Source organism: Ipomoea nil, unplaced genomic scaffold (genome assembly GCF_001879475.1).
Source record: "Ipomoea nil cultivar Tokyo-kokei standard unplaced genomic scaffold, Asagao_1.1 scaffold3030, whole genome shotgun sequence".
Taxonomy (NCBI): domain Eukaryota; kingdom Viridiplantae; phylum Streptophyta; class Magnoliopsida; order Solanales; family Convolvulaceae; genus Ipomoea; species Ipomoea nil.
Window position 1 is genome coordinate 6178311 of NW_017619458.1, and position 72089 is coordinate 6250399.

General features: G+C 40.0%; 2 protein-coding genes across 2 annotated transcripts; both read left to right on the top strand.

Annotated features, from left to right (window-relative positions):
• Window positions 1–22612: 22612 nt before the first annotated feature.
• On the top strand, window positions 22613–26938 carry LOC109163637 (39S ribosomal protein L41-A, mitochondrial-like). The gene is made up of 3 exons (XM_019312378.1): window positions 22613–22866; window positions 23134–23198; window positions 26431–26938. Exons 1-3 carry the CDS (start codon window positions 22719–22721, stop codon window positions 26497–26499), a joined length of 282 nt encoding a protein of 93 aa, XP_019167923.1. The 5' UTR covers window positions 22613–22718; the 3' UTR covers window positions 26500–26938.
• Window positions 26939–31396: 4458 nt separating this feature from the next.
• Window positions 31397–35343, top strand: LOC109163636 (cell division cycle protein 48 homolog). The gene is made up of 9 exons (XM_019312377.1): window positions 31397–31509; window positions 31624–31789; window positions 32383–32611; window positions 32761–33527; window positions 33633–33854; window positions 33934–34005; window positions 34113–34394; window positions 34471–34830; window positions 34916–35343. Exons 1-9 carry the CDS (start codon window positions 31481–31483, stop codon window positions 35213–35215), a joined length of 2427 nt encoding a protein of 808 aa, XP_019167922.1. The 5' UTR covers window positions 31397–31480; the 3' UTR covers window positions 35216–35343.
• Window positions 35344–72089: the final 36746 nt, after the last annotated feature.

Genomic DNA, 72089 nt, shown 5'->3' on the forward strand with positions numbered 1-72089 from the left:
GGCCTCTGCGACTGCAACGGTCGCCTCGGAATCAGCAGCGGTCACGTCACGCAAGTGGACTGGTTTCCCGCCCAAACGCTATCCTATAAATAGGCCTTTGAGGCCCTCATTTGAACTTTCATCAACCTTCTGAATCGATCGGCATACTCAAAGAGTCCCGAGCGACGCACTTTAGCAGACTAGTCGAGCAAGCAACTTCTGAGCTTCTCAAAGTCTCCTCACTCGGTAAGTTCTCTAACCTTCTATTTTGCTATCTACTTTACGTTTTCGCATAACGGTAGGGTAGACTGACCACGACCTAACGTCCCGAGCCCCACACTAATCCCGACCGACGTTTAGGTAGAAAGAATGTCAGACTCGGACAGCCAAAACGTGTCGGTCGCTGATTATGATGACGAGGTCGAGCAGATCAGCGAGGACGTGGACATAATGTCCTACTCGCTGGAGGTCGTTCAACGACCACAATAAACTCCCAAGCGAGCCCCCGAGCAACAACGGTCATCAAGCTCGTCTGGTACGTCGGGGTCGAGCTCTAGTGGATCGGGGAGCTCGAGCGGTGAGAGTGGGGAAACGTCCATGAGCGGAAGAAATTCCCCGGCCGCAGGCGTTCGGGAAACGCCTACGAGGGTAATTGGGGATTACCCTCAGGCCGAGCCCCAAGAGGGCGACCAAGAAGATGCTGCGGAACCGGTCGAGGAAGACCCGGCCGAGCAGGAGGCGCCGGGCGGGGACGGGTTCGAATTCCTCAACAGCGAGAGCGTCGAGAATCAGACGAGCCTACTGACGAAGGGAGAAGCAGCTAAAATCACTGCAAAACTCGCTGGTCGGGTCGAGTTCGACACCAGCCGACAGCTCGGGAACATAATCGACCGTCACCGGGGAAAGTGGATCGGGATGCACTACGACTCCCTGATGGCCCCGATCACTTTCCCCTTCTCGGGCCTTCTCACCGCGTTCCTGGGCTACTACCAGGTCGTGCCCGGACAGATCTGCCCGAACGCGCACCGGATGATCGCATGCTTCCCTCAGATATGCGGTCGGCATAACGTGGCCTGCACCATGGAGCTTTTCAACTTCGTGTACCAGGTGAAGGTCCTGGAAGCCGCGTACGAGGGTGGGTTTCTAATTACCCAATCTCGAGCCGCCATGTGCTCGATCGAGGGCTTACCCGGGAACAACCGGGGATGGAAGAACCGGATATTCTTGGTTAAATACGACCCCTGGATCCTCCCGGTTGAGAGGGTTTGGAGCCAACGTTTCCGGAAGCAAGTCATTCCGGTCGAGACGAAGGCCCTCAAGGACGCAGTCACCAAGATCTCGAGCGAGATCTACGAGTACCGGATCTTCAAGTCGGCCGAAAGCTATGAAGCAGCCCAACTTCCCGAGCCGGTCTACAATCTGACCGAAAAGTACAAGCCCGAGCCGATGGGCGTGACAGTCGCAAGGGCGCCCGCTCGGGGCAAACGGAAGGGAAAAGGTCTAACACTAACTACATCTCCCCGACCTTAACACCTCGAACGACCCTCATTCCCGATCTAACTGCCTTCTTCCTTTTGTTTTGCAGAAATGGCAGGTTTCGGAGACGATGACGCCTCCCCAGCCCCGGTCGCCAAGATAGTTCTTGGGAAGAAAAAACCCAAGACCAAAGCAGCCGGGGAGAAGGAGATCCCGATCGCCCGACCAATGGGCGCCTCGACCGTCACCACGCCCGAAGGTTACGTGGTGGACGCGTCTGAAGTCTTGGTTGCCCGGGTGGCAGTCGGGAAGGGCAAGGAGAAGGTGCCCGAGAAGGGCGTGGCCGAGAGCGGCGGCCTGAAGCGCCGACGGGAGCAGCGCAGCCCGAGCCCTTCGGGCGGGGTTAGCAAAGGCGGCTCGTCCATTCTTGCCCGGATCGCCAACGCCGGGCCAGCCAAAGAAGACCTGGGCAAGCTGACCCCGACCCAGGTGGCCGAGAAGATCGGCTACGACTTGGCCGAGGTAAACGTTTCCTTCCTTTTATCTTTATATACAAGTAACCCCACTCGAGCTAACTCCGACTGTCTTTCGTATTGCAGATCTCCCGAGCGGCCCAATTCCTTCAACAACGGGCTCTGCAGGCCAATGAGGCCGAAGCCTTGAAGAAGGTCGCCAACCGGCGATTACAGGAAATCCGGGACCTCGAGGTGGGTCTTAAGAAGGCAAAGGAGGAACGGGATCTTTCCGAGAAGGTCGCCCAACAGGCGGTCGGGGAAGTCGCCGAGCTGAAAGCCCGTCTGAACAATCCGGACGAACTGGCTCGATACCTCTTCCGGGATAACGAGTCGGGCACCCGATTCTTCCGATCCGTTCGGGACACCAAGGTCGGGGAGGAGCTGGTCTGGACGTTCGGTCAGTGGGCATACAAAGCTGGCCAGAGGAAGATGCGTGAGAAAACGCAGAAGATCATGGAGCAAGCGCTCGAAGGGGATGATCTTCAGCTGGTTTTGACCACGCTCCCTCAAGACATTCCCGACCCGGGGCCTCCACCGTTGGACCCAAAGGAGAAGACGGCCAAAGTGAGCGGAGCCGCGGCCACCCCGAGCGAAGCAGAGCCTTCAAAGAAGTAAACTTGACTTCTTCACTTTGTAGTGAACTTATTTGGGAGCCCGGTCCCGAGTTTGTACCGGGCGCCTTTTGCATTAATAAAATTTGTTTTTTGTTCAACTTGTGCCAAACGTTATTGCATCTTTACTTTCAATTATGCACGTGCCGAACGCCTAACGCTCGACCTTGCGGCCTTATGGCCTGGTCGTATATCCTTCGACTCGTTTAACGCCCGACCTTATGGCCCGGTCGTGCATCTTTTGATCGGTCTAGTGCCCGACCTCGCGGCCTTATAGCGTAGTCGTTCATTTTTTGATCGGAGCATCGACGTTCTGATGGCCTACCCGATCAGGTTTACCCGACCTTCTGGCCTTGTCAATTTTTTGAAAACTGGTAAGCCTCTTCGATCGGGGTGTTCCCGAGCGACGGACCTAAGCCTCTTAGATCGGGGTGTTCCCGAGCGACGGACCTACAGCACTTCCTTCATCCTAGCCCCCACAGTATTGGACGGATCGGGGAATTATGCTGGGAGCTCTGGCTTTCCCGATCGGTTGCGTGACCCAGATGTCCGCCGAAGAGGAGCGCATTTGACCGGTCGATAGATTCGCCCGGTTGAGATGGCGTGGTACTGACTTAACCTGCGTTTAACGAAGGTAAGCAAAAAACCGATCGGGCCGCCGTGTGCAAACGGTCGAGCAATCACTGATCGTATATACTGTATACATTGAACTTTCCCGCTCGCAGGCGTTTAAGAAAAATTTGCAATTTACAAATAAATGACGAACGAGGCTGACTCGCAGGCTGAGCCCCCACCTCGTCTAAAATTACAAAAAATAGGCTAGTGCCTAAACATAACGAGGTGCTCGGAATTCCAAGTCCCTTCGATTAGCCGACCGGTTGTTGTCTCCAGTCGGTATGTTCCCGGCCGCACCACTGCGCTGACGATGTGCGGCCCTTCCCAATTCTGAGCTAGCTTCCCGCCTTCCAAAGGTTGACTGGCCTCCCGTCAACGTAGAACGTAATCTCCCACCTGAAAATACCGAGGGTTGACCCGAACGTCCTTTGAACTCTTGACTCTCTTCTGATACTCGGCCATACGCCGAGCGGCTAGCTCTCTTTTTTCCTCTACCCCATCGAGATCCACAACCATCAAGTGTTCATTCTCCTCTGCATTGTAGGTTCGTTCTCGGTCGGTTGGGATCCATGCCTCGATCGGGAGTCGGGCTTCTGCTCCGTAGACAAGGGAGAATGGAGTCTCCAAAGTAGCCTCCCTCAGGGTCGTCCGATAAGTCCACAAAACATAGGGCAACTCATCGGCCAAACTACGACCAGCCGAGTGTAGCTTCTTTTTCAGACCCTCTAGAATTGTTCGACTGGCATTTTCCACTTGCCCATTTTCCTGCGGGTAAGCCACCGACGACCGAACGTGGATCATCCCGATCGTGGCAAAGAAATTCTGGAAATACTGGCTTACGAATTGGCGGCCGTTGTCGCTGATGAGATGCACGGGCACACCAAAGCGGGAAATTACATTGCGCCATAAGAACCGAGCACACTGCTGAGAGGTGATCGTGGCTAAGGGCTCGGCTTCAATGCACTTGGAGAAGTAATCAATGGCAACAATAACAAATTTTCTCCGACCGGAGAGTTGAGGGAATGGTCCCAAGATATCCACCCCCACCTTGCGAAGGGAATTACAGTCGTGACCGGTTGGTAGAATGTGGCTGGTCGTCCAGGCATCCGGGCATACAATTGACACGTCTCACATTCCCGAGCTAGCTTCTCACAGTCTAGCTGGACGGACGGCCAATAATACCCGATCAGCATGATTCGACGAGCTAAGGATCGGCCTCCTTGATGTGACGAACAAATGCCCGAGTGCAATTCCTTCATTACAAGATCGGCCTCAAATGCGGTCAAGCAACGCATAAGAGGGCCTCCATACGATCGCCTGTAGAGACGACCATCCAAGACTTGGAACCTTGGGGCTCTAAGCTTGGCCTTCCGAGCACGCTGAGGGTCGTCTGGGAGTCGACCGTGCTCGAGGTACTCTTTCAGATCAGTGATCCAATTGTCTTCTGCCGGTTGGATAGGATTGACTGGCAATCGGTGGATACTATGCCTCGGGATCACCAAGATCCGAGCGATCTTTGACATGTGTTCCGGGGCGTCTTGAGCCAATTTGGACAAGATGTCCGCATCGGCATTATCCAATCGGGGTACGTGTCGAACGGTGTACCCCCGGAACTGGGCAAGCTTCTCCATGGCTAGGTCTCGGTATAGCTGCAGTCGCTCTCCATTCACTTCATAATCCCCGAGAACCTGCCCGACCACGAGCGCGGAATCCGTCTGAGCTCGAATGTATTCAGCCCCCAAGTCCCGAGCACACTGCAAGCCATTGACAAAGGCTTCGTACTCGGCTTCATTATTGGTCGGATCGAATTGATACATAAGGGCAAAGTAGACCTTAAACCCCTCCGGGCTCGTGACTACCACTCCTCCTCCTGCCCCTTTCTTGCTGCTCGACCCATCAGTAGCTAGCGACCACCACTTGGCCTCAGGGTCCGCGACCTCGGGTGGTCTGGTGTCCCGGGCGGTGCACTCGACCAAGAAATCTGCCAGGGCCTGGCCTTTGATGGCCGGTCTTGGCCGGTATTCTATCGCGTACTAGGTCAGCATTAACGCCCACTTGACTAGGCGACCGGATGATGAAGCAGTTCGGAGGACTGGCCCGATCGGCTGATCGGTCAAAACGCGAATCGCTCGACCATGAAAATAGGGAGCTAACTTCTTTGCGGCAATGTACAGGGCGTAGACGACCTTCTCAAGCCGGGAGTACCGGAGCTCGGGACCATGTAGCGCGTGGCTTACATAGTACACCGGTCGCTGGACCCCTTTCAGATCAGTTCGGCACAATACTGCGCTTACTGCTCGATCGGATACGGCGAGGTACACGTCTAGCTCTTCCCCAAGCTCGGGCTTCGACAGCACAATTGGTGACATGAGATACTCCTTCAGCTCATCGAAAGCCGCTCGACACTCGTCGTCCAAGACGAATCCATTGACTTACGCAATACCTTGAAGAAAGGTAATGCGCGCTCGGCTAATTGGAGAGGAAGCGGCTGAGAGCTGCCAAACGACCGGTCAATTGCTGGACTTCCCGAATGGTAGAAGGTGGTTGCATGTCCAGAATTGCCTTAACTTTGGCCGGGTTAGGCTCGATCCCCCTCTTGGTCATCATGTAGCCGAGGAACTTCCCGGTCTGAACCGCAAATGTGCACTTGGTTGGGTTCAGCCTCAACTGGTACTTCCTCATGATCTGGAAGCACTCCTGGAGATCCCGAGTGTGGTCCGATCGGTCCCGACTCTTGACCAGCATATCATCAATGTACGCCTCCATCGTTCGGCCTAGCAAATCGGCGAAGAGCATATTGACCATCCTCTGATAGGTCGCTCCCGCGTTGCGGAGGCCGAACGACATCACTCGGTAGCAATACAGCCCGTCCGGGGTCACGAAGGCTGTTTTGCTCTCATCTTCATGGTGCATCATTATTTGGTGATACCCTTTGAATGCATCCATGAAACTCATCAACTCGGCCTCAGCCGTCTCGTCGACCATCTGGTGGATGCTCGGTAGCAGATACGGGTCGAGCGGACAGGCTTTATTGAGGTCGGTGAAGTCAATGCACATCCTCCAAGCTGGGGGCTTAGGAACAAGGACAATATTGGCCACCCACTCGGGATAAATCACCGGTCGGATGTGCTCGATCGCCGCCATTTTCTTGACCTCTTCTCTGACAAACTCGCGACGATCAGATGAAAGGTGCCGGGTCTTCTGCACGACCGGCTTTGCTGCGGGATCGACTGCTAGCTTATGACAAATGACCATTCGGTCGATCCCGGGCATATCTTCAGGCCCCCATGCAAAGATATCGGCAAACTCTCAGAGTATTGCCAGAACTTCCGCTCGAAGCTCGGGGGTGAGGGCCCAGCCAATCTTGATCCTCCTGTCCGGTCGGTCCTCGGACAGGGGAACTTCTTCTATTTCCTCAGAAGGCTCGGGTTGCTCCATCCGATCGTGGGAAGCCTCTTTGGCGATCGTGTTCACCCGGGAAGACGTACCAGAATCACGCCTATTGATCGCTCGGGTGTAACACATTCGGGCGAATTGGACATCGCCACGGACCACACCGACCCCATTGGGAGTGGGGAATTTCATGCACAGGTGGGGCATTGAAATTATCCCACCAATCTTCATGATCGCGGGTCGGCCCAAGATGATGTTATGGACACAATGCAGATTGACCACAACAAACTCCAACTCGGTTTTGATTAACTTCGGGGGGGTGCCGATCTCAACTGGGAGCGTGATTTTACCCTCGGGGTAAATAAGAGCCCCGGTAAATCCCGACAATGGTACACCGACCGGAGTCAGCTCCCTCTTGTCGAGTCCAAGCTTTTCGAACACGTCCAGATAAAGGACGTTGACACTGCTCCCTGTGTCTACCATAACCCTCTGGACATCCGTCCCTTTCACATCAATCGTGACCACGAGTGCCTCCATGTCGTGGTCACCACTGCTAGGTTGATCCTCGAGGGTGAAGGTTATGGGTTCCATCTTTTGCCTCATCCCAGTGTCTCGGGAATCCACTATGGCGACCGGGCAGTTGTCCCTTGGTCGGGAAGCGTCATCCAATCCACCAAAAATACGTGGATGGTCGGCTTTCCTGCTGGTCGGCTGCTAGATGGGGGGTCAGGGTCCCGTCGGTCGTCTCGGCGATCGTCCCTACGATCATCCCTTCGGTCCTGACCCGACCGATCGGAGCATCCATCACGATCAGAGCGATCGGAACGATGATGAGAGCGCCGGTGATCCCTCCGATCGGTATTCATTTTGGTTTCTTCTCTCTTCCCCACACACTTGTCCAACTTTCCAAGATTGAGCAGATCTTCCAACAGTTGGCGCAAGTGGGTACACTCTTCAGTGTCATGCCCGGCACATCGGTGGTAAGCACAATGCTTACTCTTGTCTGGGCTGTCTTGATCGGGATGGGGGAGTTTGATGAGACTGCAGGACTGGGCGTACTGCATGGCCTCCGCTGCGGATCGATTCAGGGTCGTAAACTCACCAGGCCCGGTGCGGGATCGGGGATGGTCGTCACCCGATCGATTTTCCACCCGGCCAGCCGGTTTACGGGACGAGGACCCGACCTCCTGCGAGCGTTTCATGGCGTTCGCCTCGCTGGCGTTAGCATAATCTGTGACCCTTCGAAGGTGATGTTATCACATCTGTGCTTGTTTTTATGGTTATTTTGAATCATCACAGTAATTAAGCTCTTTAATTTTGCTTATTTAATACATGTTTTCCTTGCTATTATCATTTAATTATGGTTCGCACTTGTTTTGAATATTTTACGGTGTTTGTTAGTGTTTTTGAACCATTTTAGGTCAAAGATATGACCGTTCAAGGATGAGTTTGGAGCAATTTTGGATGAGTTCGGGACCCAGTGGGCTCGACACGTCGAAATTTTCCAGTAGCTAATTAATTCGCGCACAGGAAGTCTCGACGCGTCGAGAAAATTCTCGACGCGTCGAATATGCGTCTGTTTCTGGGATAAAAACAGACGCCTAAAGTGGCGCGGATAAAAAAATAGACGCTTAAAGTGGCGCAGCTGGGCAAAATTCAATACAAGCACGAGATCTCTTTTCCTAATATCAATTGCGCGGATTTCAAGGCTCATATCTCCATATTAAAAGTTAGCAATTCAAGGAATCTTCCAAATTCTAAATATCATTAAAGACGACAATTTCTTTATTTAAATATAGGAATTAGAATTTGAATCCAATTTGGTACAAGATTCCTATTTCATCTCAACTTTGTACCCACTATAAAATCCCTCCTTCCTCAACCCTAATAACAGAGACCGGACGGAGAGAATTCAGAGATTCTTGGAGACAAGAAGGAGAGAAATCAAGAGCCACAAGTTGTCTTGGAAAGCAAGAAGAAGACTAGGGAGATTTGGGAAAATCGTCTGGTTAATTCTTGTACTCTTTTGATGATTTGTAATTCTTTATTTATATTTGCTATGTATAATTTAGTCATGCTTGGCTAAATTCTTTAGAGATTCTTGGGTAAAAGTGTTTATGAACCTATGTGCCTGAGCTCTCAGTTTCTTTAATATATTATTATTTGGGTTTAATACTTGTGTTGCAATCGTGATAATATTGTTTGATGCTTGTAATTAATGGCCATAGTTACTAGCTTCATAGCCATGTTTGTGTCACCAATGGGAGTTGGGGCATAAATTTGGGCACACACGATTGCACCTAATGGTTGGTCCTTGGGAAAGGGGAACTTATTAGGGGAAGTTTATTCTAGATTATTGCTCATCGGGAGATGGTAGTAATTAGGAATAATTGAATGCTGATCTTTGATCTTATTGGGTGTTTAAGCCATGGGAGTGGAAATTCACTAGGAATAGAGATTACGGGAGTAATTCGATTCCACTTTGCATTCCCACACAAATCTTAATTCCAAACTAAATATTGCAAACGATAATTGGCACTAGGTGATTAAATACTTGAATCCCATGAATCTCAACTTCTCTCTAATTGTTTCCAAAATCCTGAACCTCTGTTTTATTTTATTTATTTTATGCCAATCAATCATCTAAGTAATTGTTAGGATTAGCTCTAATGAATAAGTTAGTAACTAGTGCTTGATACAACCACTTCCCTGTGGATCGATAACTCGTACTCCGAGAATTATTTGTTTGTAAATATACTACGCATCAAATTGGCACCGTTGCCGGGGAAGTGGCGTTTCCAGTATTAACATTAGTGAAATCTTTATTCTAGGAGACTAGTCCATTTTTATTTTTTTATTTTATTTTATTTTGCTAACCCATAACAAGTTCATTGTTTTGAGTGTGATTTAGTTTATGGATAGATATGCATTCCAAAGAACCATGCCACCGTTTTACCCTCCTTCTCAAGGTTATGAGATGAGTTGGAATATGAATCGAGAATATGGAGGAATGGAACAACAATTCCCTTTCTCAAATTTTGCCAACTCTAGTCAAGGATATTATCAAGAAAGTTCATATCAAACATCACAACCCTAATGGTGCTCATTTTGTGGTGGGAATCACTTTGTGGAAAATTGTTACATGCTCAACCCCACCAACCATATCCATCAACAATCTACTCAAGGATTTTGTGCCAACATGAGTCAAGCTACTTATCAAAGATGCACACCACCTACTCCACAACCCTCACGGTGCATGATATGTGGTGGATCTCATGAGGCGGAAAATTGCTTTATCATGGATCCCAATTACAAGTACAAGGGCGAGCTCAAGAGTTGTCGTACCAAGAGTTTCAACAAGATTGTCAATCACTTGACCAAATAATTGAGATGAAGTCCAAAGAGACCAAGGTAATGCAATTGTGCTCGAAATATCTGGAGTTACAAGATCACATGAAGGCTCAACTTGATCGCATGAATGCTCGACTCGATCACATGATGGCTCGACAGCAAGATTTGACAATTCAAGAGCCACTTCAAGATTCATTTAATGGAGAGGTTCTAGAAGAGTTGCTCTTGCCAAATGAAGGTCATGAAGTTGAGAGAAATAAAAAGGATGATGAGGATCTTAGAAAGGAAGATGAAGAATTATTTGATAAATGCATTGAGATGAAGACACCAAGCGGGGAGGAAAATGTAGAGTTGCAAAGTAATGATGGCAAGGAACATATAGAGAGTTGCCCATTAGATGAGGAAGTTCTTAATGGAGCACATGATTTGAATGAGGATGTCTCACCAATGGAGAACACTTCCCTTGGAGAGAACTTCAGAGAAATTTTGAATTTGGGAGGCATTGGAGTTCTTAAGGATAATGGCACACATTTGCCTATCTATATATCCAATAATTCCCAATACTTGCTGGTTCATGTGAATGATCCGAGACTCTCATTACTTGTTGAACAAAAGAGTGATGAAAAAGAAGGAGAAGAGAATGGAGGCATAATTCTTGATTCGGGCAAATGTGGTTCCTTACATGATGACGTGAAGGGTTCGAGCTTAAGAGAGTTTATAAATGGACACCACTTGAAGAAATACTTGGAAGAGAAAGTTGATGGAAAGAAGGGGATTTTTCTTCTCCAATCACCTGATGGCTAGAGAGGTAACGTCGAGCTAACGACGTTAAATTTAGCACTTCATGGGAGGCACCCCATGTTATCTTTTATTACTTTCCCTATTTATTTATTGCTTTCTAGTTTCGTCTTATTTAGTTTTATTATTTTCTAGTTCGTGATTATTTTATTGCTTTTTAGTTTTCTCTTTTCTCTTGTTCTCCTTTTCTTTTATTTTGCATCAGGGATGATGCAAAGTTTTAAGTGTGAGGGGGAGGAATCATTAATTTGGGGATATTTCTAAATTTTTAAAATTTTTGCTTTTACTTGGATGACTCATATGCTATTTTTTGTGAATAAGCTACTTGTCTTAGCATGCAGTTACAATTATTCTCTCTTGTTGGTTTGTGGTTTGTTTTAGTGGTGCTTGTTGCATCTCAATTTGTGATGGATGATTTGAGGTGTAACACATATTTGATCTACTCCCTTGCCAATAGCTTTGTTAACCACTTAATAATTGGATTAATTCTTGATCTTGTGTTTTGCATTGCTAGTGAAGGCTTATGTGAGATTCCGGTCATAGGTGTTTTGCTAGAACTAGCTTCATAGCCATGTTTGTGTCACCAATGGGAGTTGGGGCATAAATTAGGGCACACACGATTGCACCTAATGGTTGGTCCTTGGGAAAGGGGAACTTATTAGGGGAAGTTTATTCTAGATTATTGCTCATCAGGAGATGGTAGTAATTAGGAATAATTGAATGCTGATCTTTGATCTTATTGGGTGTTTAAGCCATGGGAGTGGAAATTCACTAGGAATAGAGATTACGGGAGTAATTCGATTCCACTTTGCATTCCCACACAAATCTTAATTCCAAACTAAATATTGCAAACGATAATTGGCACTAGGTGATTAAATACTTGAATCCCATGAATCTCAACTTCTCTCTAATTGTTTTCAAAATCCTGAACCTCTGTTTTATTTTATTTATTTTATGCCAATCAATCATCTAAGTAATTGTTAGGATTATCTCTAATGAATAAGTTAGTAACTAGTGCTTGATACAACCACTTCCCTGTGGATCGATAACTCGTACTCCGAGAATTATTTGTTTGCAAATATACTACGCATCAGAAGGGCCTCTTCATACGTGGCCGGGGGGTGGAGGATGAAATCCTGATATAGATAACCCGCCCGGAGAGAGATGTGGAGCATGTGGGTGGCGGTGGCGTCGTCCATTGGCTCGACCTCCCCGACCGCTGCCTTCCACTTGACGAGGAAATCGGTCAAGCTCTCCCCTTCGAGTTGTTTGGCCTTCTCCAAGTACATATAGGGCTTTCTCACCACCTTGGAGGTGATAAACTTTCTCACAAACTTGATCACCAGGGTGTTAAAATCAGCAATTGAGCCCGGCTGCAAAGTTCGGAACCATTCCGCCGCCCGACCGGTGAGCGTGGAATAGAAAGCCCTGCACATTACGGCGTCTGATACGCCCTTCATCATCATGTTTCCATAAAAGCCGTTGACGTGGACCTCAGGGTCCGTACGACCATCATAACTCTTCTCCCCGGAGACCTTCAAGTCGAGCGGGTACGGCTGAGCCATTACCTCCACCGTAAAGGGTGTCCTCAACAAGGACGATTGATCGACCGGGGGTCCCACAGGGTGCTCATTCCGGAACCGATCGAATTCCTCCTGGAGGTTGTAGAGCAATCCTCGGGTCTCGTTGAGCTCGGTCGTATGGGCGGCTTGGGCTGATTCCCGAGCGCGTCGTCGACGGTGTGATCTTGACCCGCTATGCCCAGATGAAGCCTCCTGACTGGCTTCCTGCATTTGCACATCTCCCGGTTGCCGGCTGGGGTCTTGGGGTCCCAAGCGTTGTCACATCGCTGGTCGGAGACGCTGGAAAGCCGCTGCCCGGTTGATCTCCTCGGGGTCCTCCACTTGGACCGGAACCTCCGGTTGTGCTTCAGGGACCTGCTGTGGTACCTCCATCGCAACAGCACCCCCCGACCCCAACCGCAAACGAGCCGAGCGTCGAGCCCGGGAAGTGGGCTGATGCTGCGGCTCTACTTGTGCGGTCGGGTAAACTGGAGGGGCGGCGGCTGGAGCCGTGTACGCAGGCGTGTAGGGTGGATAGCCAACTGGTGGTGTATAGTATATCGGTTGACCGGGCCAATACCCGTACGGTTGAGGCGGGGCCGGGTATGGATATTGGCCGGGATACGGCATCTGCTGTTGGAATTGCTGACCGGGTGGAGGATATCCTGGTTGAATGTAGTTCACCGGCTGTTGGGTAACCGGGTATGTATTTGACGGATGAGGTGGTGAGAGATTGAGATTGAGGTCCATTGTCTGACCTTGCTGCTGGCTTGGCTGGTGATCGGATGAACTAGCCGCATCCGCTTGATCGTCGGCAAAGAGGTTTTTTGCCCAAGGATACATGATTACCTAGAGACCGGGTGCTCGTCAAACATTGACTTGTTTGCACGGGTCCCCACAGACAGTGCCAAAATGATAGTACTAATTGCCACGTAGTGCGGTAATTAAATTAACACGAGACCAATTAAAGCAATTAAAAGTCTTTATTGATCACAGTGAAGGCCCTAAGTACAATCTAAGTGGTTGCTCTGAGTACCGACTGACTGCGGTCGGGATTCACTAACAACAACCTATCGATCGTCCAAAAGCCCCCCACACTGTCGCTATCGCGGGTATTTATAGCCGCGGAACCAGAGACACAAATCCGGCCGTCCGGCATGCCTCCCACGTAGCAACCACGTGTCGCCCTCCCGGGTGCCCTGCCTGTCAACACATAGCGCTGCCACGTGTATCTTCTCAGCTCCCTCGCTAAGGGCTACCGCTCGGTGGTCAACCACGCCAATCGGGCACTACCCGATCGGGAACCGACCGGGTTCTTCACAAGAAACCCGACCTGTAACCTGCACAGACAAGAAGAAAAGGATAAAGGCATGTCGGTCGGGGTATTCCCTACCAGTGGGGCTTCATTATTTAGTTGGTCAAATCAATTATGGGTGTTATATCATTAATTTGAATAAAGAATATCTTAATCAGTGGGAGTGATCATTTAGAAAAAGATCATTAAAATACTCCACTAAAGCTGATGGATTTAATTGTTTTCATACATTCCAAATTGGATTGTGCGTCTAGCAATAAGTCCAAAAGTTTCCACAAGTATTAATTTAGTTTTTTGTTCTTAGAATTCATAAGTTCATTTCATTGAACGTTTGGTTGTACAACATATTTATGAAAATGTTGTAACAATATTAATGAATTTATTAGAACGAAAGCATTTAACTTGTGGTGCACTGCCAATTAATAAATTCTTTAGCGATTAATAGAGTCTTTAGTTTCTTCAAAATTGATCCTGGGTCATTTTTGGTTTGTAAGGCTCAGAACAATTTTGTAAGACATAATAAGTAAGACTCGTAATGTTCAATTAATTTCGAGGTGGACATTGAGATTATTTGGGAAGTTTGTGTATGTTTAAGATTCCAAATTTATGGACTTTTTGGTTTGTTGTCTAAGTTATTGGAATGTTTCAATGACTTGACTATCTTTTGGCTATCTTAATGAGTGGGAGTGACAGACGTGTCAACTCCAAACTCTTAGCCGTTAGAGGTAGTCTTTGTGTTAACTTATAAAGAAGTCATAGAATATAGTTAGCATTATGCTAACATTAAGAGATCTCTACTTAAGGCATGCTTCTAAGATTTTGGAGATCATACAGTCAATTTGGATGGTTTCTTCATTCAGTTGTGCACATAATATATTTTGAGAAACATCCATTAAGGGACTAGGAATAAACGTAGGGTTTGTTCATAAAGAACCTAAGTTAGGGAATTTAAATGCATGTGGTCATAGAAGATATTACTCACTTGATCAATAGAGGACGTATTACTATGGTTCATGTGTCTTGTTCTTTAATGGAGGTTGTGCCAGTACTTGCACCAAGTGGGAGAATGTAAGTATTTTCCTTAATATAATATATTATAATATATTGTATTAATTAAGTGGTTATGGTGCAAGTGGAAGATTAAGTCAGTTAGTGGTTTAATCTATTAGGCAACTCAGGATATTCAGTTAAGCTTTAACTGAATATCTGCCTACGTTGATGGCATGTAGGCTTCTAAGCAAAACAGTCCTCCCACAGCTCCCGGGTCCAGAATACACACACCATCAGGTATTCGGGAGAGAAGTGGTAGACAAAACTATTCTGCAGGTTTACCGTCCCATGGCAATAACAACAACTATGGCAAGGGATATTCGAATGATCCTGAAGGTTCCGCTACTACGAGACAGGTTACTCGTTACTTTAGTTCATGTTAGTTTAAATTTATATCTAACATTATGTATATGGCATATTGGTGAGAACTCAAAGAAGCACATTAAAGGGTTAAGAAATCAAAAAGATTTCTTAGATATATTCAATTGTTTGCTAAAGTATACGGATACAGAGGCAGAGTTTGAATTTTACTGGACAAGGTATATGTCTAATTTATGCTTCGTTATTTTTTTTTTTTTATATTATTAGATTATATTGGCTTATCATAGAATGATTATTTTTAGATTATATATTACAGAATACAGAATTAATTTTTTGGATCAAGTTTATGTGTATTACTTTGATAGTTTATGTGTATTCATGTATAAGATTATGTATATTAGTAGGTTCTGTATGTGATATCCTGATATGTTTGTAGGTTTACTTTAATATATATATATATATATATATATATATATATATATATATGGCATGTTATTTCAGGATGGTTACAACATATAAATGTCACAATAATCATTAGATTGAAAAGCTTTATGGGTGTAGAGAAAAATGGTGTCCTGCATTTAATAAAGATTATTTTTCGGGTGGGATTTTATCTTCTCAAAGGAGTGAGGCCACAAACCACTCTATTTCTAGAAGGTTGTCTAAGACTTCTGGACTGTGTGATTTTTATAGCTCATTTGTTGGGGTTATATCAGAGTGGAGAAGTAGAGAGAATGGGGAAGATGTTCGATGTTCACAAGGTGTACCTACAATGGTGATGGATAATGTTAAGATTCTGTTGCATGCTAGGGAAATTTATACAATTGAGATATACTATTTGTTTGAAGAACAATTTTTGAAAGGTGGATCATGCTATCAAGAGTGTGTGATGTTGAAAGATGGTGTGTACAAGTATCATGTTTGGAGGCCTGATGTTGATATTATTAGGCATGAAGTGAACTTTAACAATAGACAAATGGACATTGGATGTAGTTGCAAGTTGTTCACTGAATTGGGGATTTTGTGTTGTCATTGTTTACGCATTCTAAATTTGCATTGTGTTTCTGAAGTTCCTGAGAAATATATTTTGAAGAGGTGGACTAAAAAAATCGTTGAAGATGATAATTTTAATATAATGTCTAGAGTTTATAGTGGTAATTTGCATCTTCTGTTTGGCTATTAGAAATCATTAGGAAATTTTAGAGGCTTACTGTTTACAGTCAAGAAAATATCGAAGGACGGAAGATTTGTGAAGAAGCAATTGCAGATGCAAAGAGAAGACTTGAAGCTGAATGTGGTGGTAGTTTATTTGAAGAATGTGACATAGGATCGTCAAATGGTGTTATAAAGGATCCATCAACTAGGCGGATGAAAGGGTTGCGAAATAGGAGGGTGAGCAGTGTTATTTCTAAGAAATATAACAAAGCAAGGGGATGGAAGCATCTTGCACATATGGTTGCTTCCAAAATAAAATCTGTTGTGCAGTCTCAAGTTGAGGATGATATTTCAAATATTGCTGGTGATGGATATCTTGTGCATCCAAGTTCTGGAAGTTCTAATTTTTGTCATGTTAGCACAATGACAACTATGGAGGATAAGCAAAGCATATGTTAGTGTTAATCATCGTAGTTATATGTATCGTGTACAGAAGGATGTTGAATCATATAACTCAGGAGTAATAAAATAGACCTTTATTATGATGTGTGCTGTTTTAAAAGTTTATGTGTATTCATTATATAGTTTATGTGTATTACTTCATATGATTATGTACATTTTTATTTGTGTTCATTACTTTTATATATTTATGTACATTTTTTTTTAGACTTGCAGTTATCAGTATAGGGAAATGATATGCTTGGTCCTATGTGTATTCTTTGCATGGATTATATTCAGTAGGATGTTGGATTGTATAAATTAGCAGAAACAAAGATATTTCTCAGACTTTTTTTATTAGTATGTGCACTGTTTTAAAATTTTATGTGTATTCATTATATAGTTTATGTGTATTACTTCATATGATTATGTACATTTTTATTTGTGTTCACTACTTTTATATATTTATGTACATTTTTTTTTTAGATTTGCAGTTATCAGTACAGGGAAATGATATGTTTGGTCTTATGTGTATTCTTTGAATGGATTATATTCAGTAGGGTGTTGGATTGCATAACTTAGCAGAAACAAAGATATTTATTAGACCTTTTTTATTAGTATGTGTACTGTTTGAAACGTTTATGTGTATTCATTATATGGTTTATGTGTATTACTTTATATGATTATGTACATTTTTTTAATAGTTTATAGTTTGTGTAGTCTTTGCATTGATTATGCACAAAACTATATTGCAATATTAATAATATAAAATACGAGTCAACATGTTCTTGGATTACCAAAAGGGTTTTATACAGATTTCTGCTAATAGTCAATCAACTGAAACTTCCAAAATTGAACCAAAATACAAGTAAATATGAGCTTGAATTAGCAGAATTGTTTTTTTTTTTTTTTTTACAGATTCTTGTTAATAGTTTCATTTTAATTTCTTGTAAATGTCCCTTGTTGACTGCCTGACAGTTTCCATGTATTCATTGTTTTTCCACATGAGTATGTTTGCTGCATACTTGGCTCTAAGTGACGTAATGAAAGCAGCCTACAATAAAAAAAAAAAGATAGATGTTAAAATAAGAAGAAACAAGAGATAACATGTGTAAAAAGTTGATTATTACTTACATCCTTATCCCCCTCCACCCCCCGTGAAACCAGTGTCCCACTTGTCTACTTCAGTCCCTTTGTAAGTCTCCATGTGGCGCATGCAATATACGCCACAATCTGTTGTGTTCTCTTCATCCTGCCATGGCATTTGAATGCACTCCAGTTCAATATTCTTGACTTTCCTAGCAAGGGAGTTTTTCTTTGTTTGGAGGTATTTGTAGAAAGCTGTTTTCTGCAGAATATAGTAATTGTAGTGTTTACTTAATTTGAGTAATGTAGATATTAAACTATAGGCTATAGATATTAAATATCAGTATTAGTATATCTTACCAATTTGGCTGGGCAGTTTTCATATCTGTTTTTACTTGTTATTCCTTCAGGCAATAGTTTGTTGTCAATGATCTGAAGTTTTGATTTGGGGATGTTAAAGCACATTAAGTAGTACTGATTGTGCCTCAAGAGTGTAAAGAAAACCTGAAATGAATAATTAAAAGGGATTTAACAAATTGTGTCAAATACAGTAGTAAATTCAATAATCTTAGAATTCATATACTTAGGTATATAGATTTTTATTTTTTTATTTTTACTTACAAGACTTGCATCAGTTATATCAATAGCAGTCCCCCTCAACTAGTAGTCAATATTTGTACAGAAGTCACCAACATTCATATTCCTAGCTTTTATTTCAACCTTTTCAAGCGTCATCTGTAAAGAAGAGGTTGGGTGTCATATAGTACATTGTTTAAAAAAATGTTTAGTTCAAGACCTGTACTAACGTAAGCAGCCTCTGAGAAGAAGATCCTCTTTGGCTGATCAACTGCTCTTTTCATATCAATCATGGTCAATCTGTGTGCCCACATCTGCAGAATATTGGTAGCTAGTTTCCCACTTGCCAGTGTTGCAAAGTCCTCTCTTGTTGCAAACAGATCATGGGCAGAAAACAACATTTCACTGGAAATCAACAAAACAAGTTGATATTACGTTTTGAAATCTTAAAATAATGCACATGTATGGAATTAAAGTTCATAATGTAAAGTAATCTATTTTTTGTATAATGTACATAATGTTATGAAGTAATACACATAATGTATAACAGGATACACATAATTTTGAGTATAAGAATAGCGTTTATCTATGATGAGGTATAGCAACTGAAAACATTTATTATAACAAGTTAGAGAAGAAATATATACAAAGAAGGGTATTCCTCTTCATTTGGTGGCAGGAACGCATAGTCCGATATCAGTTTTTCCCTGGCTGAAACATTTTTGAGCTTTGAAATGTTGCTTGTCTAATACGGGGATCGACAAGCCAGATGGAGCTTCTTGAATTTTCGTTGTGGCCTTTTCCGGGCATTGACATCTTCAACCTCATCTTCAGACTCAGCCATGATGCTTTGTAGAGACAGAAAAGTAATTATTAGCATGTTTTAACTTTTAAACAATAGGCATAATAGCATGATTAAATAATTAATAAGGCTAAAAATGTACATAATATTATAGTAGAATACACATAAAATATTAAAGCAATATACATAACCACAATTGGTTCATGATTGATGAGATATTAAACTGAACTATAAATGTACATAATTACTAGATTAAATACACATAATGATACTGTTAAGTGATAAGTGAGTTTTACCTATCAAATTCAATTTGGTCTGAAGTTTGTTGTTCCGGGGCTGGTAGTGATTGTGTTGACCCATCAGCTATGTTATCAACCAACTTCTCCAAGATTGTTGCAATTGGGGTCATTGGTGTTGTATTTTCTTCCATTGCTTGTGGTGATGGTGTGTTGGGTGCTGCTGATGTTGGTGCAAATGCTGCTTGTGGTTTTGATGTTGGTGCGTGTGGAGGTGGTGTTGTTTCGTGTGGAGTTGCATTTGTTGTTGCTTCTTCGGGTATGTTTGGTGTAGTAGCATCAGGGCCAATTGGCATTAGCAGATGAAATGTGGGTGCAGGTATGTCAGGAGTCGACATGTTCTTCAATGTAGCCATGAATGCCGCTTCAAGTTCAGCAACTGCATCCAAGAAACTTGGGTGGTTGTATATATCATCATCACGTAGCAGGCTCTCTGGTGGGGTTGGATTCGGGCTTGGCGTGAGGTTTGCATTGGTGGATAAGTTGTTGAATACATTCTTTATAATATCAATGACAGAGGTGTTTGCCCCAACCCCTGCCATAACCTCACCAAACTCCATAATGCTTGTGTCATTTCTTCAAGGCTTTGGTGACCTTTTCAACTTCTTGGCCTTGTGGCAGTTCCTGAGGTGGTGGCTGCTGTGCAACTGGGATGTATTCAACAACTTTCCCCCTTCCAAAGCCGCCTATGTTTCTTTCAACCTTGACCCTTGCTCTCAAATCGCTTGAAGTCCATGAAGTGATTATAGGAATCCTCTGACTATCTCTCCTCTAACTTGCACCTTGTCTAGGTATGACAGCTTCAAATAGAGAAACAAAACAAAAAGAAAAAAAAAAAAAGATAAATCACTCAAAATTAATATTAGTTCAGATTAATAATGTTCAGGATGACATAGTAGACTACACATAACTTCATTAAAAAATGTACATAATTATAAACTATAATATACATAATATATATCAAGAATACACATAAAGTTGTAGGACAACATACAAAGTTCATACCATTAGGAAAGTGGCAGGCCCAGTGAAGGGTGCCTCACGCTTGCTTCTCCATGATGAGGTGGTGTCAACAAGAGATCTTATTGTGTAAGCACACCAGTTGAAGTCTTTGATTTTGCTGACATCTTGCAGTGAATAGAGGAGCTTGTAGTTGCAAAACATATTCTTGAAACCTTTTATCAGTGTGGAAACAGTGTAGATTATAAAGTCACGCTTGAACATGTCGCCATGGTCACGCCTCTCAATGATCCCATTCAGCATCTGGCTCGTTGTTGGTGCGCCTGTCTTTATACCCCACCGTTCTCTCCAAAGTGCAACCAAGTGTTTGAACTGTGGGTCTTTGCTCGTTACTTCACCGTCTATAACAGTCTGTTGGCGTTTGGGGATACCAAGTGTTGAATGTACATCATCATTTCCTAGAAGGAGCTCTTCCTCTTCCATATGGATCGAGCATCTACCAACATCAAATCGCTCAAGAAGGTATCTCAGAAGTTCACCATCATATGAAGAAAGTGTTGCACTTAAAAGGGATCCAAATCCTATATCTCGAACAGCTTGGTGCTATTCCGGGCTCAAACTGCTCACAAGTGCACAGAGCTGCTTTGGGGAGGTCCTTAAAGCCAAGTAATCACTGTGTTTTGGTTTTTTCTTCTTTTCTTTTTCCTCCTTTCTTATCATCTTTGGGGTTTTTTATGTTGGGCAGTTGTACAGGTGTGGGTTGTCTTTTGTTTTTTTGCAGCAGGCTGCTTGGGGTCATCATTGGTATCTGTTCTGATTTCAACATTTGCTGGTTCAGAATCTGTTTCAGCACCTTTTGATGCAGTAGCAGTATTTTTCCTTCGTTTACCCTCTTTGGCAATTTCTCGTAGCGTAGGATCAGTAGTGATTGGAGGTGTTGATGTAGGTGCAATATTTTTATTTCTTGGAGATCTCCGGGGATTAGTGGTTGTAGTGGTTGACATTTCTGTAATAACATAATACACGTAAACACAAGTCTAAGTAATATGTAACACTAATATTAACACCAGACAAGCAATAGATTGGGATTGAGAATTTTACAGGGGTGCAAATGTATAATGTACATAATTCTATGAAGTAATACACATAATATATAACCAGGATACACATAATTTTGAGTATAAGAATAGTGGTTATCTATGATGAGGTATAGCAACTGAAAGCATTAATGTACATAATCTTATATCAGAATAAACACAAGTCCAAGTAATATGTAACCCTAGTTGACACTGCTATAATAACATATACACATAAACACAGTTCTAAGTAATAGGTAACACTAATATTAACACCAGACAGACAATAGATTAGGATTGAGAAGTTTACAGGGGTGCAAATGTATAATATAATGTACATAATGTTATGAAGTAATACACATAATATATAACCAGGATACACATAATTTTAAATATAAGAATAGTGGTTATCTATGATGAGGTATAGCAACTGAAAACATTAATGTACATAATCTTATATCATAATAAACACAAGTCTAAGTAATATGTAACCCTAGTTGACACTGCTGTAATAACATATACACATAAACACAGTTCTAAGTAATAGGTAACACTAATATTAACACCAGACAGACAATAGATTGGGATTGAGAAGTTTACAGGGATGCAAATGTATAATGTACATAATGTTATGAAGTAATACACATAATATATAACCAGGATACACATAATTTTGAGTATAAGAATAGCGGTTATCTATGATGAGGTATAGCAACTGAAAACACTAATGCACATAATCTTATATCAGAATAAACACAAGTTTAAGTAATATGTAACCCTAGTTGACATTGATGTATTAACATAATGTAGTAATATCATGAATGTCTGGATTTCATACTCATAGTGTTATGCAATCCTAGTTATGCTCACATTTCTTCGCGCTGATGTATTGCTCTTGCAGAGGAATGTGATGAAGGATTCAGACTTTGCGGGTTTTGCTGTCTTTCGCGAAAAATAGTGCTCGGTTTTGAATGCTTGAGAGTGGTAATGGAGACTTTGTGAAGAAGAAATGCCAGATATATATTTTAAAAAAAAAAAAAAGTGATTGGATGGACGGAGAGGCGTCCGTCCCGTCAAATTCCACTAACGGTGAAATTTCAAAACGACACCGTTTCACAGTTAGGCGCATAATCCTACGTGCAACATGGTGTATGGTATAACGATTGATTCTAGACTTGCCAAGACCCAAGAGGCAGGTTTTTGAACTTGCCCCCCAATTCGATGACCCGAAAAGAGCCCCAAAACCTCTAATACTTAATCGTTAAACCCTTTTCTTCAATTAGAAAATTATCGTTGGTTTTGCAGATTCCTACGCTGGTTCTTCGGGTAACAAGAAGAAGAAAATGGTGCTGGGGCTATTGCTTGGACTTGCAAGGTCATCATTCGGAAGAAAGCGAACATCTTCTCTCGAAATTCTCACTTCAAAAGGTGGTCCGAGGGGTTTCTACAAGGGCAAGAATTGCATACCCACGGGCTTCCACACTCGCAAAGGTTTTCAATTTTCTCTTTACTTCATTTTTGTCTGTTAAAAATCCTTTCTTGATGATCGTCTTGAGCGCAGATTGAACTAGAATATTCGATTTTTTTTAATCTCCTTTGTTCCCAAAAGTTTTGGACCTATATGAATACGAAATCCCAATTTTGAGGTTCCGAAGTTGATAATGTGCATTCCTTGAGGAAGATTAAATTATGTTATTTGGGTTATTATAACTCAGCAATTTAGTTGATTGTGAACTCCATTGGGTGGTGGTGATGCAGGTGGTTATGTCGTGGTTCCAGAAAAGCTTCCTAATTATGTGGTTCCAGATTTAACCGGTTTCAAGGTACTTAATAAAAAAAACTTGCTTCTAAAAGAGATTTCAGATTACTAATTTATGTGCATAGTTGGCAGTGCTGCTTTAGAATATTGAATCTTGCAGTTTTAGTTCAGCACTCTTCTATTTAGCTATATCTTAAAAAGAAAAACATGTTAAAGTAGTGCAATATTAATCCGAATAGAACCCTGACAGAGGGAGAATTTTAACACTCTCTTGGTTCTACTTGTTTCACTATGCTTACTGCTTACATTCTCCTTAGAGAGAGGATAGACAACGATTGGCATCTGTTGATTGCTATTTTTGGATTGATTGATATATGTATTTTTTGGGTGTCCCAGGGTTTCTCCCGTCGGACATAGTGACTAATCTCCTCGCTGAATTGTAGCCACTTCTAGACATCTCACATGAATGTGGAATTTTTTTTTTCCCCCGAGTTTATTTAGATTTTAGAGTGGTTGTAATACCTATGGTGCTATTTACATTGGGGGTAAAATTCAAAGCTAGACGAGGTAATGTTTGTAGGTGTTAAAACTAACTGGATAATGCATATTTCAGATATCAATTTTGTGTGATGGATCTCCCTACTGAAATCTATTTTTTGTTCTACTAAATAATGGGTCTCTAGTGGTCATAGCGAACAACCTATCTGGTGGTCAAGGATAATGTTATACTCCGATATCATATACATGTTTAATTTTGTATCAAAAGAAATGATCAACCATGGATGTGAAGTTCAAATACTGGTGCTCATGTTACATTTTCCATGTTGGAGAGAACTGAGAAGATAGAAAAATTAGTATCCCGTGATTGCCTTTTTGTGGATTGATAGATATATGAGAAGTAGACATCTCACAGCAATGTGGATTGTTTCCCTATTGGTTCTAGGATGATTTTATCAAGTTATATAGGGTGGTTGTAAGCATTTGTGGTGATATTAACACAAAGTTTGGGGCGGGGCAGTAGGTGTAAAATTCTGAGATGGATTAGGTAATGTTTGTAGGTATTAAACTATCTGGATAATTTACATTTCACCATTTCAGATATTAATTACATGGGATGGATTTCCCTACTTGAATGGTTTTTTTTTTTTTTTTTTGTTCTAGTAAATAATGGGTTTCTGCGGGTGGTCATGAATAATGCTATTCTATGCACATTTATGAAATTATAAAATTCATAATTTATAAATGTTTTTCTTTTATGCGATTATGAATTTTCTGTTATGAGATTATGAATTTACAGTACATTCATAATCTCATAACAAAAAATTCATAATCTGACCAAACGCGCCCTGTTAAAACAACATTAGCAAAAAAAAAAAAAAAAATTCTCGTAAATACGGCACCGTTTGGATCTGTGTTCACCATGAATGGTGAACACGTTTCCAGGGCATAATTTGCCCCTTTGGTCCAGTCGTTATATTATAGACCGCGGTGCACGTGCACCGCGGTCAAAAACGACGTCGTTTCTTTAAGTAAAGAAACGGTCCGCCGTTAGAGTTAACAGAGTCCGCTTGTTTGGTGTATTAAACACTAACTGACACTACAGTATATCCAAACCGACACTGCAGTTATATCAAAATGATACTGTAGTTATAGTAAAATGAAACTGCAGTGTATATAAACTGAAACTGAATAACATTTCACATATTTGAGTGTATATTGTACAATGAAGCTGTAATTATATCAAAATGATCATGTAGTTGTGTTTTAATGAAATTATAGTGTATATAAAATAAAATTAAATAACATTTTCACATATTTGAGTCTATAAATATCGAATGAAACTATAGTTATATCGAAATGAAACTGTAGTTGTGTTCAACTGAAACTGTAGTGTATACAAAATGACACTGAATAACAGAGTTACATTTTGCAAAAGGGTGCGGCGAAAACAAACACTGTTAATTTTCATTTTAAAAAAAGACGCGCGGTGCATAATCGATTATGCACCGCGGTGGATAATATAATTTGCCCCTTTGGTCTCAACCAAACACATAGGCCCATTTGGCCAATTAAGGCCACTTGACATATCTCAAAGCCCAGTTGGGAATGAGCCCATTCGGCATCAACAATTAACCGGCCCAAGCTTCATAGAGCAACTTTTCAACATCATCAAACGGCCTTCAAATGAATTGCAGTCAGCAATTCTTCAGCTGCATTCCATACAATCTACTTTACCAGAGGCTTCATTATTGCTTCAACTCAACAGGCCATGAGACCACAATGCATTGTGGATACGAGTCTAAAACAATGTCATTTTAAGGGAAAATACAGCCTTTTAGTTAAAAAATAAATTTGATTTTGTCTCGCCGTTTACGGCGTTATTTGTTTGTGACATTATAAATGTACAGTTATGGAATTATGAATGTACAGTTATGGAATTATGAATGTAAGTTATGGAATTATGAACACAGAGCTCTGACATTATGAGCTTACAATTATGAACATATAGTGATAAAATTATGAACATAGAGCTCTAAAATTGTGAACATAGAGTTTCGGAAATTATGAATTTACAGTTATTGAATTATGAATGTACAGTTACGGAATTATGAATGTACAGTTATGCAATTATGAATGTACAGTTATGCAATTATGAACACAGAGTTCTGACATTATGAACTTACAATTATGAATATATAGTGATAAAATTATGAACATATAGTCATATAACATAGTAGTCTGAAAATTAAAAAAAAAAAAAAAAAAAAAAAGTGGAAAAGAACGGTGGTGCCTAACGGCACCGTTACTGTGTCCAGCATGCATGGTGAACACGGGTCCATAGCATAACGATTGGCTCTTCTCACTGATTAGCTTCAACAAAATCAATCACCAAAGCTGTAGTTTTGTTCATAATCTGCAGCTAATCTCACCTTCTTTAACCAGATTTGCAGCTTCTTATCTCTTCAGAATCATCTTCAGAGATTAGCCTCAAAGTTCAGCTTTCTTCTCCCTTACAGCTCTTTTATTCTTTCAAGAGCTAGCACAGCAGATATCATCAGACCTGCTTCTGTCTGCTTCCCTTATGTAGACCATCTAAAATCAGCAACTCTCATCATAAACTCATGAAATATCATTTTCCATAGTGGAATCTACTTCATGGCACCATTAAAGCTCCGCTCCACTTTATAATTTTTGCTTTAATAGTGCAAAAACCATGCTTCAAGAAAGATGTTGCAAAATCATCTCAGCAAACCATACGTATTTGATTTGCAAATTGACACGCTTTTGATTTGCAGCTAAAGCCATACGTATCGCAGTGCCCAACAGAAGCCAAAACAGCAGAGGCTGCCGATTCTGCTAAATAATATCAGTAGGAACTAGGAAGTACACAATTGTTCCCCTCAAATGCATATGCTGATCATGCTTCACTTCAATGTACTTCGTTTAGCTCTTTCCTTTGAAAGATTTCATCGCACACTCTCACTATATTTTTCACGAGTGCATTCCCCTAATACATTAGATTAGCTGATCCCTACGTGTTCGTTTCTTCACTCTCCAACCCCCTTTCGTGTTATTATTCGGGCTGTAATAATGTTAACCATTGCTTCTTCTATTCCTCATTCTGCACCTTGATGTTGCAGATAGATGGGTTAGCAGCTCCTTGGGTGCGGTTTTTGCCCCATTCTTAGTATATTTTTTTTTAGATCATCAGGACGGGAAACGCCCAAATCAAAGCACTACTAGTTACAAAGAACATCTAGATCTGTTGTTTATTAATGGATAAGATTGTGACTGTGGTTTCTCTTTCCGTTTTTTTTTTTTTCCCTAATTTTTGAAAGTTATGGATTCCATGAAGATAATGGAAGTGCCAAAAAGTGGGTCAGAATAAGTAGCCATCAAGCAAAGGTGGATGCAGAAAGTGTGTCTTACTGTCTTAGATACATTGCTTAAAGATGTTGCATTTGCACATTGTTAAGTATGCAATTCATCTCAGATCTAATAATTTCAACTTTTGAACAATGTATATACATCTTTGATCTTTCAACCTACAAATTATTCATTACACAGCCAGAAGTTTTACAATATTTTGTTTCGATTAAACAATCAAGAGTTTGATACTTTGATAGTACAAGTGTGAGACTTTTAAAATGAAATATTGCGGTTTTTGAGATTATTCTCTTTTTCTTTTTAAAGTAAATATCGAAAATTCATTAACTCATATCAAAACGTAAGGGCGTTTGGTTGGGAGTAAGGAATTAGAGTGGAAAGGAATTGTAATTCGGTGGGAAAAGAATAAGGTGTGAATAAAGTATGAATTCAAATTACATTGTTTGGTAGGGATGAATATAATTATTGGGAAGGGAATGAAAAAAGTGATATAAAGACTAAAATGTCCTTGTGTAATAATAATAGTATTAATAATTAAGGGTATTTTTGTCATTTCATCCCTTTTTTCCTTTTCCCACAACCACCCCTCCAACCAAACGGCGTAATTGTGGCTTCCACTGAATTGCAATTCAACTACAGCTAAATTACGCCCAACCAAAGAAAGGAGCAGTTGGGTACCACCATTTGTGTTTGGCAAAAGGTTGGCAAAAGGACGGAAAAGAAAAGAATAAAGTAGAAATTCAAATGACATTGTTTGGCATATAGGAATAGAATTATTGTAAATGAGAAGGGAAGAGGTGATATAAAAATTAAAATATTCTTACATTCTTACATGGAAAAATAACACTTTTTTCCGCTGAGTTATATACTTATAGCACTTTTTCCCCTGAATTATTTAAGTGGCTGTTTTTTCCTCTGAAATGTTAAATGGACATATTTATCTTTAAAATAAATATTTCATTTATTTTTCTTTTCCAACAAATTATGATCACGATTTGGTTCAAAACACTATAGCAACCAAATCGAAATATTCCAGTTACAATTTAGAATCAAAACCAGATATTTAGAGCTTATTAAAACCGCGAATCGGAATGGCCGATTCATATTTTAAAAAAAAATAAAATACATTTATTATTAAATTTAGACTATTTTAAAAATAAAAAATAAAATTTTAAAATAAAGACGGTTCAAAATCGCGAATTGGATCCGAAAACGCCGCCGTTCACGGTTCAGGATCCAATTTTTTCGATTCATATTTTTAATAAACTGAAATCCAAATAGTGAGTTCTGGATTTGAATCATAACAAAAAACTTTTAATTCGATTGTTATACTGTCCAGTTTAGTTCGAACCGAACCGTGGTCATCCCTATGTATAAGCAAAAATTTGTTGGAGAAGAAAAATAAAGGAATAAGGGTCAAATAGGCCACTCAACTGCACACCAAAGTGTAATTAGGCCATTGAACTCAAAAAGAATGCAATTAAGCCATTGAACAACACAAAAACATGCAATTTAACCCAAAATGACTTGTTTACCTAGAGTAGCAAGTTACCAATTTCAAAATTAATTTTTTAAAATAACTTTTAATAAATAAATAATTAAAATATTAAAAAAAAAAAAAAACAGAAACTGCAGCCGGAAACGAATCGTCTCAGGCCGGCTTTGTCTCCATGGACGGAGACGAACATCCGTCTCCAGCCATGGAGACGAAGGGACCTTCATCTCCATGGCTATGGAGACGAATTCGTCTCCGGCCATGGAGACGACGTCCTTCGTCTCCCTGGCCATGGAGACGAAGGTCTTTGTCTCCATGGCTGGAGACGGAGCCACGGAGACGTAGGTGGCCGGAGACGATTTGTCTTCGGCCGGAAGTTTCTGTTTGTTTGTTTTTTTTTTTTTTTTTTTTTTTTTTTTTAATAATAATTTAATTATTTATTTATTAAAAATTATTTTAAAAAATTAATTTTGAAATTGGTAATTTGCTACTCTAGGTAAACAAGTCATTTTGGGCTAAATTGCATGTTTTTGTGTTGTTCAATGGCTTAATTGCATTCTTTTTGAGTTCAATGGCCTAATTGCACTTTGGTGTGCAGTTGAGTGACCTATTTGACCCTTATTTCAAAAATAAATAGAATGTTTACTTTAAGGGTAGAAATGTCTATTTAATATATCAGGGGGGAAAAACTACCACTTTTAGAATAATTGAGGTGACTAATGTGCTTACATGAATAATTCAGAGAAAAAATGTGCTATAAACATATAATTCAGCGAGAAAAAGTGACATTTTTCCTTCTTACATACTAATAATATTAATAATAATCAAGTGTAAAAATATCATTTTTTCCTCTTTTTTTTTTCTTTTTTTTTTTTCCATTAAATTGCAATTCAAAGAGGGTATGAATTGCAATTCAACAAAATGAAAAAATTGTAATTCTTTCCAATCACATATTTTAATTCAAGTGGCTAAAAGATTATGCTGAATTATAACTGCATCCAACCAAAGTGCATAATAGTTACACTATTAGTTATAAATAAAAAGGTAGAACTCTATGTTTGACCAACAAATAACAGGGTGTTTGGTTGGAGGGATTTTAAATTCCCTTCCCACTTAATTCCCACATAATTTCAAAGACCATTAAATTCCGTAGTTTGGTTGGAGGGAATTGCAATTTCCCCATTTTCATGGAATTAAAATCCCAGGCCCCCCCCCCCCCCCCCCCCCCCTGGTATTTTAATTCCTGGGAAAAAAAGATAGTGATGAGTCAAAATTAGCCCTTCCTTTTTTAACCTAAAATTAATGTCTAACAACAATAATGGACATTTTTGACTTTATACTACTTATTCCCTTTCAATTCCCATGTATACCTAACATTGGAATTGAAATTCCCAGTAATTTTATTCCTGTCAACCAAACACTGGAATTTAAATTCCCACTTTATTCCCAGTAATTCAACTCCAATGGAATTACAATTCTTTTCCCACATAATTCCCTCCCTCCAACCAAACGCCCTGTAAAAACGTGGAATTAACAATAAATTGGTAATTGTAATTTGTTATGGAATATTCTAGAACTTGTCACTAGGAATTATACCAAAAAAAGGTATAATTTTAAATTTTGAACACATTAAGCCTCTTCTACATTTTTTTTTTTTTTGAAATAAACCTCTTCAAGATATTTACGAATTTATTCAAAATTTTCACTTAAAATTAATTTGACAATATAACTAATAAAATTATTTCTCTTAATTAATTTATTGATAATGAATTTTTTTTTAATAAAGACATTGTAAAGATAATGTAGTGAATATAATCAATAAAAACAAAAATAATATAACTAATTAAATTATTTCTCTTATTTAATTTATTGATAATGATAATTTTTTTTAGAATAAAAACATTGTAGACACATAATCCTAAATTAAAGAAATACATATGTATTTTTTTTGGTAGTACTAAATTATTATTTATTTATAATTTAATAAGAGTAAAATAGAGTACTAATTATGCCAACTTTGATTGGGATGTGGTTCGAACCTAAAATTTTTCTTATTGAAATCAATGAGTAAGTTAACAGTGAACTAACATAAATTAACAGAAAGTTAACAGATAATCATATCCATTATTAAGGATAAATTAAAAAATCTTAAAGGAAAAATTAAAATCTGATCAATCTAAGCCATTCATTTGATTAAAAAATTTGTCCGTCATTTTTCTATCCATTATAGGCTTAACGTTCTTGGGCTCTTATTAGTATAGTGGATAGTAGATATTAAAAAAAAATACATTCAGAATTTTCAACATTTTTCTATTTGTCAATTATAGTGATTTATTTATTGCTTATTGAGGGTAATTCATAGGCAAATTGGCTAGACAGCTTAGTAACGAGTAACTACAAGCTAATTTAGATTGGTTTACTCTCTCGTCAAGTACTTTGTGGTTTGATAACATCATTATTATCATTCCAAAAAAAAGTCACAAAATTGAGTTCAAGTGTGGGCCGTGGGAATCTTTGTGATTCTTTACCAACTAAGGTTACAAAGGATTTATTCTTCATGGCTACGTAGTACTATAAAAAAAAATTGAAAAAAATTGTTAAAACTTTGTTTACATGGCAATATTTGAGCCAATAATATCTGGCCAATTGTAAAAGTTTGTTTGCATGGCAATAATTGATTGGTTTTGAGCTATTTGAGCTGTAATTTCAAACCGACGTTACAAATATTGATATTATTCCAATAGGAAAAGGAAAAAAATAAAAAAATAAAAATAATGATCTTATTCCAATAGGAAAAGGAAAAAAAAAAATAAAAAATAAAAATAATTTCTTTCCCAACAAGAAACAGAGTTCCATAACTTTATAAATTCTCCACGACTCAGATCTCTCGTACTCCCTAAATCGAAGCAAACCTTTTACAAGAGCGAAAAATCTCTGCGACCCGATAAAGACTACAGAGCATCATGAGTAACCAAGCGGAATCATCTGACTCGTAAGTGTTCTTTACAGATCTTAATGTATTTACATGTTTTTACGTTTGTGGATGAATGGGTAGTTGTTGTTTTTGCGGTTCTTGATTTTGGCTTGTTGGTGGGGTTTTGTGTAGGAAGGGGACGAAGAGGGATTACAGTACGGCGATTCTTGAGAGGAAGAAGGCGCCCAACCGGTTGGTTGTGGATGAGGCGATCAATGATGACAACTCTGTAGTGTCTCTTCACCCCAACACTATGGAGAAGCTCCAGCTCTTCCGTGGTGATACTATCATGATCAAGGTTTGTGTTTTTTTTTTCCCCGAATCTATGAGTTATTGGAAATTGGCGATTGGTTCTTTGAATTTAATTTGTTTATGCTTGATTTGGGGTTGAATCTTGGTTCGAATTTGGAGTGAGTTATGTAATTTTGAGAATTTAGGGTTTTTTGGTTCGGAAAAAAAGTTGGGATTTTGTTCTTTTAGAGAGAAACTTGAATTGGGGTTTTTGGATCTATTGGCATTTGTGCTTTATTGCTGTAAGGAGATAAGATTGCATTATTTTGTATACCTGTTTAGTTCTCTAGGGTTCTATGTCTGGATGATTGATTAGCTATATAGAAAAATTCTGATGTTTGTTTTCATGAGTTGAGTTTAATATAGTCTTGTGATGAATTCTAGCTTAGTTTGAGCATATAATGTTGCACCTTAACTGAATGTGTGTGGATTATATTGTAAATCTGTTAAAAGGTTGTCAGGATTTCTGTACAATGTGCAAATTTTGAAGTAACGGCTGACTAATTCTTATTAAAATATGCCCTCCCATGCTGGTGGTTGAAATTGTTATAGGATTCAATTCTTTGATTTTTTTAACACACATATATATACTGTGTACAGGGTAAGAAAAGAAAGGATACAGTCTGCATTGCTCTTGCTGATGACACATGTGAAGAACCTAAGATTAGGATGAACAAGGTTGTTAGGAACAACCTCAGAGTGAGGCTTGGAGATGTTGTTTCCGTCCACCAGTGTCCTGATGTCAAGTATGGCAAACGTGTTCACATTCTTCCTGTGGATGACACCATTGAAGGAGTTACTGGAAATCTCTTTGATGCTTACTTGAAACGTAAGCCCCCTTTGGCATCGAACTTCTAATTATTAATGGCTTTTATGCTTTATTCCACAGTTACACTACTATTAGTTATTAATATAATATGCAATTTCTTCCATTTGATTCTTTGCAATTGGTTGCTGAGTTTTACTTTTCCTGTGCAGCATATTTCCTTGAATCATACCGACCAGTGAGGAAGGGCGACTTCTTTCTTGTGAGAGGTGGAATGAGAAGTGTTGAGTTTAAGGTTATTGAGACTGACCCTGGCGAGTACTGTGTTGTTGCCCCTGATACTGAAATCTTCTGTGAGGGCGAACCTGTGAGAAGGGAAGATGAGGATCGGTTGGATGAGGTTGGATATGATGATGTCGGTGGTGTTCGTAAACAGATGGCTCAGATCAGGGAGCTTGTTGAGCTTCCCCTAAGGCATCCGCAGCTCTTCAAATCAATTGGTGTTAAGCCTCCAAAAGGAATCCTTCTATATGGACCTCCTGGTTCAGGGAAGACTTTAATAGCGAGGGCGGTTGCAAATGAAACTGGTGCTTTCTTCTTCTGCATTAATGGACCAGAAATTATGTCGAAATTGGCAGGAGAAAGTGAAAGCAATCTTAGGAAAGCGTTTGAGGAAGCTGAGAAGAATGCACCATCAATCATCTTCATTGATGAGATTGATTCAATTGCTCCCAAACGAGAGAAGACAAATGGAGAAGTTGAGAGGAGGATTGTTTCACAGCTACTGACACTTATGGATGGACTGAAATCTCGTGCACATGTCATTGTCATGGGTGCCACGAATCGTCCCAATAGTATTGATCCCGCACTAAGGAGGTTTGGAAGATTTGACAGGGAAATAGACATTGGCGTTCCTGATGAAGTTGGGCGTCTTGAGGTTCTTCGGATACATACCAAGAACATGAAGCTTGCTGAAGATGTAAATTCATATTTCTTTGAATTTATTATGTCAAAATCTCAAGCCTTTTTATATTTTTGATTTTTTGTTATGATGATATTCAACATTTGGGTTGTGCTTTTGCAGGTTGATTTGGAAAAGATTGCCAAGGATACTCATGGTTATGTTGGCGCTGATTTAGCAGCATTGTGTACTGAGTCTGCTCTTCAGTGCATTAGAGAGAAGATGGATGTTATTGATTTGGAAGATGAAACCATCGATGCAGAAATACTCAACTCAATGGCTGTTACCAATGAGCACTTCCAAACTGCTCTTGGAACGAGCAATCCTTCTGCATTGCGTGAAACTGTAAGTCACACACATCTTTGTTTCTGGATGCTGTTCACTTGTGCAATGCAGTTTAATAATGTTTGTTTCGTTAACCTAGGTTGTTGAAGTTCCTAATGTCTCCTGGGAAGATATTGGTGGCCTAGAAAATGTCAAGCGGGAGCTCCAAGAGGTAAGCTATCTTAGCTTTTACTAGCACATTTTTGTATCATGGCAATCAGTGTCTTTTAGATTTCATTTGATGCTGATTTAAATTAAATCCACACTTGTGTTGTGTAGACTGTACAATATCCAGTGGAGCATCCCGAGAAGTTTGAGAAGTTTGGAATGTCTCCGTCGAAGGGAGTTCTTTTCTACGGCCCGCCTGGATGTGGTAAGACTTTGTTGGCCAAGGCTATTGCCAATGAATGCCAAGCAAATTTCATCAGTGTCAAAGGCCCAGAGTTGCTTACAATGTGGTTCGGGGAGAGTGAGGCCAATGTTAGAGAGATATTTGACAAGGCTCGCCAATCTGCTCCTTGCGTCCTATTCTTTGATGAATTGGATTCAATTGCTACACAGGTGGGTGTTGTTCTTGACCCCTTTAGTTTAGTTGCAATGCGTCATTTTGTCTTATTTCCATCGTCCCCCCTTGCAGAGAGGAAGTTCGGTAGGAGATGCCGGTGGGGCTGCTGATAGGGTCTTAAATCAACTCCTCACAGAAATGGATGGAATGAATGCTAAGAAGACAGTTTTCATTATTGGGGCTACAAACAGGCCAGACATAATTGATCCTGCTCTTCTGCGTCCTGGCCGTCTTGACCAATTGATTTACATTCCTCTTCCTGACGAAGACTCCCGCCATCAAATTTTCAAGGCGTGCCTGAGGAAGTCTCCCGTTTCCAAGGACGTAGACCTCAGAGCTCTTGCCAAATACACTCAAGGCTTCAGCGGGGCCGACATCACAGAAATCTGCCAGCGCTCTTGCAAATATGCCATCAGAGAGAACATTGAAAAGGTTTGACTTTTGTTTCTTAGTTCAAGAAAAGGAAAATAAAAACATGAACAATGAAACATGAACTGGTTTATTGTGTTTTTTCCAGGATATCGAGAGGGAAAAGAAGAGGAGGGAGAACCCCGAGGCCATGGAGGAGGACGTTGAAGATGAGGTAGCCGAGATCAAGGCTGCTCATTTTGAAGAATCAATGAAGTACGCTCGCAGGAGCGTGAGCGATGCTGATATCAGGAAGTACCAGGCATTTGCACAAACCCTGCAGCAGTCCCGAGGTTTCGGTTCTGAATTCCGATTCTCAGAGGCCAGCACAGGGGGAGGAGCTGCCACTGGATCTGATCCTTTTGCAACTTCAGCCGGTGGAGCTGATGAAGATGACTTATATAGTTAGTTAGGTTGTCAGGTTGTTAGTTATATTCGAACATATATTTAAGTTCGTTTTGTTGCTGCTTTTTATCATCTGTAATTTTAACTCTGTTTTTAGTTTTCAATTGGCTTCCATGATGAATTATATTGATTGATCTTTACTACTTTTTGTGTCATCTTCATAGTATAAATCCTTAACAACAAAGGTTTGGTTGGGTGTTTAACATTCGAGGTTCACTGTTTTTTAGCAAACATGTTTGTTTGTTTGTTTTTTTTTTTTTTTTTTTTTTTTTAACTTGATATTTACAATATTTTTTTTTAGATATATTTGCTTTAGGATAAATTATGACATTCTCAAAATTATTAAAACATTGTAATAGAGTTGTGTTTAAGTTTTTTAAAATGAGATAAATAGAAAAATTATAGAATTTTCTGACAACACACTAAAATATTGCTTTTCAACTTTCAATCAAACTAGTATGGCAATATTAGTAATATTAGTAATATTATGGTGAAATTTTATATGGAACAATATTTTTTTTTTTAATTTGAAATTTATATATTAAAAATATAATTTTATATAAGTTGAATAATTTAATTTAAAAATTGATGGTGAAATTTTATATGGAACAATTTTTTTTTTAAATTTGAAATTTATATATTAAAAATATAATTTTATATAAAAATAATTTAATTTAAAAATTGACATCTAAATGCAAAACAATGAAAAATTAATAAAATATTATAATATTATATACATATATGCAGTGCTTACTGAAGGTTAGTGCTTCCACTGAGACTTGTTCAACTTGGTATTATTAGATCACAAGATTCTATATTTAATATAAGTATAAGTATTATGCAAATTTATTTTTTGATATATATTAAAAAGTATTGTGCTAATTTATTTTATACTTTTACCAACTATTTATCGAACAAATTTATATAATTAGTAGATCTAATTATATACATAAAAATATTATCATTAAAAACATGATTTACTATATTTTAAATAATATAATTGTAATTATGTAATATAATATATTATTATTATTATTATTATTATTATTATTATTATTATAATAATAATAATACAAAAAGTATTAACTTGAAATGTATAAATATGATAATAATATTATATAATGCATATAAATATTCATATATTTAGATAATAATAATAATAATAATAATAATAATAATAATAATAATAATAATAATAATAATAATAATAATAATAATAATGGATAAGGGTCAAATAGACCCTCATACTATATAATAAAGTGCAATTGAGTCCTCCAACTAAAAAAACATCCAATTAGACCCTTGAACTTATTAAAACAAGGAATAAGGGTCAAATAGGCCATCAAACTGCACACAATAAAACAATTAGACCACTGAACTTAAAAAACCAACAATTGGGTCCCTAAACTAATCAATTTCAAACAATTCTTCCAATTTGAAGGTTTCCAACAGGTCAACAGGTCATCCTTCCAAATTAATTATTTTTTAAAATTTAAATTTTAAAAATTAATTATTTAAATTTAAAAAAAAAAAAAAAAAAAAACTGGTTCCAGCCGGAGACGGTTGTCTCCGGCTGGATTCCAGTTTTTTTTTTTGTTTTTTTTTTTTTTAATATTTATATTTAATTTATAAATAATTAATTTTAAAATTTTTTTTTTTAAAATAATTAATTTGGGAGATGACCTGTTAACCTGTTGGAAACTTTCAAATTGGAAGAATTGTTTGAAATTGATTAGTTTAGGGACCTAATTGTTAGTTTTTTAAGTTCAATGGCCTAATTGTTTTATCGTGTGCAGTTCGATGGCCTATTTGACCCTTATTCCTTAATTAAAACAATGCAATTAATCCATTTAACCTATAATAACAAGTTATCTTCAAGTTACCTACAAGATGCTACATCACTTGAATCAATATTTTTAAATTTATTTTTAAAAAATAAAATAATTTTAATAAAACAAGGAAACAAGCAAACAGAAAAGTCATTGCAGCCTGCAGCAGGTGGCGAGGCTCTTTCCGGCGACCTCTGTTTTTCCGGCGAGCAGAGGCCACCGGCGACTTCCTCTTGTTTTCACTCCCTCTAGCAGCGGCAGACCAGCGGTAGTAACTTCCCCTCCGACGTGTAGTAGATCGGCGACGTCTGGACCTCGTACTATACGAAACCAACAACTCCGGTGAACAATCTATTTTGGCGAAACATGATGTGTTTCTCGGCGACCTCCCCTTCCCGTCGACCTTGACCGGCAACCTTGGCAATGGTGTTAGACCAGCTGTTGGTGGTGATGGTGAAGTTCCGGCGATGGTAGCAAGGTCGGATGAGCAGCAACGTATTTTGAAGAAGATGGATGGTGATGTGCCGATGATGAGTTGTTCTTGACGATGATGATGCTTGGCTGACAAAAGCAAAATTGTGGAAGTAATGAAAATGGATTAAGGAGGTAAATGATGGTTATGATTAATAATGGATTAAGCAAGCTGGGAAACATGCGGCTTCACAGCCTTCACTGCTTCGACTTCCTGTAAATTTGTATTTGTATTTTTATTTTTTTTATTGAATTTAACCGGTTACCTTTTAGCAACCCATTAAATATATTAATTGCATTGTTTTAATAAATTCAAGGGTCTAATTGGATGTTCTTTTACTTCGAGGGCCTAATTGCACTTTGCTATATAGTATGAGGGTCTATTTGACCATTATCCCTAATAATAATAATAATAATAATAATAAAGCACAACACGATAATGAAATGAAATTGGGATGTATGATCAGCCCATATATATATGGAGACCAAGATTAGTCCATTTCAGCCCCAAAAAAATAGCCCAAGTATAAAAGGCCATTCAATCCGTTTCAGACAACATTTTGCCATTCTTCACCATTTCGCCCATCAACTTCATGCTTTGAGCTCTCGCATCTTCAAGAACAACTTCATTCTACCCATTTGAAAATTTGCTCATCCTCTACCGTTCCACAGATTTAATTTCCGTATGAATAACTATTATAGGGTGTGTTTGGTTCGCACATGGGAATCGGAATCGAAATGGGTATCAAATACTTGGTAATGGTAATGGGTTTTAGTGAAAGTATTTTGCATGTTTGGTAGTAGGGTGGAATGAGAATAATCAGTGGCAGATCCAGAAATATTCTTCAGTGGGGGCAAAATATTAGAACTAACGAGCGCGATATTTTTAAAAAAATGAAACACTTGGAAACCAAATCATAAATATTGTTGACTAGAGATGAAAAATCAAAATACATCAAGATAAAAAAAAATATTTAAAATAAAATATAAAACATAATTAATTAGATAAAATAGTTTGAATGAAAAACACAGTATAAATCACTCATCAAACTATTAATATTAAAAAAGAAAAAAGAGAAGAAATCACAATGTTACAAATAAAAAATCCAATTAGAATTATCACTATTAATATTAAAATAAAAAAATGTCAAAAACAAAAGTTTACTCATCTCACTAATAATATTAAAAAATGAAAGAAAAAAAAAACCTCAATGTTAAAAAATAATAATAATAATAATAATATCAAATTAGTATTCCTATTTAAAAATTGAAAGAACAAATTCAACATTACAGGTTTCGAACTCTGGACATTTATGTATTATACCAATGGTTTTGCCATCTAAACCAAAGCAACTTTTGGTTAATGTTTGGTATATATACTATATATTGGGTGGGTGAGTGGGGGCAGCAGCCCCCACTGCCCCTATTGTGGCTCCGCCACTGAGAATAATTATCAATAATGCTATTTGGTTATGTATGATCCAATAATGGGAATAAAGATTTTAAAAATACAAGAACACAAAATTAAGATAATTGATTCTAATATAAAGATATCCAAAACACTAATATGAACAAAAAAATAAAAACAAAAATCTAAAAGCACTAATCAAAGGGGATGAGAAGAAATAAAGGAATGAAAAGGGATGATATCCTTATTTTATTTGGGTATGACCGTATGTGTTTCTCAATTAAGAGGGTATTTGAAACCTATAGTAGTGTTTTGAAAACCTATCAACCAAACAATACCAATTACTTTGATACCCATTCTTTAGAGCTAAACCTGTCGACTAAACACACCCTTAATTTGTTTATTTCTTAAGATCAGCATTAGAAGATCAGAGAAGAACAACTCCTCTACAGTCGCCAACATTAATGGCTATTAAAAGCTATAACCAACATTAATGGCTATTAAAAGCTATAACTATGGTTCAAGTTACTATATATGCGTCTATGCTTGGGAATAATGTCCCTTCTGGTACAGAGTTTTTCATAAACATTTTAAATTAAAATTAATTTTGGGCGGCAGCATTTAATTAAAGGCATTGGGGTTGATGTAACTTCAAAACAAAGTCTTTACAATTTTTGCCTTCAAAGTCTCAATATAAATTAACAGGGCGTTTTGTTGGAGGAGGGAATTATGTGGGAAAGGAATTGTAATTCTATGGGAGTTGAATTACTGGGATTAAAGTGAGAATTTAAATTTCAGTGTTTGGTTGACAGGAATAGAATTGTTGGAAATTTCAATTCCAATGTTTGGTATACATGAGAATTGAAAGGGAATAAGTAGCATAAAGTAAAAAATGTTCATTATTGTTGTTAGATATTAATTTTAGGTTAAAAAAGAAAGGGATAATTTTGACTCATCACTATCTTTTTTTCTCAGGAATTAAAATCCCAGGGGGGACATGGGATTTTAATTCTATGAAAATGGGGGAATTGCAATTCCATGGAATTGCAATTCCCTCCAACAAAATTACGGAATTTAATGGCCTTTGGAATTATGTGAGAATTAAGTGGGAAAGGAATTTAAAATCCCTCCAACCAAACGCCCTGTAAATAGATATTGGCTCTATTAGATACTATAATTACTATCAATCATTATTAAGTGTTTAATTTGGTTAAACAAACAATATGAGTATTTAATTAATTAGTTATTCTAATAATTTTTTCAATTAACTTTTTTTGAGAAAGTCATTTGAATGTAATCAGCTATTAGCTAATCGTTAATTTATAAAATATTTTTTTACAATCAACTAACGCTATCAACTAGTTAAACCTACTAACTCAATCAACTAACAACTATCAACTAACAATTATTTACCAAACACTCCATTAACCAACATCTTCTCCTATTGAATAAATGAAATATTTGAGTCACTCCAGCAACTTCCAGGAAATCTATTTTCAGTTTACTACCTTTTCTTAGATTCATATTAATATTGTATTGATTTTCAGGCATCTTTTAAAACTTATTTTGTTAAAGCTCTGACTTGATGCATCATTTATGAAAATCATGACATCTTATTAATTGGATAAAAATTTCATTGCAAAATTTGATGATTTGGGCACTTCAAAGACACATTCCCAACACACAATCTCTGGTTAGCACTGCGGTAATGGAAAATTTCAGATTTTTTGGATCTTGAAAATTTCGAAATACAGAAACTCACAGATAAATCCAACCATCTGAAACATTCAAACCAAGTATCTTCTTTAGTCTTTACCCTTTCAGCTTCCCTGCTACAGCTACAGTGGTGATTATATTTTATTTGAGAGTATGTAAGTATGGGTACGTTCATATTTATTATTGCTTACGTATTAGATTTTATGTTCTCTGCTTCTAATGGCTAACATGTTTGTTTTTTCATAGTTAGTGTTGTTTGTAAGGTATGCTGCTGTTCTGCTATTTTTGTTATTATTATAAGGGTTTGATTGCTTCTTTCACAGTAATTTGTAACTCTGCTTTTATATTCATAGCGTCAAATATAAAAACACAACTAAGTGACATAGGTGCCTACTGGGCAAAAATGTTTGGCGATATATATATAAAGAAAAGTAAAATAATCACATTTCTTTCAAAATTTTATGGGAATGGTATTTTGCATTCCTTGGGAATGTTATATTCCCTTGGGAAAGTAAGATAACACGAACCAAACATAGGAATGTAAACTTGTCATATTCACTTGGTTATGTTGTATAACTTGAACCAAACACACCCTTAAATGTCTCTATAAAAATGAATGTTTACAAGTTAGTAATCTTTTTTATTATTTTTTATTTATTTTTTATTTATTTTTTAATTTTTGGATGAGGTAAGAGGAGAAGAGCCCCACAAAAACTAAGAGATCCTTCTTGTTGCCACGAGATTAGCATCACGATCCAGGAGACCTTCCATCCCGTCTGGCGAATGCGTCAGAACCGATACTGATGACCCAAGTTGGCCAAGAAATTCGCGCATTGGTTCCCATCTCGCAAAACATGTACGAGATCAAATTCTTGGAAATACCCCATCAACTCTTTACAATCCATAATAAGCGTGACGGCTTCTGGCCTGGACCCCATACTATTTTTAAGGGCTTGGACTAAGGCTTTTGAATCTGATTCTACAACTAGCTTCGTGAAACTACCATTATTGGCCACCAGGAGTCCCTCTCAAAGCCCCCAGAGTTCGGCAATGAAGCTGCTTGTCGTGCCAATTTTTGTAGCAAAACCCACGATCCAATTGCCTTGAGTATCACGAATAATGCCACCTGCACTTGCCATTCCCGTGCTAGCTTTTCTAGCACCATCTGTGTTCAACTTGTACCAACCATGACGTGAAGGAGACCGATGAACCCATTTTTGTCTTCCTCCCAAAAGCCTAAGTGCTTGAGAAGATACTGCCGAGCTTCCTCAGCATCTCTTTGTGCACGCCTACAAATCTCTATAGCCGGGATGTCTGAGTGGTTGAAGATGTACTCATTTCTGGCTCTCCACATATTCCAGAGGACATGCGGGAAGAGAAGATTCCAATTGCTCGTTGAGTTCGGTGATGTGCAGACACAGTTGTTTCTCACCCAGTTCACTAGCGGCGTGCCCGCTAAAGGATTGAAATTTGCTGGTGCGCCGCAAAGGTTCTAGCAGTCCATCACCTTGTCTCAACGCCTAAGAAGGTGATCGAGAGTTTCTACCTCATCCACGCACCTCGGGCAGTTACCGTCCATCGCCAGTCCATAGAAAATTTTTTATTTTTTCCTTGCATTTAAGCTTCCACATCCAGTCAAGATTCAATCTCTCATCTTGGAAACCTGCAATCAAAGAGTAAGCCGAGTTTACCGTGAAAGAGCCCGTACCTGGATGAGGCCATGTTAGGGAGTCTTCCTGGATGATAGAGGTGCTGATTGGAACCACCCAAATAGCATTAATCAAATCATCTGGAAGCATGTGTTTGGGGGCGTTAATGTCCCATCCTATCCTCAGATATGAAACGGCTGACTCTTACGTGATCCGAGTTAGGGGGGACCATAATATTTGGGAGGGAGCTGAGAGCACCCTCGCCTAGCCAATGGTCGTGCCAAAATTTTAGGGAATCCCCTTTACCCACTTTCCACATAATACCTTTCTGAAGAGTGTGTCTACCCTTAATAAGGCTTCTCCAACCCCAATAGCAATTAGTCGTAGCATTAGCGGCGAAAAAGTCAGTACCTTTCAAGTACTTCTCTCTTAGTATCTGGACCCAAAGTTTCTTTTGATTGGTAGCCAGCTGCCAAGCCATTTAAAACAGGATGTCCATATTAAAGTCTTCAGCTTGGCGAAGGCCAAGCCCACCCCTATCACGAGGCATGCAGATATCCGACTAGTTGACTGAATGAATTTTTCTTGTATCTTCAGAGTGGCCCCATAAGAAATTCATGCAACTCCTATTAATGGTTTTACACGTACTTACCAGAAGCGCCATGAATTGCATGGCGTAGGTTGGAGTCGTAGCTAGGGAAGCTTGGACTAGATCGAACTCTTTTACTGGCCATGCTAAGGACACTTGCTTTCCAGGTAGCTAACTTCCTTCGCATTTTGTAGATGACAGCCGTGAAAGTGTCACTAGAAACGCGTTTGTGGAGCAAGGGAATCCCAATGTAGGTACCAAGGTGAGACGTGATGGGAATGCCCATCTTCTCGCCGATAATCCGCTTTGTTTCTGCATTAGTGTTAGGTGAACAAAAAATTTGAGACTTAGAGAGATTTACCTTGAGCCCGGAAGCTCCACTAAGTCTGTTGAGGCAATCTGTTGTGTTAGGGGCAGCGTGCATGGATACCAAGAGTGGACATGGACCTGGTATGGGCCAGATGCAGGAGGTCAGCTAAACGGGACAGTAAGCATGAGTTGCGACTGGTATAATAGGTCGACGGTTGAGGGGCGAATGGCACAAAGCGGTTCGTGTACATGCTGGAAAACGTTTGTTGCTGCGTGGTGCATACGGCTGGCTAGTTGGGATGAACATGGTTGTTCCTACCCATGGGTATATGTGAGATAAGTTTTTTTCTCCTAAGGGGTATATTTGTAAAGGTGGAGATGGTGAGATAAGTCTTTTCTCCTAAGGGACATATTTGCCAAGGTGGAGATTTGTTGAGTTATCTTTTTCTCCTAAAGAGCATATTTGCAAAGGTGGAGATAGTCTTTTCTCCTAAAGGGCAGATATGTGAAGGTGGAGATGGTGAGATAAGTCTTTTCTCCTAAAGAGCATATTCGTCAAGGTGGAGATTTGTTGAGTTATCTTTTCTCCTAAAGAACATATTCGCCAAGGTGGAGATTGTTGAGTTTGTCTCATATATGAATTAGGAATATGAGTTTGTCTCATACTAGAAGTAGGAGTGAAACGGGTAGACCCATTGTATAGGGATTAGATGCCTATAAATATATTGGTTGTATCCCTAATGGGTTGTGTCACCACTATCACCATCACTATGAATATAAGAATTGTTTCACTCTCGTGGATGTAGGCACTTTGCCGAACCACGTAAATCTTGTCTTCTTTACCCGTTTTAGCCATTATTATTCTTCTTGTTCTTGTTAATCTCAATACAATCCATCATGATCCTTGCTTGGCGCTCCGAGGCTTCCCCAAAAAGCATAAGATCATCTGCGAAGAAGAGGTGGGACACACCCATTCCTCCCCTAGAAATAGAAATTGGTTTCCACCTTCCTGATGAGACTTCACTATGAATGTCAAAGGCCAACCTCTCCATGATGAAATTAAACAGATGGGGGCCCAACGGGTCCCCCTGGCGGAGACCACGTCCCAGAGAGAAGGGAGGAAGGCGGCCTCCGTTCCACAGAATTGAGATATTACTTTTTAAGAGAGAAGAGGATGAGCTGAACTAGAGAACCCAAAAAACGAAAACCCTTTAATGTTTCTTTAAGAAAAGCACAATCCACACTGTTGTAGTGTGACAACCCAAAAATATTTTTCCTAAATTCTATTTTATAAAATTCCAAAATGATTGTTTTTACTCTTCCAAAAAATATTCTAAAAACCATGTATGAATTAAATATTTTAAATCGAGTTTTTAAAACAATTCAACACCAAGAAATAGATTAATTTGAAAATCCTAAGTGTCGGGTATATTTATGTACCAAGTTTTGACCCAAAAAGCCAATCTGAGTGAAACCTGAGAGAACCTGTGAAACCTGAACCAAATGTTTTAATTAAAAGCTATCTATTAGAAAATCAATTTTGACTCCAAAGTTGTCTAAAATTATTTTAAGACCTTAGTCTATGTTATAGAATGAAGCCTGATGATATTTGTACAAGCCAAAGAGGATGTCTGATTTTTGAGCAAGAAAATTTACTCTTCTATCCTCACTAGCCAATGAGATCTACCTAGGGTTTTGGACCCCTATATAAGCATCACTATTCCATCCATTTCTCATGATCCCCTCTTTTGCCTCTCCACTCTAAATCTTAGAATTCTGCCAAAAAGAAGAGGGAATTACAGTGGTGAAGGTGGTAGCAACTGAGAAAAAAGAGTTAGGGGATCCACACAAGAGAAGACAAAGCACAAGGTATAAACCATGGATTCCCAAACTAAGATTTTTGCTCTGTTAAATTCTAGAAGCTTGAGTTAGATGTTTAGAAATGATAGAAAATACTTGTTGATGAGTTGTTTGTGTGTTGTTGATGTTTTATGATTATTTATTAAGGTCTAGAAGTGTTTCTTGATGATTTGTGAGTGATTTTTGTGGAGAAGAAGCCTTTGTTGCACACTTTCTGGTGTACCAGACTTCCTCACGGTCCTAACCAACGGACCTAGGGAGGGTCCGCCGGCTAGCACCGTGAAGTAGCGGACCATGGGAATGGATCCTAGTTGGATCCGTTACCCAAGGTCGCCGCTTGGCGGAGCCAAGTGGCGGGGCTTGTCACCAAGCTCCGCCAGACCAAAGTTGAGAAGGCCGGACCCTCTGTGGCTCAGCCATGTGTTGTTCCGACCGGGATTCGTGGGCCCTTGAGGCTCAAACACTCGTGCTCGTTACGACGCGCTAGTTTGAGTTGTTCGTGATTGATTTTGAGTTAGAAAGCATGGTTAGTAGATAGAAGAATTGAAAGTTGAATGCTCTGTATGTGTTTGGCTGTGAACTTGAGTCAGTGAAGGAAATTTTAGCATTTGAGTATATGAATGGTTGAGTAGCATGGTTAATACTCTGTTAGCCCTTGTTGAGAAGATTTGCTAAGTTGTTGAATTTATTGGCATGAAACAGTGCATTTTCCATCTTCATAGTGAATGAGCATTTTTGACATATTTCAAAGATTAGTGCTCTAACAACCCAAAATTTCATTTTATAAATTCAGTATTAAGAAGTCCCAAAGTAGCTTTTTCACCCCATTAATTAATTAATTAATTATTTATTTATTTATTTTTATTTATTTATTTTTATTTATTTATTTATTTATTTATTTATTTATTTTTTGCGATCAATCGGTGTTTGAATAAAATAATTTTGTTCCACTTCGAAGAAATGAATTTCATTCAAAAATTCCAAAGTTTTCGGGTGCTTTGCGTACCAAGATTTAAATCGAGAATTTTAACCAAGTGTGACCGGGAGAATTCAAAAGGGAATTTTGAACAAGTGTTCATCCATATAGCTTTTGGGAAAATTCACTTTCAACCCCAAAGTAATAAAGAAATATCATTTCTAGCCTATGGTTCATGATACATGGTGGATCACAAGACATCCAAAAATCTCTTATAAAATCATCTTTTAGCTTGGGGAAATTACCCCTTTGCCCTCAACCAATCATTATGAATCATCCTAGGGTTTTGAACCGTATATAAACCCTTCATTCCATCACATTTTCCTGATCTTACTCTTTGCCTCTTCCTCATTTTCTTGGCTGTCAACAACAAGAAGAAATAACACAACCTAGTAAGCTTGTTCATCCTTCATTCTAGCATCATTTCTCTTCTAGTTTTCTTTAGTCTTTGAGGTTCTAGGCTAAGGATAGAAGGTGTGTTGGGAAGTGTAGGTGGTGAAAGAGGCTCAAGCTAGGCCAAGAGGAAGAAGAGATCCAAGCAAGAAGACTAGACTACAAGAGGTATAACCCCATAGATTCCTCTTTAGATTTGGCTCTGTGAAGCCTAGTTTTGAGTAGAAATGAGTAGAAACTATGAGTTTTTGATGTGTTTATGCTTGGAAGTGATCTAGTATGTGTTGTGAGTTATTGAGATTGTTTTGGAAATGTTTGGAGGAATTTTTGCAGGTAAAATCCCATCTGGTGCACAACACAGTGTGCACTAGATCAGTGAGGCGGCCCTAGCCGCGGCCCATCAGAGGGGCCGCCGGCTAGAGCCGTGCCACCACGGGATTAGGGCACGGCCTTAGAAGAGGTCCGTAGCCTAGTCCCGGCACATCAACGGGGCCCCAGGGGCGGACAATGGAGAGTTCCGCCCCAGGTCCCTGAGTATTGTTCTAATGAGATTTTTGTGCAGTGGCCGGGCTCTTGTGGCTCAGCTATGTGTCGTTTCGGACCGAGTGTTACGGGTCCTTGTGGCTCGGCTCTTCGGACTCGTCTCGACGCACGTTTTGGTTTTGATTTCGTGGAATTTGGATTAAAAACAAGTATGTTAAGAAGGATTTTGTGAAGAAATGTTACGCAATGCATATTTTGCTAAATTCTTTGTGTTTGAGAAATTGTTGATTATGTGATCAAATAATGTTTTTATTGAGTAAAGAAGCATGATCCTTTGAGAATATGATTTATTATGAAAGCATGATTAAATTGTATTATTTGATCAATGAGAATAGAAGCATACTTGTGAGTAAAATGTATAGAAATTGCAAACCGAGCATGATGATATATCCTTGAATACTTCATGTTAGTTTATACATGATTTAGAAGCATGTTTTAGGGCATTTTGACATTTCACATGTGTCATATTTCAAAAATGCATAAAGGACCATTGTGAGTCCAAGAATACTTTCAAAAACCATGAGCATGTGGCATATCATTCTTTGATGCATTGAGAAGTAGTAGAATTGTTGCATGCATGAGATTAATGCATGAGAGATATAATTATGTATTATCTATATCAGTGAGGTTTTGGAGGATACCGTTTGGACTAAGTTCCTCTTGGAAGATATTTATGGACATTGCAGTCCCAGTATATGTAACAAGGCGCATTTCCACGTTACGAGGTTGGAAACTTCCCGCTAGGCTTGGAATCCTGGTTAGGGGGTGTGCACACTAATAGTTCGATACCTGATTCCAAAGAGTTTGAACCACGAGATTGGTTCCGTAGACGGTAGGAGATACTGGGTCGGAATTATGTCGTTCCCGATGGGGTAAGTCACACTTCTGTGAAACCCTAAGCCGTCTACGAGTATAAGAGAAAGATAGAGAGTCAACAGAGACTCAAGAAAGAGATTCAACAGAGACTCAAGTATGAGAGTCAATATAGACTCAATAGAAAGAAAGAGAGTCGAGAGAGACTCGAGAAAGTAACAAAGAAACCTCCACAGAAGGTACTCTATTTTGTATATGAGTGTATGATTATATTATTGCACTAGATTGCATATGAATATGAGTATATCGTTGCACTAGATTGCTTATGAGTATGATTATAATATTGCACGAGATTGCATAAGAGAATGAGTATATTGTTGCACTAGATTTCATATGAGTATGATTATATTATTGCACTAGATTGCATATGATATGAGTATATTGTTGCACTAGATTGCATATGAGCATGAGTATATTGTTGCACTAGATTGCATATGAGTATGAGTATATTGTTGCACGAGATTGCATAAGAGCATGAGTATATTGTTGCACGAGATTGCATAAGAGTATGATTGTATTGTTGCACTAGATTGCATAAGAGTATGATTATATTGATGCACGAGATTGCATAAGAGTATGAGTATATTATTGCGCTAGATTGCATAAGAGTATGATTATATTGATGCACGAGATTGCATAAGAGCATGAGCATATCATTGCGCTAGATTGCATAAGAGTATGATTATATTGATGCAAAGATTGCATAAGAGCATGAGTATATCATTGCGCTAGATTGCATAAGAGTATGATTATATTGTTGCACAAGATTGCATAAGAAAATAAGTATATTGTTGCACGAGATTGCATAAGAGTATGATTATATTGTTGCACTAGATTGCATACGAGTATGATTATATTGTTGCACGAGATTGCATATGAGTATGAATATATTGTTACACTAGATTGCATAAGAAGCATGATCATAATGTTATATATGATTGTATACGAATAGAGCATCGTAAAAGATTGTTTAATGAGAAGTGTAACTTGAGATATTCTTTGAGCATGATTATTGTGTTGCAGTAGAAGTTCCACTTATCAAGTTATGTGGTAGGAATGGGAAAGCATGTAAATACCTGTGGTATAGTCCTTTAACATGATCCTATCTGTAAGCATGAGTTGCTTGATAAGCAATTTGAGAAGTCTATATGTTGATGAATATACTTGATCAGTCTTATACATATATAAGCATGCCAGTTGATATTATAGGGTGCAAGCATTTAGAAAGAATATGATAAACTAAAGATGTTTTGAGATTAGCTTATTGCTATAAAGATATCAAATGTTTTCAAAGTATATGCTAGAATGCTTTACAGGGTTGAGTGTGGTTATACTTAGCTTCATGCTAACGGGTGTTTTTCCTGTTTGTCTATGTGTTGCTTGCAAAACCCCTTTTAGGTTGGCCCATCAGTGAGAAGAGATCGAGTTAGATTAGTCTCATAGTTTGAGATGTCTAAACTCTAGTTTTTTTTTTTATTTATGATGATGTTATGGATTTAGAATTATGACTTCATGATGGTGGATTGTTGTAGACTGTGTTGGGGTGACGTTTTCCCCCCTTACTTTTCCAGTATTTTACTCTTAGTTCCCAGACTTAATAGTATTTGTAGTTTTACCCCTTTAGCCTGTGCAATCACCAAGAGTGGTGGTTGTGGCGGTGACACCCCCACTATTTATCTTCTAGTTTTCCGCTGCTTAGTTTATAATAATGATTGTTTAGAGATGTAATTAAGAGTTAGAAAAGTGGGGTGTTACAAGTGCATTGAAGGCTCTAAGTAAAGCCTAAGTCCTATTTAAAAACCTATATCTATTTTGAAAAATCTATATCTTTTGCATTGAGAAGTTTGCATGATAAGTTGATTTCCAAAAATGTGAGAAAGAGATATTGTTTGAGATATATGTGCATTGCAAAGCTTGCATATTATTGAGATTAATTACATGAGAAGAGAAATTGCATGAGATATATATGCTATCTATATTGTGAGGAAAACTTTGTTTTGGAGGCCCCGTTAGGACTAGGTCCTTTCGAAAGAAAAGAGAAAGAAAGAAGTTTGAGAAAGGAAAGAAACGGTCACAGAGGACCGACAGAAATTTATGAAGTAACTTGGTCGATATTCCCGAGTTGCTAGGTTGGATACTACTCGCCGGGCTTGGAATACTGGTTAAGGAGTGTGCACACTGACAAGTATGATACCTGCTTCTACAGAGATTATATAAGAACCAAGGGTAACGGTTCTGTGGGCGAGATGAGTATTAGGCCACTAGATGCTGAACCCGGATAGGTTCGTTCACGATTCGTGAAGTTCCTACCTCACCCACGAGTTTCAGAAAGAAAGTAAGAAAGAAGAAAGAAGAGAAAAGTGAGTCAAAGAGACTAAACATAGATCCTCCAAAGAAAATGTTCCATTTTATATAAAGAGCGAGAGTATATCTATATATATATAAAGCATCATATCATATCTTGTTGCATGACTTAGCATGAGTTTCATTTGGAGCATTTGGGAAGTACAGTCTTATTGTTGTTTAAGAGTTAGCATGATAGCGTGATCTTACTTGTTGAATTTCAGTTATCTCTTTATCTATCAGTATGAGTATGAGAAGTGCATGTTGGACGATAGTTGGAGATATCTGTTTATAGCATGTGAATGCGTTAAAGTAAGAATTATTGCGTTAAAGTATGTTTATATGAAGTATAGGTTGCAAGCATATAGAAGTGTATATGTATATCTATTGAGACTTGTTGACTAAGTGTTGTAACTGATTATTTTTATTCATACTTGAGACTGCGTGTGAATGAGAAATGTTTTCCAACCTATATCTATAGTACTTTACAAGGTTGAGTGATTTTATACTTAGCATTAATTTGCTAACGGGTTTATTTTCCTTCTTGTTTTATAACCCCTTTCAGATGGACCCAGTTCTTGAGAGCGCACGTGTTAGTTAGTGTGTAGATTTGAGGTGGTAGTTGCTAGCTTAGTTTTCTACCCTTAGTCGTATTGATGACAGATGTTGTTTAAACTATCTTTTGATGGTGCGTAGACACCGGGGTTTGTTCCCCATGATTATGATATTTTGTAGAGCTTTTGACTCTAGTTTAGTTAATTGTTTTTGTAGCCTGTGCAGTCACCATGAGTGGTGGCTGTGTCGGTGACTGTAACACCCCGTGTTACGATCTCCAAACCCGGAATTAATTGTGTAATTAATTCCGCCACGAACAGTTAAAAAGGATTTAATTCCCCTTAAATTGATTAACGTGGCCCGCAATGGATCATGAACCCTTGCCCAAATCCTATCTAGTCCAAAATGGCCTTATCCCTAGAACCCATAAACTATGAAGCCCAAGCCCAAACATAATTAATCTTGACCCACCTAACCCAAGTCCATTTAGGAAACCTAGTCGGCTAGTCATACTAGTAATAATAATAATAATAATAATAATAATAATAATAATAATAATAACAATATATATATATATATATATATATATATATATATATATATATATATATACACATGGGTGTATACGTATACGAATGGCTTAAGGATACCACGTACGTATATATGTATAAATATATGTATGTATATACTACTCCTACCCTAATCATACTTAGCATACGTATATATGGTTTATACAGAAGGCTAGACAAATACATACGAATGGCTTGGCCTCCGAACACCCACCCCCTTCGCGCATATATATATATATATATATATATATATATATATATATATATATATATATATATATATATATACTAGTTTTTCTACGCGCTTTGCGCGAATAAGATAATGCCCAATGGTTATTTTTAAATAAGTATTTCAAAGTATATCAATGCAATATTATATAGAAGATGTTCATGTTAAATAAATGTTGAATTTGTTTATTTAAATCGGTAATTTAAAGTATATAAATGCAAGATAATATATTAGAGATTGATTATATATAACTGTAACAAAAATAAATGTTTGCAAGTTTGTAATAACGCTAATCTAAGTACTAAGTCTAAAGCGATAGTCTAAATAAATACTATTTTTTGTTTAAATTTTTCTAATTCTCTTTTGAATAGCATTGTTATTGTTTTCATCTTCAGTACATGTTTTTTTTTTTTTTTTTTTTTTTTTTTTTTTTTTTTTTTTTTTCTTTTTGTTATTGGTATTGTGTCATGTGCAATTGGGTTATTGGTGGTATCATAGAGGGATCCATCATGCAATGAGATTATGGTGTAGAAAGTTTTAGATTTGCCTTATTGTGTATATATGACTAGAATCTTAATTGTGTTATGAACTCCTCTCTATCTTACAAGCACATGTTGATATTATTTTTTGTTGTAACTACTAATTTATTTTTAATTTAATTAATAAAAGCAATAAAGTGGGCAAATTATGCCGTGGAACTGTGCCCACCTTGCAAGGTGGACACGGTTCCAAAACTGTTCATAATTATGAATATATAGTTTAAAGATTATGAACATATAGTTCTATAATTATGAACATAGAGTTGTGAACATAATTGTGAACATATAGTTATGTAATTATGAATATACAGATTCAATAATTGTGAATATGAAGTTAAAAAATTATGAATATATAATTTAGTAATTATGAACATAGAGTTCTGTAATTGTGAATATAGAGTTCAATAATTATGAATATGAAGTTCAAAAAATTATAAATATATAACTTTACAATTATGAACACATAATAATTATGATCATAAAACCGTGTCCACCTTGCAAGGTGGACACACGGTTCCACAGCACAACGATTGAATAAAGTGGCGACATACTTTTCATCCACAATAATGAAATCATTGATTTTTTTAATGTCCTTTTTTATTGAGACAAATCGTTTCGAGAGCTTTTCAATGACAATTGCTGTCAATAGAGGATGATAATAAATAATTCAAAATATAAGGTTACAATAGATATTGTTATAATAATATAGTAAAAATTAACTTACAAATTTCTTTAGAAGTTTTCATGCATTGATAAAAGCATAATTGAAATATTAAGTTTTGTTCTCAATAATCCAAATGATATTAATTAAACGAAAAAAAAATTGAACTTAAATTTATTTATTTTTTAATGAAAGAAAATCAAATGATTTTTCAAGTTCCCGATTTATAATCATTGAATGCTATGTATTTAGTCGGACTAATTATTTGACCAAAGTTTATGTTAAATTTTATATTATATTTTTAGTACATTTTAACATATTCGTAGTATATGTTAACAATTATACTAACTCTAATTAGGATATGATGAGGTTCGAACCTAAGACCTTTCTTATAGAAAAATTAATAAGTAAGTTAAGAATACTAAATAGTTAACGGAAAATTCCGTTAATAAAGTTTATACTAACGGAATTTAAGGTTATTTAAGGGAAGAAAATAATATAATAAAGGGTAAATAAGGAAAATCATTAAAAATACTAAAATCAAAATAATATGAACCATTCATTTTAAGAAACAATTAGTATCGACATTTTTTTTATTCCAGTTAAGGCTTAACATTATTTGCTCTTATTAGAATTGTAGAAATTGTATATATATATATATATATATATATATATATATATATATATATATATATCTCCCTCTCTCACTCTCAAACGTCGTCGGCGAACCTTCACCGGACCACCGCCCTCACCATGGCAGCAACCACCAGCCCCAACCCTTCCCTAAGCCCTAAAACCAAGAACCCCTCCCCTTCGACCCTCCATTACGGATGGATGACCAAGGTATGGCAACATACAGCACGGACGACTCAACGACGGCAACGGCGGACGTACGCAACGGTGGCTCTCCCCCTTCGAGCGCCCTCCGGCTACGACGACGACCCTCCTCCCTCCAGCGTGCGTACTGGCACGGAGGCAGGGCCGGATTTTAGGCTGTGCAAGCTGGGCTACCGCACAGGGCCCCCAATTTTAGAGGGGCCCCAAATTTTAGAGGTTCAATATTTAATTTTTACCTAGCTAGTTTAAAAATAAAAATTAAAAAGTTTTCAATTAAACTTTAAAGGTTTCATGAAGAGATGGTAAGAATGTGTATTTATTGTATTTTAACTTGGAGGTCAAAGGTTCGAAACTTGCATGTATTAGTTTTAAAAATTATGATTTTGGTAGGGCCACATTTATTTACTAGAACAGGGCCACCAAAACTTAAAATACGGCCCTGCACGGAGGCAGCGGGTGACTGACCGGAGAAGACGCACCCGTGGAGCTATTGCGATGTCTGGACGAAACAGATTGAAGAAGAAGATGAAGGTAAGTTGCCACCTTAGTCAGTCCTGACTACTTTTTTAAATAGAATTGTTATTAATAAAATCACCAAGAAGGTGGTTAGCTTAGTTGGTAAGGTGCAGGTTTCATCATGAGACCAACTAGGGTTCAAATCTGTGTTAGGATAGTTTATGTTAGTTTTATTAATTGTTGATCGTTTCACTTAGCAAAGATAGGCTATTATTAATTAATGATGCTAAAGTTATCAAAGTGGTGTTAGCTTAGTTAGGTAAGTTACTTTTAGTATTGGGGGAAAATCTAGGGATCGATTTCTTTAGGGTTTAACTATTTTACTAGCTCGATTATTTAGTGAAAAGTACGATTTGATTCACAGGTTCCGTTGATGGTGTTTTGGATTAATAAGCGAATGAGGTAACCCATGTCTCAACAAAACCTATTTTCTTCGCTATAATCTCCTTCCTTGGCCTCCTTCTATATGCTTGTGTCTTGATTAATACCTCTATGCTATTTGTGATATATTCTTGATGATTGATAAGATGATTTGTGTGTATTCTTGATAATCTTGATGATCTTGATGATGAAAAGAGGTTCTTGATATTGATGTAATGATTCTTGACAAATCTTGATATTTCTTGATGTTAAAGATAAATTATGATTTTGATGATTTGGGAGGGATTAGAGCCCTAGGATGGATTGAGAATTTGTGTTGTAATGTTAACGACACCACGTAGTCGTAATAGGATGAGTTATACGTGATTCTTGCTTTTGATCCATTAATTGACTACGTGGTGTCGTTAATTGCGTTTAAAAGTGTCTAAGCATGGTTTCGGGTTCCATAAAGGATCCCGAGACGAATTTGTGATGAATGAGTCAGTGGGGGGTAGGGGTACCCGCCACCTACCCGCTGCCCGAAGATCACCGCCTGGTAGGCGTCCGCCCGCCGGCAACCCACTGCCGGGCAGTGATCTCCGGCGGGTGATCCCCCACCCACCGGCTACCCGCTGGTCCGTTACTGTAACACCCCGTGTTACGGCCTTCAATCCCGGATTAATTATTAAATTAATCCCGTTAATAATAATTAAATATGATTTAATTCGGTTAGGTTTCCTTTAATTAATTAATAAAGGTCCACCATGAACCGTGGACCCTTGCCTAAATTAGAGTCCTAAGCCTATTAGGAATAAAGAAAGTAAACCCTTTACTATTCAGATTCTAATTAGGAATCCTAGACCTAGTTATCTATTAGGAATAAAGGAAGTAGGCCTTTTACTATTCAGACTACGATTAGGATTCCCTTTAATTAATTAATATGGTCCACTATGGACCATGGACCCTTATCCCTAAACCCAATCCTTAGTTCCAAAAGGAATAGAATTAGCAACCCTATAATATTAGTTCCTAACCAGGACTCCTAAATATATAAATAGGGGACTTAAGAGGCACCTAGAACCCCCCACCACAATAAACGTTCCACCACCCCAAAGTGCTCCAAGAATCCCCTTAGAAGAAATCAAGAAAGCAAGAAAGCTTAAAGAAAGACCCTTCATAGCCAAGGAATTAATTAAGGCTAAGAGGTAACCCATGTCTCAACAAAACCTATTTTCATAGCTATGATTTCCCCCGTAGGATTTCCCCATATTATTGTATATTGATGAATTGTGATATTATTATTGATGTTTGATGTGATGATCCCATGAGGGATCTTGATGATCTTGATATTGGGAGATTCTTGATGATTATGGAATTCTTGATGATTATATAGAGTTCTTGGTGATTATGTGTTGTTCTTGATGATTGTGTGATGCTCTTGATGTTTATGTGTTATTCTTACCGAATCTTGCAATTAGAAGACGAACTGTATACTTATTGATATAAAAGTGATTAGAACCCTAGGTTGTATCGTATGATATTATTCTTGGTGTATCGGGTGGGGAAATCGCATGTTCGGGTGTCGATTATGTTTAGAAAAGCATGATAGGTTATGTGCCGTACGTTTCTCGTATTTGATCCGTTAATTGTCTACGTGTTAATCGTTAATTGCGTTGCAAAGTGTCTAAGCATGGTTTCGGGTTCCACAACGGTTCCCGGGGCGCAATTGATGAAAAAGAGTCAGTGGGGGGTAGGTGGGAGGGTAGGGGACCCGCCACCTACCCGGTATCGAGAATCACCGCCTGGCAGCGGGTGGCCGGCGGGCGGGCAGCTGCCCGCCGGCGACCCGCTGCCCGGAACAGTAAAACCGGCGGGTGGCCCCCCACCCACCGGCTACCCGCTGGAAATCCCCCCCACCTTGGGATCCCGGCTTCCCCGTTTGATGTTTCCCCTTTCCCCGTGGTGTCCCAACGGACTCCGTTTATCGTGCCTATGTCTAGTTTGATGTTTCGGGTACCGTTCGTAGGTTTATGAGTCTATTGTATTGCATGCTAGTTGAATTGGTATCCCGTTGACCTAGGTGGAAGGAGTATGAACCCCTTAGGACTATTCTTAGTATGTGATGGATCACACATAGGTTTTGTTATACGTTTTCTCCCCTTTCCTAATGTGTAATGTGGGTTGCATGTGCTTGCTATGTGTTATGTGTGTGTTACCCCAATTCGGTTGCGATCGGATTGGTTATCCTGAGCTGCGGTTCAGAAGCTGGCTGCGGTCAGATTGATACTCTTGGGCTGCGGTCCACCGTTTGGTTGCGATCAAACGTTTCTATACGAGCTGCGGTTCGTCCTTTTTCCTGGCTGCGGTTAGATGACATCCTCTTGGGCTGCGGTCCACTGTTTGGTTGCGATCAAACACTATGATGAGCTGCAGTTCATCGGTTGGTTGCGATCGACCCCTCTGTGTTGCGATACGGGGCAGGGTGCTGCGGGGCCGTGTCAGAGCTATATGCGCTGACCCTCATGTATGGGCGTGCGATTGGTCCTGTGGCGCCAACAAAGTATGTTATGTGTTGTGACATGGACGAGTTGTGATTACGGGTGTCTTGGGGGATGTGACTATGGGATTTATATTGGGGATTGTTCATGTTGGGTTATGATCATTGTTTATGCTTTGCCTTATCTGCCTTATCTGTTGAGAACTGCATATGCTCGTTATAACTGTTGCTTGTGTCTGGCCTTATCTATCGAGTCATTCCCGGTTTTAAAGCTAGAGTTCGTAGGATATATCTTCATGCTCAAAATGGTTTTCGTATATCTATATATATCTCTATATGTATTGTATTTCAACGCGTTGGAGTGGGTTACCAGCATCTCTCGCTGAACAGATATATTTGGCTTTCAGGCACAGAAGATTAAGTCACTAGAGTGTGCTAGAACTTAGAAGTAGATAGTTTCCCTTTTGGCCTGCGTGCCACGTTTACGTATTTACGCTTTGAGGATATTAGTTAGTTAGCCTGTGCACTTGGGTTCTCTAGCCCAGGTGTGGCATAGCACCCCGAACGCTTGTATTTATATCTTGGGATTTAATAAGATTCTACCTTTATTATAAGTTTTAAATGTCTTGAAAATCTGGGGTGTTACAGTTGGTATCAGAGCTTAAGTTTGACCATAGGATAAGACTCTTAAGATCGGACTTTGGGACACTAGGCTTGAACTCTAGGTACTTAGGAACATAGGATCCAGGAATCTTAGGACGCGCAGTGAGATTGTGAAACCTACACATAACCTCCCCTCACTTCATCCCTCTCTAACTTAAAGGAACCTCCCCCTACGCTTACCACACCAGGTAAGGGTGCGAATAGATAAGTTTACTTCCACAACTGGGTAACGTACACTTACCCGATAAATCACCTCGTCCTAACTCCCGTCAAAAGACTTGACAAGGACCATGACCAAAGAAAAGGAAGATTTGGATGACTACTAAGAAGAGGCGTTACAGTCAGGACTGCTAAAAGGGACGGACTGCAATACGCACCAACCCAGGGTAACCACGATAACCCCCGAGTCAGACAAATGACATGCACCTTCCGACAAGTTGCCTTATCTCGGCAAACCCGGGTTGCGGCTACAACAAACAGGAAGGAGAACTAGGACACCTATTAAAGTAGCGAAGGAACGACACCATTAGTCGAATCCTTGGGTGCAAGGTAAGTATATCGCGACACCTTGCGACCCCACCACCCCAATTTAAAATATCATCCGCCCTGAAACCCCAGCATCTTGATACCCCTATTTGTTGAAAACTCCCACCCCGAATCCTTAATTACCTTAAGAGCAAATTCGCAACCGTCATGACCTTGCTCACCCTTTGTTGCGCTTAACCCAAACCCTCGGAAACCCTAAATTGTTATTGCCCTTACTCTAAGTTCATATCCCCACTCCGTTTGGAAACCCTGTTAAAAACCGTAGAGCAGCATAAGGCCCTTACCCTGCCCAGGGGCGTGAAGAACCGACATTCATTGATTCAATATTAAAATAAGTTGTTAGATAGGAATCGGCGAAGTAGGTGGAGGTTACGAATACGTATCATCCCACCCTTGCACGAAAACCGTGCAGGCTTCACGAGAAACCATAGCCTGTACGTACGCCACCGAAGAACGCCATGTGTTGACAAGAGCGGGCAAACAAATACGTTCAATGTGTCAGGGGCCCTCGCCACAGAAAACATCGTCAAATAGGTGCAACAGGCCGAACCTCGAGGAGGACATAAATCCTTGCTAAGAATTTCATCCACCAAGGAAGGGATGAAACCCAATAGAACAAGAAAGACTGACCCGAAACCCCCTTACCCTTAAGAAACCTCGACAAGGATTAGGAGTCAAGACCTAGGGGTTTGACCCACTAAACCGACTGGGTCCAGACTTCTGGACATCCGAGGGGAACGTGCACGGAAACCATCACGAGAATTCCCCTGGAAGCCATAGAAACGAAGGGGACTTCGACACGGGAAGAGAAGATCAAACGAAAATCTTAGAATCAAACAAAGCCAAGGAAAAGGGATCACCAGTTCGACTGCACGCCACAACCAAGCCCCAAACAGGCATAATCACTCGAAGCCAAGAGTCCTTAGCCCCTTTCCCTCCCCTTGCCAATCAAGTACCATTTCGTTAAAGAATCCGTCCTATCACTCCAAACCTCGCTCTTGATCCCTCATTACAGACGAACCCGTACAAGGTGGCAACCTTCCTTCCTGTATTACGACCTTGAGACATCGACCCTATCCGCCCCTCGACTTTGAAACCTAGCCCTTGCACTCCTTACACCCCTTTAAACCCAGACCAAGAAAACATAGATATATATATGTATGTATATCTACCTCTAGAGCTCGTGCTTAAGGATCAATGAACATTGTACGATGGGTCATCTTATGTATCCAAGTCCCTTTTATTGTGCACAAGGGCATGGGACTTGTCAGGACATGAATCTGTGCATTTTTGGGGTCTTTCCCGAAGGAATTGACTATTCCTAGTCACTTTCCCGCGGGTCCCCAACGGGTCCTTGACGGGACCTTGGCGGGTCCTTGGCAGGAGCTTGGCAGGCGGACGACCGCCCACCTCGCGCCCACGGATACAATGTGCTGATTTCTTAACCCCTCATTTTATTGATTTGTGGCGCACTTGTGTGCCTCGATTGAGGAATATGAGTCTTGGGTAAGGAACCATGGACCACCCAAACATAGTGTCCTACGTAAAAGACCTTGACGCACAAGACACCATCGGGAAATCACAATCAATTACATTGCACGAGTAATTGAAATCGGATGCTACGATACAACCGACTAGGGATGTTTGGCGTAAAAGATTGCGCAAACCAAGGAGGCGAGTTGGGAACTCGTACTAAGAACCCACGAAAACCTTAAAAGTCAAAATGCTAAGGAGGGACCGGGACTCCTCCAAACCATGGACATCGTTCGAGCAAATCAGAGGACTCCTTACAAGTTGTATGGAATCAAGAACTACGTAGCCCATGGTGCTAAGCAAAAGGGTGAAGAACACATTCGCGCCAAGACTTCAAGGGTCATTAAGGACCTACAAGGAGATGAGGTGACTCGTAAAGTCGCCGAGTCATCCCACAACGAGATTTGGTAACCGACTGCGCTTTAAAAGAAAAAGGGCACGCAAGGACACCTTCATCATTAAAAATAACACAAACAGGGCACAACAATGCCGAACCTCGGGTAAGACATGAAGTCTTACTAAGAATTTCATCCACTAAAGAGGAGATGAAATTCAATAAGAAGAGAAATTCAACCCAAAGTCCATCGACTCCCAAGAGACCTTGGGAAGAATTTGGGAAATGCGCCCTAAGAGATTGGCTTGGTTGACCCAACTCGGTCAAGACCTTGGGCGCATTAAAGAAGTAAGTGTTGAATCACCACGGGAAATTCCCTCAAGAAAGAAGAGAAGGATGAAACCTTAGCCTGGGAAGCAAGGTCTAACAAGGATCTTAAATTCAAGCAAGCACCAACACCAAGGAAGGAGGATCATCAGCTCGTCGGCGCATCGTGATCAAAGCATCTAACCAGATTATTCACTTGGGATCGAGAAACCTTAACCCATCCTAGCCGAATTCCTTTCCCTCCCTCGGAAAATCGGCCCCTTCCTTATTTCAAAACCCTTTCTACCCTTCAGACCCCATTCTCAATCCCATGTTTTAACGATTCCATACAAGTGGCAACCTCACAACCTAAGTTGCAACCTCGAAAACTTGATCCTAATTCCTGAATTCACCGTGTCCTCAAGTTTGAAACCCACTCTCTTAGCCCTGTAAAACCCAATCGCTCCCAAAAACCCAACACACATAGGCGTGCAAGTATACAATTTCCCCGTGGAATACCTTCTCTATAGGACCACGGTTCTTCTCTTGACTCGTTAACCCTGCAATGATTTCCAAGCTTCGGGGACGAAGCTTCTCGTAAGGGGGGAGAGTGTAACACCCCGTGTTACGGCCTTCAATCCCGGATTAATTATTAAATTAATCCCGTTAATAATAATTAAATATGATTTAATTCAGTTAGGTTTCCTTTAATTAATTAATAAAGGTCCACCATGAACCGTGGACCCTTGCCTAAATTAGAGTCCTAAGCCTATTAGGAATAAAGAAAGTAAACCCTTTACTATTCAGATTCTAATTAGGAATCCTAGACCTAGTTATCTATTAGGAATAAAGGAAGTAGGCCTTTTACTATTCAGACTACGATTAGGATTCCCTTTAATTAATTAATATGGTCCACTATGGACCATGGACCCTTATCCCTAAACCCAATCCTTAGTTCCAAAAGGAATAAAATTAGCAAGCCTATAATATTAGTTCCTAACCAGGACTCCTAAATATATAAATAGGGGACTTAAGAGGCACCTAGAACCCCCCACCATAATAAACGTTCCACCACCCCAAAGTGCTCCAAGAATCCCCTTAGAAGAAATCAAGAAAGCAAGAAAGCTTAAAGAAAGACCCTTCATAGCCAAGGAATTAATTAAGGCTAAGAGGTAACCCATGTCTCAACAAAACCTATTTTCATAGCTATGATTTCCCCCATAGGATTTCCCCATATTATTGTATATTGATGAATTGTGATATTATTATTGATGTTTGATGTGATGATCCCATGAGGGATCTTGATGATCTTGATATTGGGAGATTCTTGATGATTATGGAATTCTTGATGATTATATAGAGTTCTTGGTGATTATGTGTTGTTCTTGATGATTGTGTGATGCTCTTGATGTTTATGTGTTATTCTTACCGAATCTTGCAATTAGAAGACGAACTGTATACTTATTGATATAAAAGTGATTAGAACCCTAGGTTGTATCGTATGATATTATTCTTGGTGTATCGGGTGGGGAAATCGCATGTTCGGGTGTCGATTATGTTTAGAAAAGCATGATAGGTTATGTGCCGTACGTTTCTCGTATTTGATCCGTTAATTGTCTACGTGTTAATCGTTAATTGCGTTGCAAAGTGTCTAAGCATGGTTTCGGGTTCCACAACGGTTCCCGGGGCGCAAGTGATGAAAAAGAGTCAGTGTGGGGTAGGTGGGGGGGTAGGGGACCCGCCACCTACCCGGTGCCGAGAATCACCGCCTGGCAGCGGGTGGCCGGCGGGCGGGCAGTTGCCCGCCGGCGACCCGCTGCCCGGAACAGTAAAACCGGCGGGTGGCCCCCCACCCACCGGCTACCCGCTGGAAATCCCCCCACCTTGGGATCCCGGCTTCCCCGTTTGATGTTTCCCCTTTCCCCGTGGTGTCCCAACGGACTCCGTTTATCGTGCCTATGTCTAGTTTGATGTTTCGGGTACCGTTCGTAGGTTTATGAGTCTATTGTATTGCATGCTAGTTGAATTGGTATCCCGTTGACCTAGGTGGAAGGAGTATGAACCCTTAGGACTATTCTTAGTATGTGATGGATCACACATAGGTTTTGTTATACGTTTTCTCCCCTTTCCTAATGTGTAATGTGGGTTGCATGTGCTTGCTAGGAATTTGTATGAACCCCTTAGGACTATTCCTAGTATGTGGATAATCACGCATAAGTTTATTTATACGCTTTCCCCCTTCCCAATGTGCTAATATGTGTTATGTGTGCATGATACCCCAATTTGGTTGCGATCAAATTGGTTATACACGAGCTGCGGTTTGTTATCTTGGCTGCGGTCAAACTGGTTACTCATGAGCTGCGGTTCATTCTCCTGACTACGGTCAGTGACTCACTTCTAGGGCTGCGGTCCACATGGGCCTCGTGTGCTATGTTTCACCGACTGGACGCGCCAGGCGGTGTGTAGGGCCACTAGCCCGAGGAAGGCCGTCGTCCACCGAATGAGTTGTCAGGCGGTGTGTAGGGCTATGGTCGGCTGCGATCCACCGAGTGTATGTGCCAGCGGTGTGTAGGGTCGTTGTCCCCAAAGATCATCGCCCACCGAATGAGTCCCTCAGGCGGTGTGTAGGGCTTTGATCAACTACGACCCACCGACTGAGCTCGTCAAGCGGTGTGTAGGGTCGCAGTCCCCAAAAGAGGATCACAGTCCACCGACTGAGCGCGTCAGTTGTGTGTAGGGCTGTGATCCGCCGTTGAAACTATTGACGGTCTATACAATTGGCTGCGGTCAATTCTTTCATGCTGCGGTATGAGGTAGGGTGCTGCGGGGCCGTGTTAATGCTATATGCACTAACCCTCATGTTTGGGGCATGCGATTGGTCCCGTGGCGCCACCAAAGTGTGCTTGTGTGACAAGGATGTTGATTGAATGATGATGTGAATAATTTGAAAGTGAACTGTAACCTTAGATACATGTTTTTATGATGTTGTCTCTATATAATTGATTATCATTGTTTAATGTGTTTATCCCTACCTGTCGCGTCTATTCCTGGTTTAAGCTAGAGTCTCCTAAGTATATATCTTCCTGCTTCAAAATGGTTTTCCTATATATATATATATATATATATATATATATATATATATATATATATATATATATATATATATATATATATATACCTATATTGTATTTCAACGCGTTGGAGTGGGTTACCAGCATCATTCGTTAAACAGATATATTTGGCATTCAGGCACAGATGAGTAGACCCCGGAGCGCGCTAGAGATCCGAAGCGTGGATTAGTTAGTTTTCCTTTCGGCCTGCGTGCCATGATGATGTATTGATATTGCTTTAAAGGATATTTAGTTAGTACAGCCTGTGCATCTGAGTTCTCCAACTCAGATGTGCCCCGCACATTTATGATTAGTAATGCTTTGTTTTGAGATTTAATGAGAAATTACCTTTATTATATAAGTTTTAAAAGTTTAAAAAATCTGGGGTGTTACAGTTACAGTTTGCTTGCCCGTATCATCGTCTCTATAAATCTCCCCCTACATACACTTTCCTCTGGGTTTTTGGGTGTCGTTGTTATCCTTATCTTAGGCCTTACAATCGGCACTAGATAGAGTTTCGTTCAGTACCTTGTGTCTTCTTAGGGTATCCTACATCATTTAGGGGTTATCGCTGCATGAACCTTAATATTGAAAATACCTTTAACTGTCGCCATGTAAGATTTGATGAGTCAGTGTAACACCCCCCAAAAACAAGAACTAAAAACAAGTATTAACACATGCAGATTAACAACAAAACACTAGCACAACGGAAGATAGAAAGATAACTGGATAAAAGGAATCCAAAACGGGGTGTTATGCCACGTATACCACACTTGGCATACGCTACGGCGACAATCTGCAAATGTATCACTATCCCAAAAACAACAAACTAGAACAATCTAAAGACATTGGCACACAGGCCTCAACAACACTGTCTAAAGATACAGGTGCTAAGCTACCGGCTCTAGACATCGCGCTCGACTACGCTTCACCTGAAAGATACAAAGATAAACATCGGGGCGACGCCCGGTCAGCGAAAGATGCTGGTAACCCACCAATACCGTAAAGTATCATAAATAGGTAGATATATAATATGAAAACCATTTTCGAAACGGAATACATATATATAAGTCAAAAGCCAAGATCAAAAGACAACACAAGACTCACCACTCACAAGGATAACACTGGGAACAAGTCCTAACGACAAAGGTTAACCACACACAAGGATAAAGACTCACCCGACGGCAACACATGCCAAGACACCACAAGACTCCGTGACTACACACGTAACGAGAGAAGATCACACAACAACGGCTTCACAAGCCCTCGTGACATCACCCATCACGAGTTGATATGCCTTCCTTATGCCCTGTTCCAACCTTATGGCTACCCCCAACCTTGTACCTTCAAAGCCAACCATTACCTCTAGAAAACCCCTGTACAGCCAAGTCCAACCTTATTCCGCCGGGATCGTCGTCCTCCACCTACAGACCACCAATGAAAACCCACCAATTCACGGCAACACATGCCCGGATAACACAATGTTATCCCCCAAACACATGGACTCTGCCACAACTCCATAATCACGTCACGGCCACCACGAGGACCGCTGCAATACCTTGGTGACTAGTGTCCCATACCACTAATCGTGCAATCCAGGTAGAGCCACACACGCACCAACACTCACACGAAACAAGCAACGGATTGCAAAAGAAGTATGAAACATACTCAATCAAGAGACGGGTCACCACTCAACGACAACAACGACGCTAGCATTAAGATAATAACTAGTAAGCTCAACAACGGGGAAACTCAAGATAGTTCCGAGGAACACACAAGACACCACACGGTTCAACGAAACACAATGTTGAACACTTAGCACGATACACAACACCAAAGATCCTACATGGATACCTACCATAAAGCTCTAGACCTACGAAATATCAAGAAGATGCTCAAATAGTTCCACAAAAGAACATCGGGAGGCCAAAAGATCAAAGACCGAGACAAACAAATCACGGGGAACAAATCCCATCTCAACACCATCGTGTTCCCCGCGGGTGGACCCACGGGTAGTGCCCCACCCGTGGTCCCGCCCGCGGGTACAACACCCACAAGGCAACACGTTCCCGCGGGTAGGCCGGCGGGTGGTGCCCCGCCCGTCGTTCCGCCCGCGGGTACGCCCCTGTACCACAACAAATCCTTCGGGGATTTTCTCCTTCAAACACAACTTCAAGTCCAAAACATGCCAAATCTCACCAAACACAACAAAATGACTTGAACCAAGGAAAATGCCAAGCAATGGCACAAAGGAATCCTAAACACAAGCTCTAGATATGCAATATCACAAGATAAATGCATAAACTCTCACATTTCATAGCAAAACACAAATAGAAGCCAAGAAATCATATATAGGTAAGCAAAATAGGTTTTGTAGAGCATGGGTTACCTCTTGAAGACCAAAAGACTCTTCTTACACCACAACAAGCTCTCCACTAAGCTCACTAGCCAAACCCACTTCAAGATCAAACCAAAAGATCATAAAGATCCAACCTTTAAGAAAAAGACAACTAAGATGGAACCAAAAAGACTAGACAAGCTTAGATGTTACCCTTCTAGATGCCAAAATAGAGGAAAGATTGAATCTTGGCAGCAAAACTTGGAATCTTGACAAAGGCTTCTTTTGGCTTGAAGAACAAGCTACTCTTCTATTCTAGAGAGAAGGTAGAGATATTTTCTAGGAAATGTAAGGGATGAAAAATGAAGAAGTCTTCTAGGTTTAGGTTACAAAACTAGCTCTTGGTGAAAAGACAAGGATACCCTTACTAACTCTTAGAAAGTGTAAGGAACAAGGGAACTCCTCTCAAAGCACAAGGTACAACACCACTTAAAGATTGACTAGTCAAATACTAGTCCTTGTGTATCAAAAATCAGGATTTTAGGAAGTAATTCCGCAAGAGAAATAGAATTAATTCCTCAATTAATTCATGGTTTGGAGTGTGAATTTTTGGGGTGTCACATCCTCTCCCCCTTCAAAGAAGTTTCGTCCCCGAAACTTGGGTACAACGAATTAAGAACGAAAGGTAACAAGGAAACAAAATTGTGACAAGAAATTTCAAGAATATCTCTTTTGGTCAAAACTCCAAAAGTTCTCACAATGTTCCAAGGCAAAGAAAAAGACATTACGAATACAAGGATTGGCAAGAGGTCAACAAACGGATAGATTGGGCATTAAGAACTCTAACCTCAACACAACAACCAACTTCTAGACAACAACTAGGAACTAAACAACTAACCCAAACACCAACTAACACACTAGCTAAACAACAAGGCAACAAACAAAACAAGCAAGCACACAAAGCACACAACAACCAAACACCAAGCTACAACAGCTAAGAAACAACAAGGAAGAAGCGAACGGGGTTACCACAACACCACTAGAACTCTTCACTCTCCGACTCTTTGGCCTCTTTAGACTCTTCCTCTTCGACTTCAACTCTGTGACTAGAACTAGCTTCTAACCGATCCAGCCTCTGATGCATTGCGGCAAACTGCGACCTCACAAACGCAAAACCTTCGGCGATCAAACTGTTTTGCTGACGAAGCAAAGAAACAACGTCTTTCCCTCTCTTGGTGCGAACTTCTTTCCTTCTCTGGCTTTCCTCACTGTCTGATTCACTTACTTCAGCTTCAGCGGTCTCTGGTGCTCCTTCTTCTTCTTCCTGATCTGTTTCCTCCTCAACTTCTTCGTCACCACCCAAACTCTGGACTGCAAGGCTCAACTTCCTGGCATGGATCTCAAGCTCAGCAGCTAACTCTGCTCTCTCAACAGGTGTTTTCCTTGCAACCTCTTCAAGAGTGATGTACTCACCACTATCCAACTAAAAAAAAAAGATTACAACTCCGGAGATTGGCGGTATCCAACACCATCTTTCCCACAGCCTTCGAGAGACAACCATCCACACTAACACCTTTCTTAACCAAAATCCAACTTAGCACCATTCCATACGGCAAACTCTTCTGGTTGTGATCCCGGCAAAACACCATGTGTTGCATCATCAAAGCAGGCAGATTGAACTTAACCATATTCTTCAAACAGAAAGCAAAGGTACACTCCAACTTACCCAACAAACTGTTCATGTTGTTATTAGGCAACAAACAATCTGACACCAACATCACCAAGATCCTTTGTTCCGTAGACAACCACTTCCTTTCCGGCCTCGAAGCTTGAGTGAAACCACTCGTACGGCCAAACAGATAGCTCAAATAGTCACGGTACCCCATGGTATTCGTACTAATCCAAGAATGGCCACTGTACTGAGCCACTCCGGTAGCAGACAAACTCAACAACTGGGCTAACCTTTTCTCAGACAACACAACCTTCACACCTCTCACCTTAGAAGTGATCTCAAGCCTTTCACCTTCCTTCGTCACAACCATGTGACGGTAAAACTCTTTCACCAAACTCGGGTAATTCTCGGCCCTTATGGCGAGAAAACCATCTAACAAACTTTGAAACTTAAGCAAATCCAACAAGGAACTTGAAAAAGATTCTGGGTCAAAAGCTTTACCTTCAAGCACAAGGTAGTGGGCATCCACCCATTCCGCTTTTCTTGCCAAACTTGACCTTCTAGGCATGGTGAAAGATGATCCAAAGCTCAACAAACAAAGCCCACAACTCCTTCTTCTTCTACCAAACTCTCGCGGCTCTCTCTCTCGCTGCTCTCTCTCTCTCGCTGCACTCTCTCTCTCTCGCTGCTCGGCAGCGGCGGCGGTGCGGCGAACTCTGGCGGTGGCGAGGCGGTGGTGCGACGGGCAGGTGGTGCTGGGCGACGGGATGGGGTGGTGTGTCGGGTAACTCACGGGTAGGGAGAAAGAAAAAGATGAAGAGAATTTTGGGGAAAGAAATTAGGGATTTGAGTGAGATTGGGGAAAAAGATGATTAAATTTGGGGATTTTGAACAAAGTGGAATTTCAAGGTTTAAAAAGGAATTAAAATTGGTTAGGTTTCAAGAAAGATAATTGGCTCAAGTGGTTTAGAGGTTGGGTAGAAAAGAAATAGGCTAAGGTTCAAAACTCAAAGGTTACAAAGAAACATTAGGCTCAACTTTTAGGCTACACAAGGAAAGATTTTGGTAGGGATTGGCTATTTTTTTCCAAATCAAAGAATACTTGGAAAATTTAGGGAAAAGCACAAGGAATTGTTGTAAGAACAACCAAGTACAAAGGTGAAAGAATTGGGCTAAGCACAAGATAACTCAAGGATAGATGGCTACCACAAACAAGGTACCAACTAAAGAAAACACTTAGCAAGAAAAGAGTCTATACTAAGCATCCAACGAAAAACTAGCAAGGAAAGCATGCCAAGGATTGCCAAACAAAGACAACTACGAAACACAAGATATCACCCAAGGCAACAAAGAACACAAAGACAACTACGAAACACAAGATAGCACCCAAGGCAACAAAGAACACAACGCTCTCGGGGACACAAGGATAGGCTCAGAAACAAGGGTTACCTGATAACAACTCCTCCACCAGACCCTCCGACTCCGCCTGCGAACGCGCCAGCTCTAGGAACTTCTTGTGGTACTCCACCACAGATAGGAGTCCTTGCTGCAGATGAAGGAACTCATCAAACATGGCGGCTCACACATGCGCTGGGTAGAACCTTTCGCGCATTCTGTCCTTGAGCGCGGTCCATTCAAACCCAGGCTCTTCAAGAAAGGCCGGACTCTCGTGAACCCACCACAGATCAGCTTCTTGGCAGAAGTAGAACGTTGCCAGTTCTACTCTCCTCTCTTCGGGACAACCCACCACGGTAAAAATCTTATCAAACACCCGTAGCCACTTTTCAAGGACTACAGGGTCTTCTTCACCAGCAAAGGAAGGCGGCCGATGTCCGGACACTAAACGACCCACATCGCGGTGCCCAACCGGAGGCGGAGGCGGTGCATCTTGATTGTTGTTCAACAGAGCTTCACTGAGAGACTGCATCGTCTGCGTCAACTGATGGAGATTCTGGGCGAGCTGCTCGTTGGTCGGGGTCTCTGGGGAGCGGGCGCGAGGACGAGGAGGCATCGCACTTCTGCTACAACAACAAGGTTACCACAAAAAGCAAGCAAGCAAGACAGAAAACAACACACATCTCACCGCGCAACCTAGAGTCCTAAGGTTAACACTTAGCTTCTTAAGGTCGCTTAGAGGTCTTAAAACACACTTAAACACTTAGAAAGTCTAGACTCAACTCTTCCTAGGCTCTAAACCTAGGCTCTGATACCAACTGTAACACCCCCCAAAAACAAGACCTAAAAACAAGTCTTTACACATGCAGATTAACAACAAAACACTAGCACAACGAAAGATAGAAAGATAACTGGATAAAAGGAATCCAAAACGGGGTGTTATGCCACGTATACCACACTTGGCATACGCTACGGCGACAATCTGCAAGTGTATCACTATCCCAAAAACAACAAACTAGAACAATCTAAAGACATTGGCACACACGCCTCAACAACACTGTCTAAAGATACAGGTACTAAGCTATCGGCTCTAGACATCGCGCTCGACTACGCTTCACCTGAAAGATACAAAGATAAATATCGGGGAGACGCCTGGTTAGCGAAAGATGCTGGTAACCCACCAATACCGTTAAGTATCATAAATAGGTAGATATATAATATGAAAACCATTTTCGAAACGGAATACATATATATAAGTCAAAAGCCAAGATCAAAAGACAACACAAGACCCACCACTCACAAGGATAACACCGGGAACACGTCCCAACCACAAAGTTTAACCACACACAAGGATAAAGACTCACCCGACGGCAACACATGCCAAGACACCACAAGACTCCGTGACTACACACGTCACGAGAGAAGATCACACAACAACGGCTTCACAAGCCCTCGTGACATCACCCATCACGAGTTGATATGCCTTTCTTATGCCCTGTTCCAACCTTATGGCTACCTCCAACCTTGTACTTTCAAAGCCAACCATTACCTCCAGAAAACCCCTGTACAGCCAAGTCCAACCTTATTCCGCCGGGATCGTCGTCCCCCACCTACAGACCACCAACGAAAACCCACCAATTCACGGCAACACATGCCCGGATAACAAAATGTTATCCCCCAAACACGTGGACTCTGCCACAACTCCATAATCACGTCACGGCCACCACGAGGACCGCTGCAATACCTTGGTGACTAGTGTCCCATACCACTAATCGTGCAATCCAGGTAGAGCCACACACGCACCAACACTCACACGAAACAAACAACGGACTGCAAAAGAGGTATGAAACATACTAAATCAAGAGACGGGTCACCACTCAACGACAACAACGACGCTAGCATTAAGATAATAACTAGCAAGCTCAACAACGGGGAAACTCAAGATAGTTCCGAGGAACACACAAGACACCACACGGTTCAACGAAACATAATGTTGAACACTTAGCACGATACACAACACCAAAGATCCTACATGGATACCTACCATAAAGCTCTAGACCTACGAAACATCAAGAAGACGCTCAAATAGTTCCACAAAAGAACATCGGGAGGCCAAAAGATCAAAGACCGAGACAAACAAATCACGGGGAACAAATCCCATCTCAACACCATCGTGTTCCCCGCGGGTGGACCCACGGGTAGTGCCCCACCCGTGGTCCTGCCCACGGGTACAACACCCAAAAGGCAACACGTTCCCGCGGGTAGGCCGGCGGGTGGTGCCCCGCCCGCCATTCCGCCCGCGGGTACGCCCCTGTACCACAACAAATCCCTTCGGGGATTTTCTCCTTCAAACACAACTTCAAGTCTAAAACATGCCAAATCTCACCAAACACAACAAAATGACTTGAACCAAGGAAAATGCCAAGCAATGGCACAAAGGAATCCTAAACACAAGCTCTAGATATGCAATATCACAAGATAAATGCATAAACTCTCACATTTCATAGCAAAACACAAATAGAAGCCAAGAAATCATATATAGGTAAGCAAAATAGGTTTGTAGAGCATGGGTTACCTCTTGAAGACCGAAAGACTCTTCTTACACCACAACAAGCTCTCCACTAAGCTCACTAGCCAAACCCACTTCAAGATCAAACCAAAAGATCATAAAGATCCAACCTTTAAGAAAAAGACAACTAAGATGGAACCAAAAAGACTAGACAAGCTTAGATGTTACCCTTCTAGATGCCAAAATAGAGGAAAGATTGAATCTTGGCAGCAAAACTTGGAATCTTGACAAAGGCTTCTTTTGGCTTGAAGAACAAGCTACTCTTCTATTCTAGAGAGAAGGTAGACATATTTTCTAGGAAATGTAAGTGATGAAAAATGAAGAAGTCTTCTAGGTTTAGGTTACAAAACTAGCTCTTGGTGAAAAGACAAGGATACCCTTACTAACTCTTAGAAAGTGTAAGGAACAAGGGAACTCCTCTCAAAGCACAAGGTACAACACCACTTAAAGATTGACTAGTCAAATACTAGTCCTTGAGTATCATAAATCAGGATTTTAGGAATCAATTCCTCAAGAGAAATAGAATTAATTACTCAATTAATTCATGGTTTGGAGTGTGGGTTTTTGGGGTGTCACAGTCTGTTTCCTTTTGCTACAGATTCATCTTTGCAGGATAAACCGCAGCCAATCACGCCTAATGCACCGTGGGGTTCCGGGCTTGTGGTGCAAAATACTAAACTCTCAACGGGA

Bases quoted from the DNA above. Each gene is read 5' to 3' on its own strand.
- LOC109163637 (XM_019312378.1), top strand. From the start codon at position 22,719: ATGGTGCTGGGGCTATTGCTTGGACTTGCAAGGTCATCATTCGGAAGA. The intron at 22,867-23,133 runs GTTTTCAATTTT...GTGGTGATGCAG, and splicing joins GGGCTTCCACACTCGCAAAG to GTGGTTATGTCGTGGTTCCA. The intron at 23,199-26,430 runs GTACTTAATAAA...TTTGATTTGCAG, and splicing joins CAGATTTAACCGGTTTCAAG to CTAAAGCCATACGTATCGCA.
- LOC109163636 (XM_019312377.1), top strand. From the start codon at position 31,481: ATGAGTAACCAAGCGGAATCATCTGACTC. The intron at 31,510-31,623 runs GTAAGTGTTCTT...GGTTTTGTGTAG, and splicing joins CAAGCGGAATCATCTGACTC to GAAGGGGACGAAGAGGGATT. The intron at 34,395-34,470 runs GTGGGTGTTGTT...CCCCCCTTGCAG, and splicing joins TGGATTCAATTGCTACACAG to AGAGGAAGTTCGGTAGGAGA.